Raw genomic sequence first — 72,089 nt, forward strand, 5'->3', positions numbered from 1 at the left:
CAAGCACACAAAACACTCCGCAACATGGGCCCCGAATACCTCAACAACCACCTCTCATTCTACACCCCCACCCGCCAGCTCCGCTCCACCAGACTCGCCCTCACCACCATCCCACGGATTCGCAGAACCAACACCGGAGGAAGATCGTTCTCCTACCGGGCAGCCAAGACATGGAACTCCCTCCCCGCACACCTATGACTGACCCAGGACCATCTCACCTTCAGGAGACACCTCAAGACCTGGTTATTCGAGCAGTAATGGCCCCCCTCCCTTCAGCACCTTGATACCCTCGCAGGTGAGTAGCGCGCTTTACAAATGCACTGATTGATCTTTCTAACATATTTTTTTTCTGTTAATTTAATACCCAGTTTGCATACGGTATTTACTTTATACACAAAGAGAACGTAACTCGCAAGGACATAGCTAGCTCAAAACGCGGCTCACGGAATACTGCTAGGGGCTCAAAGACAGTACATTACTTGAACATTCCCAAGTTGAGGATTATGTACTGACCCTTGTAATATTGATTTTAAGAAAACTGCTCGCACTAATCATGGTAATCAGCGTGCCTGCATCCATTACCAAACTCCTTATAACTTACTTTCGGTTTGGTGGATTTAGCGCTGGAGCCTACGGCAATCCTTCGTTCTGCTTGCGTAAATGTTGCATGCAGACGTGACGTTTTTAAAGGGGATCAATTATATTTGAATTGTCAGTTGATCTATAGTTAAGAAACAATTAGTGAAGTGAAACCCCTTGTCAGCACACCTCACCTGCTAATATCAATTTTCGCCCAAGCCAACAAGGGTATATTGGGTCTCCTACCTCACTGTGCCATCATTCTTCAATATAAGGCAGCAGCCCAAGACAACGCCATTTAAATACATATTACAAGTTCATTAGTGGTTTCAAGTTGTCACAATCAACAAAGGACTATCCTCCTTACTGAAACCATTTTAGCCATCTTGGAACATGCAAAATAATGTATGACATTCCAGTCCTCCTGATTGAAAATCATAAGAAAATACCGCCCTGAATGGGCATGTGAACATGTCCACATCTATTTACATCTTTTAGATTTCATTTAAACAACATTGAAGTCCACATCATTAAAATCATTAAAATCCATTAAATCATGGACACATTCAATATATATAAATATATTTATAATATATATTGTTGTTGCTGGAAGGTTCGACATTCCAATCTAATGAGAGCTCTGAGGCTACACCTCTCCCGTCTACTCAAGGGATATAATACAAGGATAAAATTACGAGGAATACAGGCTACCTACTCAAGGCTGATTTCAACGTTACCCCATGGACCACTATGACCATCATGCTGATGGAAAAGACGATAAGTCACGCCCACTGAGGGCGTCAACATTCCAATTGAATAAAGTTTGGTATGAACAAGGGAACGTAGTGCCTGATTCCTTCCGCACAGACCCCATGAAAAAGAGGTGGAGTGGCCTCGAAACGCGTCAGGTACATGGTACGTTAATGTGGAGAACTGTGTTTGCGGATCTATGAGGGGCCGCAATAGCCGGATGGCAGGAGGGTTGAGTGTGCCTTTCCAAAAGTGCAGGAGTGCATTGTTTGGTTTTGTTAGATGTACACAGCAGCACCTGGCCGTGCGGAAGAGCACCATCTCCGGTTGTGGTGAAGCGCCAAGCAATGCGGAGAGGCCGCAGCAATACACTTATTGTTGCTGGAAGGTTCGCCGTTCCAATCTAATGACAGCTCTGAGGCTACAGCTCTCCCCCTACTCAAGGGATATAATACACGGATAAAATTTCGAGGAATACAGGCTACCTACTCAAGGCTGATTTCAACGTTACCCCATGGACTACTATGACCATCATGCTGATGGAAAAGACGATAAGCCACGCCCACTGAGGGCATCAACATTCCAATTGAATAAAGTTTGGTTTGAACAAGGGAACGTAATGCCTGATTCCTTCTGCACAGACCCCATGAAGAAGAGGCGGACCGGCCTCGAAACGCGTCGGGTAAATGGTACATTAATGTGGAGTACTGTGTTTGCAGAGCTATGAGGGGCCGAAATAGCTGGATGGCAGGAGGGTCGAGTGTGCCTTTCCAAAAGCGCAGGAGCGCATTGTTTGGTTTTGTAAGATGTACACGGCTGCCCCTAGCCGTGCGGAGGAGCACCATCTCCGGTTGTGGTGAAGCGCCAAGCAATGCGGAGAGGCCGCGACAATACACTTGTAGTTGCTGGAAGGTTCGACATTCCAATCTAATGACAGCTCTGAGGCTCCCACTCTCCCCCCTACTCAAGGGATATAATACACGGATAAAATTAAGAGGAATACAGGCTACCTACTCAAGGCTGATTTCAACGTTACCCCATGGACCACTATGACCATCATGCTGATGGAAAAGACGATAAGCCACGCCCACTGAGGGCGTCAACATTCCATTTGAATAAAGTTTGGTTTGAACAAGGGAACGTAATGCCTGATTCCTTCCGCACAGACCCCATGAAAAAGAGGTGGAGCGGCCTCGAAACGCTTCGAGTACATGGTACATTAATGTGGAGAACTGTGTTTGCAGAGCTATGAGGCGCCGAAATAGCCAGGTGGCAGGAGGGTCGAGTGTGCCTTTCGAAAGTGCAGGAGCGCATTGTTTGGTTTTTTCAGATGTACACGGCTGACCCTGGCCATGCGGAAGAGCACCCTCTCCGGTTGTGGTGAAGCGCCAAGCAACTCAGAGAGGCCGCAGCAATACACTTGTTGTTGCTGGAAGGTTCGACGTTCGAATCTAATGACAGCTCTGAGGCTACAGCTCTCCCCCCTACTCAAGGGATATAATACACAGGTAAAGTACGAGGAATACAGGCTACCTACTTAAGGCGGATTTCAATGTTACCCCATGGACTACTATGACCATCATGCTGATGGAAAAGACGATAAGCCACGCCCACTTAGGGCGTCAACATTCCAATTGAATAAAGTTTGGTTTGAACAAGTGAACGTAATGCCTGATTCTTTCTGCACAGACCCCATGAAGAAGAGGCAGTGCGGCCTTGAAACGCATTGCGTATATGGTACATTGATGTGGAGAACTGTGTTTGCAGAGCTATGAGGGACCAAAATAGCCGGATGGCAGGAGGGTCGAGTGTGCCTTTCGAAAGCGCAGGAGCGCATTGTTTGGTTTTGTAAGATGTACATGGCTGCCCCTGGCCGTGCGGAAGAGCACCATCTCCAGTTGTTGTGAAGTGCCAAGCAATGCGGAGAGGCCGCGGAAATACACTTGTTGTTGCTGGAAGGTTCGACGTTCCAATCTAATGACATCTCTGAGGCTACAGCTCTCTCCCCTACTCAAGGGATATAATACACGGATACAATTTGAAGGAATACAGGCTACCTATTCAAGGCTGATTTTAACGTTACCCCATGGACTACTATGACCATCATGCTGATGGAAAAGACGATAAGCCACACCCACTGAGGGTGTCAACATTCCAATTGAATAAAGTTTGGTTTGAACAAGGGAACGTAATGCCTGATTCCTTCTGCACAGACCCCAAGAAGACGAGGCGGAGCGGCCTCGAAACGCTTCGGGTAAATGGTACATTAATGTAGAGAACTGTGTTTGCAGAGCTATGAGGGTCCGAAATAGGCAGATGGGAGGAGGGTCGATTGTGCCTTTCCAAAAGCACAGGAGTGCATTGTTTAGTTTTGTAAGATGTACACGGCTGCCCCTGGCCGTGCAGAAGAGCACCATCTCCGGTTGTGGTGAAGCACCAAGCAACACGGAGAGGCCGCAGCAATACACTTGTTGTTGCTGGAAGGTTCGACGTTCCAATCTAATGACAGCTCTGAGGCTACAGCTCTCCCCCCTACTCAAGGGATAAAATACACAGATAAAATTATGAGGAATACAGGCTACCTACTCAAGGCTGATTTCAACGTTACCCCATGGACTACTATGACCATCATGCTGATGGAAAAGACGATAAGCCATGTCCACTGAGGGCATCAACATTCCAATTGAATAAAGTTTGGTTTGAACAAGGGAACGTAATGCCGGATTCCTTCTGCACAGACCCCATGAAGAAGAGGTTGAGCGGCCTCGAAATGCGTCGGGTACGTGGTACATTAATGTGGAGAACTGTGGGGCATATTACCAAGCAATAGCGATAATTATCGCTATTGCTTGGTTAGAGACAAATATTTACTGCTGAGCTGCGGCGATTTTTATCTCAGATAAACCTTGGTATTACCAAGCTTTTACTAGGGCAAGAGTATGTAAAGATAGCAGTTTGCTTAAAGTTCTGTGGTAGACTTTAAAATACAGATACACAAGGGAAATGTATAGCCATCACACAGGAAGGGTAACATTCAAGTCCACTATGTAGACACAGTGGATGACATTAGTTCTTACCTTCTTGTTGATGGCTTTCTCAGTGTTGGCATCTGCTGGACCTGTAGGCGTAGAACCCTGCTAGAAGAGACTGCACGGAAGGGACTGGATGAAGGCTTCCTGAGCTAGCATGATTATGAATTCCTAAACCAGAAAGATCTGAGGATTCCAAATATCTACACCTTGACGAAAGTACACAAGTGACTAGAAAATTCACCAGGGAAACCCATTGTTTCTGGGTGCGTGCCAATAGTGGAACCTCTGAATCAGTTGACCATTTTTTTACAGCAATGGGTCAAGGAATCAAAATCCTATGAGAAACACAGCATGCACATAATACAATTGCTTGAAGATCAAACGTTTGATTGCCAAAACCAAATACTGGTCACCGTGGATGTGTCCTCATTATACACATCTATCCCACAAAACCAAACTGTAGAAATAATTAGAACCACCTTGGATTCAAGACCTGGACCGCATTGGATCCCAACAAGCTTGCTGATTTCCCTCCTAGAGATAGCGATGGGGAAGAACTATTTCATTTTCAAGCAACAGTTTTACTACCAGTGGAAGGTAGTAGCCATGGGCGCCACATATGCCCCAAGTCTAACAAACATTTACATGGACAGCTACGAAGAAGAACATCTTTACAGTCTGGCTAACCCGTATCTCAACAAGATCGAGGTTTGGAAGAGATACATCGATGATGTTATAATGATATGGTCAGGTGAGGAAAAGGAATTGTTGAAATTCCACTCATGGCTCAACAACATAAGGGTTGACATACAATTCACAATGACTTGCAGTAAAGAATCCATAGACTTCTTGGATCTCACATTTAAAACAGAAGATTGCCAGTTATACTATGACCTCTACCGGAAACCAATGGAGAGGAATACCTTGCTGATGTATGGCTCCCATCACCCCCGCAACTTAAGGGATAACTCGCCCTATGGACAGTATTTGAGACTCAAGAGGAATTACTCTAAAAGAAAAGATTTTTTCAAGGAGTCGGAAGTATTAACAAAACGTCTGAAGGAAAGAGGATACCCGACTGGCCTTTTGAAGCGGGCCAAAAAAAGTGCTTGGTACTGCTCAGGACCAGTTGCTGGAAATTAAAGAAAAACCCAAAGAGACCAACAACATTGTTTGTGTAACAACTTTCAATACAAGGAGCAATGATATAAAGAAGATAATACAGAAATATTGGAACCTCGTAGCAGGTGAACTACAAACTATCCAGCAACCGTTGTTCGCTTTCAAAAGGGGAAAGAGCATTAAGGACACAGTAGGGAAAGCACTCCTTGAAGCACCCAAACAGCCAGACCTGGGAAGTTACTTTGGCCTCCCGCCAGTAATTGGGCATCACAAATGTGGACAGTGCAAAGCCTGTGATTCATGCCAAGAGGAGATGGACTTCACACACAATAACAGAGCGTACAAATTTTCACATTTCACCAATTGCAATAGTTCACATGTGATACATGCTATCTATTGCCCAAGTGCACAAATGTATGTGGGTCAAACAACTCTAAAAGTCAAAACCAGGATCCTGCAACACATGAGCAGAGTGAGATGTAAAACACTGAGGGCTCCCTTGGTTGAACTCTTCAACTCACGCAACCACACACCGGAGGACATCACTTGGTGGGTTGTAGAAAAGGTTAGCCCCAATGCCAGGGGGGGATCCATCACCACATCACTGAACTACAAAGAATGTAGATGGATACATTCCCTTGACTCAGTCCTGAATGGGTTGAATGAAATGGAAAAAATTTCAAGACAAATGGGACAACTGTAGCTCGATGTAACACTCATATCCAGAGTTGGACCGTATACCCTTAGATTTCACTGTACAAATTTCCAGGACATGTGACACTTTGATCTATGGAGAGGAGCTGGATTAACATATTGCCATTATGCAAACACATGATGCATCCCAATTTTCTGCTAACAAGTAGGATTGACTTCCTTTAAGGTAAATGCACATATAACGTCCAAGGAATATGGTGAATACACTCACATCACACATCAAATAGCGATGTAACAACAAACACGAGGTTAGGTGGCAGTACCACAGTGTCAGTTTATGTACCATTGTACATTCAATGTTTTTCAAAAATCGTGCCTTATGGTGGGTGATGATAGATGTGAGTACCACAGTGTTAGTTTAGTCATAAATATCATGAATAGAGGTGGGCACCACCTCTTATTAATTTTTAAATGCAATGATTCTGACACCCAATGTAACCCCTGTACTATTTCTGTTAATGGGTGGACATGTGAATATTTGGGATTGTGTGTAATGATTTGCTATTGGTTACACTGTATAAAATATAAAATGTGTAACAAAATTGTCACAACATACATTACCTTTGTCACTGCACTTTGAACCCTCTTGATGAGATGTGTGAAATAAGATTTTTATTCCGCCATAGCCTGCACATGTCAAGTGCAGCCATGATTAACTTAGATTGCATGGTTTATTGAGAAAGGTTACAAATGCCAATTCACACTCTAGTCCAACAAAACTCCCCCTACAGAACTCTAAGGTGGACCGCAGGATAGAACCACGGTCTGTATGGACTGTCAGGTGCTGCGTTACCAGCACTCTGTGGTGGTTGCTAGGCAGCCAATCGTGTACGGCGCCATGTTAGCTTAATATCCAGCGCATGGAACAGCGATACATGTTGCTGGTGGCTAAGTAATGAATGAATTGCACATTCTGTAAAGAAGTATGGCAAGAGCCCTTTTTAAAATCACCTGCCCTCTACAAATTTCATGCCTGAATGCAGGCGAGAACCGTGATCCGCCGGACACGGCATGTGATATGACACGAGCACACTTGGTTGGTTGCTAGGCAACTGACCAATGCGCGGCAGCAACCGGCAAGTCCTCGCGCTTTTCCAACCAGCATATACTGGTCCTAAGCAAGCGCGGCTGCGTTGACAAGCAATCACGCTTCATCAGCGATCGTGGATCAGAATACATGGACCATTAGAGGTGACCAGATTCTGGCAACATAACCTTATTCATAAACGAAGGCTTTCTGTGGGAAACAGTTTCCTGACTTCCCTCTCTCCATTTTGACAGATTATTTCTAGGCCACTGTCTATCTTCCATCCATCGCCTTTTTGCCTTAGACGCACAATTGGACTACATTAATTGAGTGCCAATAGGATTGGAGGTGAGTGACTCTGTGATACCTCTTCAAGATAGTTGCTTGAGCGGATAAACTACACCCACTCCTATGCTTGTATACATGTTTTAGCAACCCTATGGGAAACAGTTTCATTTATTGCAAACTCTCCCTTTGAAATTAGAGGTGAGTGTCCTCAACCTCGCGCTACCTTTAAAGAATTTTGCATGGGTGAATAATTAATTCCACACCCATTTCTAACTTTAGAATCCTTGAAATGCAGGAGTGATTTGAAGTGATCTACCTAGAAGTAAAAGTGGCTGTGTACGAGCCAACACATAAGAAAGTTACCTGACGTCACCCCTTGAGGTGAGTCCTCATGTTCTTAAATAATACACCACTTATCTGGCTTATTGTCTTGCAAAAACCAACCTGACCCCAGCGTATTCTAATCAACAGGCTGTCCAAATTATCAACCCCAAACCCTCCCCTTACCTAGTCCTGATGAAGACCCGCAATTACACTTTAAGAGTGCTTTCCGAGGGTTGAAACATCTACTTTAGAACTATCTGGACCAGTCTTTTGGGGTTCTGTGCTGAGACTAACAATCATGGTGCACAGAACTATCCGAAGAACTTTGTATCGCTGGCCGATTCCCCTTCCTCCCCCTTCCTTTACCACTGTATATAATACACTTTCACGAATATCACTGAGCACCAAATGTCACAATTCTCTCATATATGATGCGCCACCATGTACTTTTGACAACCATGCATATATTCGTATAAGGGTATTTATAAATGAAGCAATTTATATAAAAATCTCTTGTCATACCCCAGCTGGTTTGGTTTTTGCATTCTCAAAAAATTTGTTTTGTAACTTATTTTAAAAAGTAATGAAAATATTTGAAGCGATAATACGCACCCGACAGAACCATTTGTATATTTTGTTGGACCTGTAGGATCAGGAGGCCAGATGACTAATCCTTGGAATCCCTCTGGTAGTCCTGGGACAGCTGAAGATGCAGTCCTTGTCCCCATACATATGGTGAAAGAGCAGCAGGACACCAGAACAGCAATCCAGGAGGGCAGCAGTGCATTAGAGTAGCAATCTAGCAGAGTGGCAGTCTTAAGTAGTACATCAGCCCTTCTTCCTGGTATGGTGGGGAAGGACCCGCACGGACCTCGCCTGGTGTTAAAAGCATTTTTTTATTTTGCCATGAATATGCGGGTGGACCCACGTATTCGCTGCAAAATGAAAAAGAGAAGCACATAATCCAGCGTGTCTTATATTAGATGCCCCCTGTTGGGTGAAATCCTAGAGGCATGTTTTACAAAATATGCAGGGGGTGACCATTTGACACCCTGCACCCCAGAGACCACCACCTCCCTGGGGAAAATAATAATAAATACCCTCGCGCAGCCCCAGGAACTGCCACCTCAACAAGGTTATTTGATAAATTCATCTGGAGGAGGCCTGTATAGCCTCAACTGCAGCCCCGGGGACTGCCACCACCTGAGTCTAATGTAATGGTGGCCTCGCAGACCTCCCCTGCTCCGGGGACCGCCACTTCCCCGGGGCATTTAAATTTAGATGTGGGGGCCTCACAAACCCTGGGCCCCGGCAATCACCAGATTAAAAGTGCAATTTAGGAGATGGGAGTGGGGCCATGTGGCCACCCTCCCTGTGGTATTCAAATAAAAGCAGTAAGAGACTGGCACAGAACTCTGAAATATCAAAGGACAATTTATTACACTTATATGAGGTGAGGCTGCGTCGCCCAAAAGCCATGGCAAATGAATGAGACAGTCTGAGGAATTCAGAAGGCTGACGCCTTATATACATTTCAGACTTACACAGTAAGCATAAATGAAAAGGGGCAGTCTTGGCTCCTGTGAGCACACAAAGAATACCTAATATGGACATACACATTCTCTTTGTTCAACTAAGTGGGAGGAGCTAACAGTTTCAGAACGTAGTGAACACATTCCTATGTAAAACTAATCAGTAACAGATGCAGACTCTACCAGGCATTTCTGAGCATACGTTAAAGTGGAGGAGGCTAAATATATCCTGTTACTAGGCAGACTTCAGGCGCAGCTAAAAGGAAGGTAGGACAAAGCACATAGTGAGCACATGGCAGCACATGGTAGACAAGATGGCCTCCAGAAACTAAAATGGCTTCTAAAAAGCGGATAAGATAACTTCTAAATGCGAGATGTTTTCTGCTAACGCTAACCCGTTTTTACCAATTTACAACATCCCGGGCTGTTTTTTTCACAGGAGACTTAACACTCTAGGCACTTAATCAAGAAAGGAGGGGGCAGGAGGAGTCCTGGAGCCATACATCGCCTTGGGGACCGACACCACCCAAGGCTGACTCCTGCTATGTCCCAGGATACCCACCCCAGGACATAGCTGTTTCCTATGGTTTAGCAGGAGCTTTACGGTTTCCACCAAGCCATAGCAAAGAGTGCTCTCCTTAGAGCAAGCAAGAGCATTGACTCTTGCTTGCTCAAAGCGGAGAACAATTGCTTTTACATACAGGGAGCTGCCACAGAAGGCAGGGAGCCAGCAATAACTGCGGGCGACTTGAGGCTCCCCCACGGTCCCCAAAACTAAAAAGTGGGTGCCCTGGGTGGGACCAGGGCACCCACAACAAAAAACAGGACCCAGGGTCCCCATGGTTGAAATTTGCCCAGGAGGATTGGCAGGGCACACCCCTCCCATTATTTAAAACAAGATATAAAATAAAAAGGCTTAGCCCCATGGTACAGGGTCCTCATGCTGAAACAGGCCCGGGAGGGGGACTTTCAGCCCCCTTCGCTTTAATTTGTTAAAAAAACGTAAAAAGAAAAGGCCAGGCTCTTGGGGATGGGGTCCCCGGGGCTGCAATCTGCCTGGGGAGGGGGACCGTGTGGAACCCATTGAAAAAAGGCCTGGCCCTCAGGGATGGGGATCCCTGGGCCAAAGGAGGCCAAGGGAAAGGGGTTGATGCAGTCCCCTTCCCTTAAGCACTTTTAAAATAAAAGAAAAAAACCTCTGGCAAGTCACCAGAGGCTAAGCACCACTACTCTGAAAATGTTCCACCTGGTTCACTGCCTTTTGGGAGATTAAGTCCCCTTAGGTCCAGAATCTCCTTGAGGCCAACAAGTCCTACTGTTACCTCTAGTAAGCCCCACACAGTTGGAATGCTGAGAGGTCTTCAGAGGCTATGCCCTTTTTCTCCACCACTCTGCAAACACACCTTATGGCACTCTGCGGGTTGGGGCATGGAGGCATCTTGGATGCTGGGGATACCAGCCCTCCTTTTACCTCAATAAAGTCCCACACAGCCTGATTGCTGGGAGAAATTAAAAGGCCATGCCCCCTATCTCCACCACTCTGCAAACGTGCCTTCTGGTTCACCGCTAGTTGGGAGATGAAGTTCCCTTGGCTCCAGAGGGTCTTTGGGGACCAATGGGCCCTACTGTTATCTCCAATAAGTCCCACACAGCCTGATTGCTGTGAGGACTTCAGAGGTCATCCCCCTTTTCCCCACCACTCTGCAAACACACCTCCTGGTGCATTTCTGGTTAGAGGATGAAGTCCCCTTGGTGCCACAGGGTCCTTGGGGGCCAACTACCACACCTGCTCCCTCAAGTAAGTCCCACACAGCAGAATTGCTGAGAGGTTATTAGTTGCCATGCCCCCTTTCTCCACCACTCTGCAAATGCACCTCCTGGCATACTGCTGGTGGGGGGATTAAGTCCTCTTGGTTGCAGAGGGCCCTTGGGGACAAGTTATCACTATTTATAAAGGGCGGCAATTAACCAAAGGTGTCCTGGCGCTGAACCACTATTTCTCTGAGAACAAATCGAGCGACAAGGGTTAGCGAGTAAAGAGACAGGTTTTCAATCCTCTCTGAAAGGTGAGTAGGTCTGTGGCATTTCTCAAAAAGGGGGAAGCTCATTCCACCCTTTAGCATACCATAAAGTTTCTCCCTCCCCATGCGTATTTTTCGCTGAGTGGCACAGTCACCAACTTGGCTCTTCTAGAGCGCAGGGTTCTACCGGGTGTATACCATTGCAATTTCCATTTTACGACATCTGGGCCTTGAACACGGTACTGAGAGTTTTAAAAAGCCCTCGATTCTTGACTGGCAGCCAGTGTAGTTTCCTCAATTCCTTAGAGATGGAGGCGTATTTGGGAGTAACCGTAATCAGCCTCGCAGCTGCATTTTGTGGCATTTGCAACTTGTTCACAAAGCGTTCCTGTATATTTAAATACAGCCTTTTGCAGTAGTCGAGTCTGGACAAAATGAGAGCCATGACTACGGTTCACTGACAAGATTTAGGCAGAAAGGGCAGTATTTTCGTAATAATTTTAAATAAAAAATACAAAGAAGATGCCACTGCCTTGATTTGGTTGCAGAAGTTGAGTTTTTCATCTATAATGACTCCTAGGTTTGTCTCCTTCCTGGCCGGAGTAGGAAGTGGCCCCATGTCTTTTGGCCACAACCTTGGGGTCCATAAGTTAGGGTCATTGCCAAACAGGATGAACTCGGTCTTCCCAGAATTCAATTTTAGGCAATTTTTTGACATCCAGCTTCTGATTGCTGCCATGCAATCATGGAACCTGCCCTCAATTCCTATTGTCTGACCAAGCCCTAAAGCCACCACTATTTGCGTGTCATCAGCATATGAAGACAGGCTGAAGCCAAATTATTTGATCAGGGTAGCCAGCGAGATGACATAAACATTAAAAAGAGTAGGGCTAAGGGAGGACCCCGGGGTAATCCACAGAGCAGTGAAATTACCCAGTGCCAGTGTCTGAGATCTCTCCGACATAAAACATCTAAGGAGGTCATAGGCTTTGCCTTGAATACGACACGCTGACAAACGGTCTAAGCTTCCACTCCTGTTTCCTCAAGTAAGCTCCATAGAGCACAATTCCTGTAAAGACTTCGGAGGCCATGCCCCTTTTCTCCACCACTCTGCCAATGCCCCTCCTGGTGTATTACTCCTTGGGGGAATAAAGGCCTTCTTCACAAATAAAATTGCAACATCTACACTTGGACTAGGTCTTTGTTCATGGCACTTGCCACTCATGATCTGGGATGGTATCTGCAACAACACATGCTCCTGCAAAGTGCTGCCATTCTGCCTGCTTGTCCATTGGTGATACAAATCATTGGGGGGTTTGCCTTTAGTAGTGACATTTTGGGAGATTTGTGATCCATCAATCACTGAGTACCATAAGAAACACACTTTGCTGCTGCAGAACACAGCAATACTGCTAGCTGTGCTCCTTTGAACTGCTTACATGCGTCAGGACAGGCAGGATTTGCAAATTAAGATGTAGATATGTGACAATCCTGCTCTGTTCCTTTCAAACAGTGTGCATCATCATACTGGCTTGTGGGGAACCAGGCCTTATGGCCGGGCGGCACAGGGCACGCCTTAATCCCCGGATTCACCTGCCTTGTTACTAACAGAGACACGAGACACTCCGTGGAGCGTGGAAGCCATGTTTATTAGCTGCAGCTAAGCACAGTTGTCCTAGAAGTACATGCAGAGTGTAAGTTCTAAGGAGACTGCCACTTCAGTCCATGGCATACAATCTCTTATACTAAACACATTTACGATATCCCACTCCCCACACACACAAAATGAACCAATAGGAAAAGTTGGAAAACAAGCTATCAGGTATCCCAGTATACACCTCTTTCTCGGACCCCCTGTGTCAACCCTCCCAACAAATTAATCAATGACGGTGTTCACAATCCCCTCTCGCAGGTGGCAGGACATGCTGGTGTGTCTCAAAGGATAGTTGTGTAATAGGTAAGCATGGGCGAATTTGGCGAATCTGGCGTTCGCAAATTTGCGTATTCGCGAATTCGCAATCCGCAAAATCCGCAAACTCTCGCGAATTTGCGGATTTTTGGTTTTTTTTTGTGTTTGCAAGAGTTTCTGCCAGTTCGCGAGGGTTTTGTACCAGTTCGCAATTGTGAACTTACTTGTCGGCTCGCAACAGTCGCGACTATGTTGTTTCTACGTCTGGTTCATCATCACAGGTTCACAGCACCCTCTGTATCAACACTGCCACCCTCTGGTTCATCACTGTAGATTATGGGGGGGGAAGCAAGCACACCTGCCCTGCTTCAACTGACATGAATTAATTTGGGGTTGATTTATTAATGTGTCACTGAATTTAAACTTCCAGTCTGGCACCTGCTTCCTTATCTGTAATTTGCTTTCTGTTGCAGTGCAATTTTTTTGCCCAGGACCTTTGTGGCCTACTTGTAGCTATTCTATGAGCCTGCTGTGAGGGTCAGAACAGGGTCATAGAATAGTTGCAAGTAGGCAACTGAAGTCTGGAGGGGCCCCTCAGGAAGCACTACAGGGAATGGTTACTAATGATGAGTTTGAACTTTTGCACCTGCTGAGTGCTTTCAGTTTTGCAAAACTCGTTTTTCTGCAGAACAGCAACTGTAATGCCCCAAACAAACGTAGGCAACTGAACTCTGGAGGGGCCCCTCAGGAATCACTACAGGGAATGGTTACTAATGATGAGTTTGAACTTTTGCACCTGCTGAGTGCTTTCTGTTTTGCAAAACTCGTTTTTCTGCAGAACAGCAACTGTAATGCCCCAAACAAACTTACTTGTGAAAGTTGATCTCTAATCCAAAAGTGATCCAAAGAATGTCAAAAAGGCCTCAAATCCAAAAAAGTGCAGGCAAATGTCAACCTGAGGAGTTATTCGGATAAAAATCATCATTTTCAGAAGGTTTATGCTGCTTGCTGGTGGATTTCTTGTGCAGAATAGCAAATTTTGTAATTTCGCGATCGGGAGATTGTTGCTGCCCGCCGCATCTACGTGTTCGCAATTGCGAACTCCCGCGATACGTGATCACGGCGTACTCGCTGTGCAAGGTAGCAAGCCGCGATGACATATTGCCGGTCGCCATACTCCCGCCGGATCCCGCAGTAAGATCCAAAATGGCGCAGCACTCGCAAAATATCGGGAAAAACAACTCGGCAAACGCTGAATGACGGTAAGTGAACGCCGTGCGCCGCAATATTGTATCACCAAGCAAAAAAATCCGCTGCATGCGAATTTGCGGATTTTCGGCAAATTCGCGAGAGTTCACGGATTGCGAATTTACCGAAAATCTGTGAAATCCGCGAGCGGAACAGATTTTATGCCCATGCTTAGTAATAGGAGCATACAAGGAAAGAATAGGGAAGGTCAGTCAGATAAGAAAGTATAAGAGAAGAATTGGAGAGGGCAAATAGTCGGCTGAGACCGGGATCAATCGAACCAGACATGGATTAACAAACTCAGCCAGACCCTGACATCGGGTTTCATGAACAAGGACAATAGAGTTACTTTTTAACTGGAAGGACACGTAGCAGCTGGAAAAGTAAAAGCATTGCGTTCGCCGTGCCGCCTGAGTAAGGGCAACACAAAATGGCGGCATGACACAAAATGGTGGCTAGATATGAGACGAAATCTGAAATCACAGAACCTCAGCCCCTCCTTTTGCCATTACTCAGGCGATACACCAGGGACTCAAGTCAATCTGAATCGATATCAATGACCATGAGGTCCTCGAGCTGTTGCTGTAGCATCATTCTTATGTTCTCTGTTTTTCGTGATGCAGGCTTCGGGACACACATAGTGGCACAAAGGCCACATATTACAGGTCCACACTGCACACATAGGCAACAAAAGAAGATAATAGCTAAGACCATTCCAAGGAAAGTTAGTATCTTCCATCCCCATGTGGACAGTAGTCCCCAAAACCATCCCATCACAGACCAATCTCCTGTGTCCTGATGTATAGACTCGGAGATGGTATGTAACTTAGAGATAGCTTGGTATACTGTAGGGGCATTATCAGGAATGTAAACACAGCAACTAGACCCGATCAATTTACAGGCTCCACCCCTATCTGCAAGAATAATATCTAAGACTATCCGATTTTGTAAAGTCATAAGACGATCCGCCTGAAGCTCGGCTGTCACATTACTCAAGGCCAAGGAAGTTTTGTTTATGGTAGCCTCAACAACACGAGCTAGGTGTCCAATGTCTCTGCTATTGGCCATTGGGCCCCAGAAAGGAAGCAACCCTTTGATGAAGTCAGCTGCCTCCTGTCCTGCTGTGTCCTTCTGATCAAAGACTCCTCTACCATGCCTCTTTTTGTGATGACTTGAAGGAGCGGTATAGGTTGGGGGAAGAAGAAATGCCACATAACATGTTCCCGAGAAATAAGTAGGAAGCCATGTATAGGCTCTATCATGACAGATGAAATATGTGCCTTGTGATGGCACTAACGGTGAGGGATTCTGAGGTGTATAGACATAGGTATAAGAACAGATACTACTCTCTGGCTGATTTTTGACATTCTGACCATTGATTTGTAAGCAGAAATTACCTCGATGAGGCACAGTCCAGATAGGCGGGGAGCTCCTTAGTTTAGCCTTTTCTGTAAGGCTAGTGACATATCGTGTTAGATTCCATCGATCATATGCTCTCTTCTCATCTACAGGAATCTTACTAATCTGAGCAATCGTAGCCATAGTCACAATTCCCTTAATCAAAGTACTATGACTAAAGTCTGCTCCACCACCATATGGACTGCCAGGAGGGTATCGCAACTGATTCTGGTAAAAATTAGAAAACATAGCCAGATAAGCCCAGGGGAACCTTCATAGGAGAATGGAAAAACCAGGTATTATGAGGCATGAGCCCACAAACCTAACAATCAGTCATACTCATTACTAACTGATGTTGGTGTAATAGCTGAATAAACAAATTGTTGAAGTATTCGGTCCTCCTAATCTGTTTGTGAGGTGAAAATGTAGAGAACCGGTGGGGGAAGGCAGTAGCAGAAAAAGATACGGGGACAGAAGTGAGAACAGGTAATGGCTGTAAGACATAAACAATCTAGCTTCCACATGCTAATAGAGTACATAAGCATATCAAAATACATAAGGTTATCCCACATGGACTAACTTAAATCAGTGTTTCATATATACAGTCTGATCATTAACTTCCACTTCCGCACCCATTACTCTAAAGGCGTTGCTCACGGTAATCTTCCTCGATCACTTAGCTGTGGTTGTTAGCCGTCCTATGACAATGCAAGTCCTGTGTAACCTAGGTCACTACTCAGGTCAGAGCTTAAGGCTCATACCTTGACCCTGCCACTTGATGGATGGTGGAGGAAAAATACATACACAAAAATGTCTTTTTAAAACCGAAAAAGGTATGACCAGAAAAATCATAAAAATTCAATTATTCTCGACCCGTCTTGGTCGTAAATTATATTGAGTCTTATTGGGAATCGTCTGGTCCTTGAACAAGGTTTCTGGATTCACAGTATTCAAATGCAGATGTGTTGGGACAGCCTCCTGTAACACGTCGTCGACTTCTTTCTCACAGTTCGTGTGGTCCAGGCGTGCACTACTAAATGGTAAAAATCTAGGCACTGTCTCACTTTCGTTGTCCACTATACCCTCTCGAACCCATTGGTCAAAAGGCAAAGGCAGGGGTATTTTTTTACAGTGCATGTGTGGACCCAGTTCTTTTTCCCAGAAACCTTCACTACCGTCCTCGTGGTTAACAGCACTTGACGTGGTGGGCCCCAACGAGGTTCCAGATTCCGCTTCCTCTGAAAATTCTTCACGCAGACCCAGTCGCCAGGTTGGATGGAATGACCTGGGTCTGCGGAGGCCTCGGGCAAAGCGTTTTGAACCTGTTGGTGAAGAATACGCTATTTAGTGGTGATGTCATGCAAGTAGTCAATCAGCATTGGGTATGGAATATCGGAGTATTTCTTAGGACGAGGCACTCCCCAGACATTTGCTGGTCGCCCAAAGACGACCTCATACGGGGTTAGACCTAAACGGGAATGAGCAGTAGTTCTTGTAGACAGAAGTGTTAATGGTAAGGCATCAGGCCAGGTGAGACCTGTGCTCGCCTGAATCTTTGCCAATTTGAGCTTGAGAGTACCATTATAACACTCTACCAATCCCGCTGACTGAGAGTGGTTTGCTGCATGGAATTTCTGTTTGATACCAAGACCTGCACATACTTTCTGCATGATATTGCCCACAAATTCACTTCCATTTTCAGAGCAGACAATGCGCGGCAAACCAAACCTCGGGAAAAACTCCTTCAAAAGAACTTTAGCAGTAGATAAGGCAGTATTGTCCTTTCAGGGGTAGGCCTCTATCCATCTGGAAAAGGCACAAACCACCACCAAAACATATTTGAGGGTTTTGCAATGATCCATATGAATGAAATCGATTTGCAATACCTCAAAAGGATACGAAGGGGGAGCAAAATGACCTGCTGGAGTCGAGGTTCCCTTTCCTGGATTATGCATTAGACAAACAATGCAATGCTTCACTACATTTTCTGCTCATTTCGGAATTCCCTCATTCTGCCATACTGGGGCCAAAACTTTACAAATGCCCTTCGCACTAATATGGGCTGGACCATGCGCCATAGTAACTACAGGTAGTACATAGGCGTCTGGTAACAGCCATCGTTGATGCTCTGATAACTCCGTCCAACACCCAGTCGCGTCCACCATTCCCGTGCTTTCTTTCCACTTACTCAACTCTTTCTCAGTAGCCTCTTCTTGAATCATTCTCACACTTTCTATTGTGTCCTCGCACATTCCTCCTTCTCTGATCCATCTCGCAGGGCCCGCAACATACATTTGACTCGTAACATCTCTTGCTGTCTCTTTTGCTACCTCGCCTGCAAAAGCATTCCCACGACCCACATCATCGATAATCTTTTTATGAGCGCTACACTTGACTATTGCTATTTGTTTAGGCAAAGCAAGTGAATCAAGAAGATCAGTCACCAACTGACCATACTGTATTTTAGTCCCATGGGAAGTAAAGAATCCTCTTTCCTTCCACAAGCAACCAAAACTATGAGCTACACCAAAAGCATATTGGCTATCGGTGTAGATGTTTACCCTCCTTCCTTTCGCCAAAACACAGCTCTCGTTAAAGCAATTAACTCAGCTACTTGGGCTGAATTCTGTGCAATACGTGCTGTCTCCACTACAGTATGTAAAGTAGTGACAGCATAGGCTGCAGTTGTCTCTCCATTCGGAAGCTTGAAACAAGATCCATCTACCCATAGGATCCCATCCGGATCCACAAGTGGTGTATCTTTCAGATCTATTCTGCCTTTCGTCTCCTCCTCTGTTCGGAGAAAACAATCATGCTGTTCTTGGGTACCTTTCTCATCCGGTATGGGCAACAATGTCACTGGGTTCAGAGTATTGCACCGCTTGATATGTATATGACTAGCCAAAAGCGTTAGCTCATATCCAGGCAAGCGAGCACTCGTGAGATGTTGTGTCTTAGTTCTATTCAAAAGAGTATCTACTGTATGTGGTACCATAACAACAAGGGTGTTGTCCAATACCAATCCAGCAGACTGACGAATAGAAATTGCTGCCGCTGCTGTAGCTCTGAGACAACTAGGCAATGCCTTGGCTACTGGATCCAATGTAGCCGAAAAATAGGTACATGGCCGTTGTTTGTCTCCAAATTGTTGTGTTAAACCCGACAATGCACAACCTTCTCTTTCGTGCACATAGAGTGTTAAAGGCTTACTGTAGTCCGGAGTACCTAACACAGGTGCAGAACACAAAGCATTACGTAAATCAGAAAAACTCTTTTGGCATTCATCGGTCCAAGGGAGAGGTTGTGGCGTGTCTTTCAACGTAAGCGCCAGCAAGGGCCTAGCTAACAAAGAAAAATTCAGAATCCATTGCCTACAATATGATGTTTTGCCCAGAAAGGCACGTACCTCCCTCTGTGTGGTTGGCTCAGACATTTGTGCAATCGCTTGAATTCTTCTGGGGTCAATCGTCTTCCCTCCTTCGACAAGAGATGACCCAAGTAGGTAACCTCTTGGCGACAATATTGCAACTTAGAAGGGGACACTTTATGATGTAAATCAGACAAATGACGCAACAAAGAAACCGTCACATCCTTACAAACATCCTTTGAATCACCAGCAATCAGCAAACCGTCAATGTATTGGATCAAAGTAGCACCTGAAGGCAAAGTAAACGCATCAAGCTGGGATTTCAAAGCTTGACTGTAGATATAGTGACTTTCACAATAACCTTGAGGAGCACGTTTGAACCCGAAACTTATGCCTCCAAGAGAGAAGCCAAAAATATCTCTGCTTTCCTCAGCAATGGGAATACTAAAGAAAGTATTCTTCAGATCGATAACAGAAAACCATGCCGCTGAGGCGAGTATCATAGTAAGCAAAGCAGTAATATCTGGAACAACAGGAAACTGGGGGACAACAATCTTTTTGACCTCCCGAAGATCAATCACAAAACGATACACAGGTGGTTGAGAAGGATCGTTATGTTTAAGAACAGGGATAACAGGACTGTTGCAAACATTACCTCTTGTTTCCTCAACCACGCCCTTCTGAACCAGATCATAGATAATAGCCATCAAAGCTCGCTCACCATCGTTAGAAATCTTGTATTGTGGAATATGTGGTAGTTTAACATTAGGCTTGATAGTAACCACATAAGGAGGAATCTGTAACAAACCAACATCATTTGGACCTGTGGCCCAAAGCGTAGCAGGTAGAGACTGCAACTCGGGTGGAAAACTATCCTCGATAAATATATGGGAGAAAGCAATTTTTCACCCAAAGTAAGACGCACACCAGAGGGGGACCAGTAGAACGTTGCATGAAGACGTTTCAACAGATCCAAACCCAGCAAATTTTCTCCGCAACCAGTCGTTAAAATAAGTGGAGCTTCCAGATCGTAAGGACCAATTGAAAGAGGCAAAGGACAAGCATCTGGGTTAGCAACTGGGGCACAAGAAAATCCTACAGAAATGTTTGTTAAGCCAGACAAAGGTGCCCCATGGAGTTTTGAATAAATCATAGAACTTCTCATTGCATCAGTATCCTAAAGAAATGGCTCTGCAACACCTAAAGCAACTACCTCGACATAAGGCCCATTTTGATCCACTGGAACTGATACGACTCCCTTTCTTTGTCCATGGCAGTCCTAACTAGAATGAAAATCCTGAACCTCACCTTCAACACAATAATCAGCATTGTAATATTGTGCAGACTGAGTATTCTGCTGATCAAAATAATTCGAAGAATTTTGAGGGGGAAAGGAACGCTGCCCCTGAGACAACGCACCTCGCCCTCTACCTCTAGATGCTGACTGAAAACCACCACAGCCTCGTGGCCCTTGATATCCACCATTACGCTGTAATAAAACCGGACAGCTATTCTTAAAATGGCCTTCCTCTTTACAATAGGCGCACTGATTACGACCCGGGAAAGGTCGCGGAACAAAAGGCTCAGGTTTCTGCAGCAACCTTTGAGACTGAATAGGTTGCTGGAACTGACTCTGACCGGAACGAGGAGGATAAGCCTGTTGAAGAAGAACTTTCGTTTTTAAATCCTTACTCTTCTTCTCAGCTTTATCTTTTTCCTCCTTGTCCCTATTCTCATAATATTGAGCAGTAGCCAATATTTGAGCAGATGAAGAAACAGCCGAGAGCTTTCCGAATCTTTTAGTTTATGAGACCATTCACGAAGCAAATTGAAAACAAATTTATCCACAGATAATCGCTGTTCCCCTTCAGTACTCAAGTCCTGACCACTATAGTCAATAAACGTCTCTTCAAACCGAGTGAAGAAATCGGAAACACTCTCATCTTTCTTCTGCTTGCACGCAGCCAACGTATCCCAGTTGACGCGTAAGGCAGGCATCATCGTCTTCATTAAAGTTATAATTCTGCCAGGCAACTGTGTAATCAAATTGTCTGGCTTAGCACCACCCACTTGTGCTGCATCTGCGGCAACTATATAATTCCAAGTACTACCTAAAGCTTGGTCGTGGTCCTCTCTACGAATCGGAGCCCACAATGCTTGTGGAACTACATTACCCATCAGCATATCAATATCGGCCAAATTCAAAAGACATGCATCAACAGTCTAGGACAACTCTTTTTAATAACCAGCAGGATTTTTACGAGGGTCCGGCAAAGGCTGCTTAAGTGCTAAAACTTCAGCTCTCTTTCAAGGAACATGTACCCATACACACTGAAAATGAGCAAGGACAGCTTGAACATTACCTGCTTGGGGAACCGCTTCCCCCATACTGGAGGAACTTCTCTCATAGGATAATTCTTCGTTTTTAGTCTAACTGCAGGATCAGGTTCAGGAATAGACCGAGAAGAATATAAGGTCCTAAAAGTAACAAGTGTCTGTATGGCATCCTGAACATCAGGACCCACTATAAGTCCCTTATCAAACTTTTCCTGTATTTCCAACAAACCCTGAGGAGTTAGGTCCAACTCCATATCCTCCCATCCTTTAATGAGCGCATCGCACATAACATTAAAAAAATATCTTTGCGTAGGCGCATTCTATTGAAGAAACGTACTCAATATATTGGGTACACTATATAATGAACCATTCATCATCCATCTATGAGCAAGGGAGTCAAACACAACCCGTTCCTCAGAATCTGGGATTTGACAACGAGATTGTCTTCGAGAAAAAGCAGGAGTCCTATTAAACGAACCAAAGAGAGGAGAAAAAAGACCAGAAACAGTATCAACTAACCTATTACGCATCGGAGAAGAAGTGGGGAGTAAAACTGGATATGAAGTATTAAGCAAAGGCAGAGAAGGGCTACCTGTTCCGAGAGATACAAAAGGCAAAGGAGACTGAGGTACAGAGGATTGTGGCAAAGGAGGTGCTGGTCGTATTACTGGAAGAGCCAAGGGTGCAGGAGCCGGAGCTCCAGGCTGAAGAACAGGTTGCTGCGCGGGGGCAACAACACGGGTGCATTAGCGCCTGGCGCATAAGGCAGAGGCAATTTCAGTAAATGGGACATTAAAGGATCTTCTTCAAGATCTTTACGCTGTGGGGGTAACACAGGATAGCACCTATCTATTCCCATCCGATGCTGCATATCCAAGACCTCAATCGCTCGATCAGTCTCATCGTCTTTAAATTGCTGGGCAGCCTGTATAACCGTCATATCTTTCATTTTCCTATCTCGTTTTGCTTGCTTAATTTCTCTCTTTTTGGCTTCCTTACGCCAAAGGCAGAAAGAGTCAAACATTGCTGGCCGGGATTTTCTTTTAAACAGAATTGATTCCAAATTATCTAATATGTCAGGCTCAAAGCTACCATTTTGTGGCCACCGTAAGATACCATCTTTCTTTGTGTATCGGATCCATGCATCGTTAAAAGCAATAGGACCAACACCATGCTTAGAATAAAGCTCATAAGTGGGAGTTCCAACCGGACGAATCGGACATGATTCCTCAAGCCGGGAATCCCTAGAATAGCAAAAACAACAAAGTTTCCCAAGTCTGCTCAGACCAGGCATTTCAAGCACTCTGATCCGTTCACTAATTTTGAGGAGTGAAAGCAAAGAACACAGTACAAAAGTACTCACCCCTCGGCTTCGACTATTGCAACAGGCGAAAAACAAAACAAAGAAGTGGGTGCTACCCACGAATACTTAACTAGATGGTCTTCTCACAACAACGGAGGTCTGTCTAGCGTCTCGCGATACCAATCATCACCAGAGGGTCCAAGGCAGGGCGGTAGTCAGGGCAGAAGTCATCAGCAGCTGTCTGAAAAGAGTAGCCGCGCTGTAAAAGACCTTCGGTCCACTTCGACATACAGGGGTCGCTTGGTGTGGCTCGCGAATCTTCCGTAATTTTCTTGCGGGGCTTCTCACGACCCTCGGGCTGATCCGCTACCACTGAAACCGCCCCACATTGGGCGCCAGTTGGAGAACCAGGACTTATGGGCCGGGTGGCGCAGGGCACACCTTAATCCCCGGATTTACCTGCCTTGTTACTAACAGAGAGACGAGACACTCCGTTGAGCGTGGAAGCCAGGTTTATTAGCTGCAGCTAAGCACAGTTGTCCTAGAAGTACATGCAGAGTGTATGCTCTAAGGAGACTGCCACTTCAGTCCGTGGCGTACAATCTCTTATACTAAACACATTTACGATATCCCACTCCACACACACAAAACGAACCAATAGGAAAAGTTGGAAAACAAGCTATCAGGTATCCCAGTATACGCCTCTTTCTCGGAATCCGAGTGTCACCCCTCCCGACAAATTAATCAATGTTGGTGTTCACAATCCCCTCTCGCAGGTGGCAGGACATGCTGGTGTGTCTGAAAGGATGGTTGTGTAAAAGGAGCATACAAGGAAAGAATAGGGAAGTCCAGTCCGATAAGATAGTTTAAGGGAAGAATAGGAGAGGGCAAATATTCGGCTGAGACAGGGATCACTCGAACCAGACATGGATTAACAAACTTGGCCAGACCCTGACATTGGGTTTCATGAACAAGGACAATAGAGTTACTTTTTAACTGGAAGGACACGTTGCAGCTGGAAAAGCATCGCGTTCACCGTGCCACCTGAGTGAGGGCAACACAAAATGGCAGCATGACACAAAATGGCGGCTAGATACGGGACGAAATCTGAAATCGCAGAACCTCACTTGCTGAGTTGATTTTTTTATTTATTATTTTGAGTTCTGGCCTCATTTTGCTCAACAGGCCAGACAACATGATTTTTACATGTTGAGGCCTACAACTAGTTGAGAAGATGTGAGTAACTTGATTTTTACATTGACTTTCACATTAGAAAGAATGAGTTCAAAAATTGATTTCTATGTTGATAAGTTGACATACTTCTGTCTACTTTACCATCAGGTGATATATTTTATCTAAGTAAATTCACAGCAATCTGGTCACGTCTCTGCCAACTGGCCACTGTGTGCTGGATGTGTCTTACATTATCTTCACCCTCTTCCATTTCTTCCATATGTAGTGGCTTATAGTCCCACTATAGATTTTTTTAGACAGATGTTGTGCAATATGGCACAGACAAGAATTATTTTTCATACCATGGGGGGAGTACAACAGTCTTCCCCTGACATAGCCATACATCTGAATCTGGACGTTAGGACTCCAAATGACTTCTCCACAACATTCTTCATCTTGCTGTGAGCCGTGTTGTACAGTTTTTCAGCCTTTATCTGAGGATGTCTGAATGGGCAGACAATGAAGAGTGCGCTGTTCCCCAGGGTACAAAAAGTGAGTGAACCGAGTAATGAGTGAAGCCCCCAACAATGGAGGAAAGGGAGGGGAATCCTCCCTTTCGGAACTAAAACTCTCACACACCCAGGAAGCTAGGTGCCATGCTTCATCATTTGGGTTTGCTCCTTGTCAGACTGGCGGTGCAATGTCTGACGGGCACTCATAAAGGGGCTCTTTACCGGAGATCTTTTGTTCCTGCCGTTGGTGCTGTGAGTGTGAGGGCCCTAGGGGAAGTGTAGATGTAGGGGAATAGTGATAACTAAAAAAGGTCAGATAATCCACTAAATGAGTTTAATGGTGTGGTCATCTACCTTATTAAAAACAGTGAGGAGAAAACACACTGGTGCAATGATCCAGGGAAGTATGCTCTACCTATTGGTCAATAAGTAGAGTATACTTCCCTGGACCATCAGACATTGTGCTGCCAGTGTGACGAGATTCACAAACAAGTGGTTCTGTTGGGTATTGACAATAATCTCTTTAGGGTAGGCTGAAAAACAGCTCCAAAACACACAACAAGCAAAACTCTCTGATAGGCAAAGTTTTTATATATATTAAAAACAGGAGAAAAAGACAATATATTGGAATTAGTTCATTCCACTACATTACTGACGAGTACTTATCAAATTCGTGAGTAGTGACTGTGGTGATTCAAGTGACAAGTGCGATGCATATAGTGACACTTATATACAAAAACATTTATTTACAATAAAATCACAGAGAAAGGGACCGGGGAAAGTTAGAACGATGTATTTTCTATCGTTTTGTGGCCAGTATTATACGAGTAAATGTTCCAAGGAAGACAAGTGGTCCATATTCCTGGAGTTAACTTGGCCAAATGTAGGAGCGTCGACGTTTCGACCCTGGTTGCGCCCCAGTTGGTGGTCGCGGCGGGTCTTTATCAAGACAGGGGGGGGGGGGGGAAACGAGCTGTCCGTGAGACGAGCACTTCTCACGGACAGCTCGTTTGGCGTTCATATCCAGATCGCTTTTTGCTACATCGCGGAGTTTCATCGCTGATGTTACTGCATCAAGGGTTGACCAACGGGCTACCCTCTGGAATAAATCACCTCTTGACCGATCCCCTCCCCCCCCCTGTCTTGATAAAGACCCGCCGCGACCACAAACTGGGGCGCAACCAGGGTCGAAACGTCGACGCTCCTACATTTGGCCAAGTTAACTCCAAGAATATGGACACTAACCACTTGTCTTCCTTGGAACATTTACTCGTATAATACTGGCCACAAAACGATAGAAAATACATTGTTCTAACTTTCCCCGGTCCCTTTCTCTGTGATTTTATTGTAAATAAATGTTTTTGTATATAAGTGTCACTATATGCATCGCACTTGTCACTTGAATCACCACAGTCACTACTCACGAATTTGATAAGTACTCGTCAGTAATGTAGTGGAATGAAGTAATTCCAATACATTGTCTTTTTCTCCTGTTTTTAATATATATAAAAACTTTGCCTATCAGAGAGTTTTGCTTGTTGTGTGTTTTGGAGGTGTTTTTCAGCCTACCCTAAAGAGATTATTGTCAATACCCAACAGAACCACTTGTTTGTGAATCACATATACCCAGGTTCTGAGGGACACAGGGTCACCCCATTTTGTTAAAACAGCCATTGTGATGAGAAGCAAACCCAGATGATGAAGCATGACACCTAGCTTGTTGGGTGTGTGAGGGTTTTAGTTCTGAAAGGGAGGATTCCCCTCCCTTTACTCCTTTGTTGGGGCCTTCACTCATTACTCAGTTCACTCACTTTTTGTACCCTGGGGAACAGCGTACTCTTCATTGTCTACATAGTCTCAGGGCTTGTACACCGGACCCTGTTAAATATAGCCCTCCTTGTCCCTCTCTTTGTTTGCTGATGTGTGAATGGGGTCATGACCCAGGGTGGCTGCAAGCCATATTCTTGTTTGCCTGAAAGTAAAAAAAATCCACCTGTAAATGATTATGCACATTGTTATAAAGACATAACTGTCCATGTGTGTTATGTATGCTGGAAAACTCAGACGCATTTTTTATCAGAATTAATCCATATGTGGAAGATCCTGTTGATCATTGGTTTGCACATGTAGCTTCAAGTTTGATGTGTCATTGCAAATGTTGACCATGTCCTGATACTTTGGACACTTCTACATGCTGACTTTCATGTTTTAACAGCTAGTTACTATGATAGGTTTTTTGAATGTTCTTGACCTTTTTATATTATTTGCACTCACTAAGTACAAAGTGACTGACTTGTGATCAGATTATTTGGCGTATATTTACCACTAGGTAGCTTGTGACACTGCCAACATATTTTCAATTGCACATACAGTTTTCCTTTGGACACACTTGATGTTGTTGCTTACCTACATGACATTAGGACAGCCTTTGATTTATTCACTTAACATAGCTTGGCTATTTGCTTAGTACATGTAAAGAATTTCCAACTTGTGACATGGATTGTTATATATTTTGTGGGCAACCAACAGACAATGATTTTTGGAGGGGGGGCATTATGGTGATCTTAGATTGACACATTGGTATGGCAATGTAGGACGTTTTTATATGAGACAAACTGATGTAGATACAAATAACTTTCTATTACAGACCTGGACACAACACTTAAGCATTTCTCATGTATGTATGTGAGTTTGACTTGTAGGTGATTCAGTACTTAAAAGTCTTGAAAATTGTATAATTTATGTGACAAGAGAGTGTTAAGATAAGGATCCTGGGCACACTGTGATTCTTTACCCTGGTTGCATTTTATCCTGTGTCAGTTACTGGTGTATGACATGGTTGACAGCATATTGATTGACTTTGTGAGCTTTACATTGATGGACTAAGGTGCAGGTAGTGTTGCCAACTTGCGCCACAAAACTGGTCATCTATCTCATTGTTGAAGTATGTCAATGTGTGTTGATAACTATGTGTATGTTTGAACCTAGACTGTAAGAATGGCTAAGACATATGTGTACTTTGCACTGTTGGTAGCACATATTTACCAGGAATTTACATTTACACATTAATCGGGCTACACTTACATTGCATGACACAAATGGGCTTTACAACTACTTCTTCTTGTATTGCTCCAGATGCTTTAGTCAACATACATGGTTACTGCCATGCGTGACACATTTACTTTAGAACACAAGATTTGTTCATAAACCATTATTTGAGTAGAACTTTGTCTAATACTGAGGATAGGTATTCCAATGAACATAAACTCATCTCAAACTTAGCTAATATGTGCCCTTTGAACTCATATTGACTTTACTTGTGTGTCACGTCATTTGTGTATGGATTAGTTAACCAGTGCCAATTATGTGGGTTCAATCACACAGTGTGAGAGATGACACAATACTTCCCACAGTTGTTATTTTGCTACTAACATTGCAGTATTAGTGCGAGAATGACACAAAAGAACATCAGTGTCTGTAAGTTGGAACATCAGCGTCTATAAGTTGGAGTAAGTGATTCCCACTATGTGCACATGGCACGACCCCATAAACAAACACAAAGCTAGCTATTTGTCATACATTACATCTTCTAAGTTAGTATGATGTATACTTATTGCTTTCCTTAGTAATAAGTTGGATATTCCTAGATCTCCCATTCTTTAACTTCTCATTTATTATACTGTGGTGGAAGATGTAGATGTGCAACAAGAAAACAGTATGGAGGGATCAATCACACTTTTATTTTCGTACAAGGTACCATCAATTACCCTGACGTTTTCAATATTTTTATGCAAGGCAATAAAAATTATTCAGTAAGATGTACATATTATTGGGCGGGACAGTAGTACAAAAATCAATTACTCATGGCAAAGACAATACACATGCAACATAAACAAATATACAATAGTCAGACACAAATCATTGTCACAACATCAATACAATACATATACACAATATATACAACCTATACAAAACCCTAATATATTTATATACTAATATACACTCCTTATTCCGAGTGATATACTCTGAGGTAATCCTCTTAGCGCCAGAGGTATCACACCCCTCTCTTATATACTAATGTGCGCCTATAATCAAAAGCTGAATTCAACGTGGTCCTGTTTCAACCCACAATTTCTTTTGGCTTCTTCAGGACAGGTGTACAAAAATATATGTAGTTATATCCAAACTCTAAGTCACAAAAGAGAGTCTTATTTGCCAGGGGTATACATTCCAATATATAGACGGGCTCCACACTGCAAATCCTCACCTCAGAAGTGTTAAGTCAGCCGTATTAAGGATTCATGGTCGCCTTCCAGTCACCAGCCTTACGTTAACCTGTCCTCTTTTACCTGCCAAAAAAGGTCAGCTCGTCAGCCAACCAATCTTCACTTCTCCCGCCGCGCTTGTGGAGGAAGATGTAGACATCAAGTGCACTCCTGGGATATTTAGCCAGCACATTGATAAACATCCCCTGATGATCTACTATGGCCTGAACATTGTTTGATTATGTGTGCTTCCGGTTTCTGAAATGTTGCATCCATGGGGCCCCATTTGTACAAGTGTGAAATCAATTACACCAACGACATTTGGGTATCCAGCAATGGCGTAAATTCCTTGCTTGTTATAGTTGTTATTATTGAGTTTGGGGGAAGAGGAGGTACTGGAATAGCATTTTGATTACCGCATTCAAGACAGAGGGGAGAATGCAGAAAAGGTTCTCTGTGAGATTCCAAACAAACTGGCTATTAAGAACTGGAAGGAACCAGATGCCAGCATGTGGAGCACAGCCATAAGTTTTTCACTTGGTGGAATGTTATTGGCCTTGCAGTTGGAGGCTGGAGACTTGGCCCAATCTTATGCAGCAATTGAATGATGAACTCCCTCCTGGGTCTGTAAAATGTTATGACTTCATACTCCCTGAGGTCTATGAGAGATTTCACTGTCGGAAAACAAGCTCAATTCCTCCTTTGCTGCCTATGTGGTGGTGATGTTGGTGGTCTCCTAGCAACTCCTACTTTCAGAATGAGAACCTCCATGATATAGCTGAGCTTGCCAAATTGTTTTGTCAGTTTGTACTTTTTGTACCACAGTCATTGCCTACACCTGATCTGGTAATGTCCACAAAATGCTGGTGCATTCAGGCTTTGTGTTGTGCTTCCCAATGATGTGTGGCACATTAGCAACCCCATAAATCTCATTGTGTTACATTTACATTGGATTTTGTGTGGTAATGCCTACGTTGCATATATTAAATTGTGTGTGGTGCAGCTGTTTTTAGCGCGTTTGCCTCATGCAAGCCTTATAAAATGATGCATTTGGATATATACTTTGTTTTATAAATATGACTTACTGCTTTTGCTGCCATTGCATCACAAATCGTGGTGCAATGCCAGCCCAAGCCTCCCATATGTATTGTATTTTATAGTAATTGTATTTATACAGTGCTTACCACCCCTGATGAGGCGTCAAAGTGCTTTTTCGGTGAGTAGCATGGTTCTCCAGGACCCATAAATGATTAGGGGTGAATTAGTATAGTGAAATACGAAAGCAATTTGTGTGGTGGAAATTAATTGGATTAAAAAGGATAGGGGAGGGATAAAAAAGGGAAAAGGTTTATATTTATATAGCCTTCTGTACCCCTGATGAGCTATTAAAGTGCTTTTTTTGGCAAGTAGCATGCTACTCTGGAACCCATAAAGGATTATTGATGAATTGGTATAGTGAAATAAAAAAGTAGTTTTAGGGGTGGATATGTTGGTCTGTTTTTTGGATTAAAAAGGTTAGTGGAGGGAAAATATTTGCATTTATATAATGCTTGCTATCCCGGATGAGGTGTGAAAGCACATTTTTGGTGAGAAGCACACTACTCCAAAACCCATAAAGGATATGACCCATAATCTTTTGTTTTTGTTGGTAATCCTAGTCACCAGTAATGCTTTTGGAGTAATGAAACTGTGGCCTTCATTCCAGAATGTGCAGATGCTAAACCTTGATGGTATGCCTTAATTAAATCTAATCTGCACAGCATATTTGATAACTCTGTATCTTCCACTCTGGGAAGATCCACCATCTGAGTGTTTTTTATACTAAGGGTGTCGCAATATTTATGAAGAAATCCTTCCAGGGATGTTTCACCTTTTGAGATTGCCTTAATGAAGCAAGTAAAGTAAGCCAGTATGTCTTTATCAATTCTCGTTTGAGATTAGGTCACGGTTCCTATTTTTACAGTCTGAACCACTGTCTTTGCTACAGAGTCACCATCAGAGTTCTCTTAAGTGTGAATACCATTACTCTGGTGTCTTAATATATGCTGCACCTAGACCAATGGAAGACCATCTTTTAAGAAAGCAACTTTTCTTCAGAGCTGTTTATTTTTAATTGTTTTCCCTTTTGAATCTTAGAATCTGTTTATTCTGGATGTATGACGTTACAACGCATACTATTACAACTACCTACTGTTACAACGCGACCATTACAATGCATACCATTACAACGCATAGCGCTTTGAGGTGCTGGATAGTGGTAAGTATAATTTACTATTCTAACTCCAGTCCCCGTGGACCCTAGGGAAGGTGTTGGATAGTAAATTATACTTATTCCCTATCCTAAAGCGCCCCCCAGGCACAATGCGTTGTAATGGTATGCGTTGTAAAAGTCACGTTGTAATGGTAGTGCGGAGTAAAAGATGCGTTGTAACGGGTGTATACCGTTTATTCTCCAAAGTGGAAAATTCACATTATATACCTGCACGCATACTGAAGAGTCAGACATTATTAGTGTAGGAACTGCTAGCTCAGTGTCTGAAATGCAAGCACCAATGTATTTAATTGTGTGATATATGCAGTGCTATCACCTAAGGTTTGAGTGTATAAGTGCAGAGCTTTGAGGTCCCTAACTTCAAAAGTTCCTTGCAGTGCAACACAAGTCAACCAGTGGTGCAAAGCTATTGATGTGGAAAAGCGCTGTTGCAGTTTTTTGGATAAAACATTTAGTAATTACTTGTAAAGTTATGGTATTGCAAAAAATATTGATTGCACTAAATGAAATGAGACACACACTTTGTCTTGAGGAGCTTTTTAAAGAAGAAACTTGCTGCACTGCAGAACTCTTTGACTGGTAGCTTGCTTCAGTTCTGAAAATGTGGGGCTCATGTATACAAGCCCTGTATCACTTATGCACCATGTAAGTTAGTACATGTGTGACATAAGTCTCTCAAAAAAGATTTATGAAGTCACACAAAGCCACCCTGAGGAGCTTGAGTGGCCTCATAATTCATGAGTAAGGCAACACAGTGCAAATTTCTGCATAGCCTCACTCTGAGCCCGGGTGGCATTCCATGGGTGTTGCGGTGGGTTTTCCCACACAACACCCAAGACATTTGATACTGCCCCTGATATTCAAAGTTATCTAAGCCCGAGGAAGCATCAAATCCATATGTCTCCTGAGGTGAGGTGTAAAAAGGTGCAATATCTTCATTTCTCCTATTTTCTTTCTCTTTCCATGTATTCTGTATTCTGCAGCACACATAGAAAGATAGAAAACCCTTATAAGTTTGTTTTCTGTGCAGGAAGGTGCCCCTTCCTGCACAAAAACAATTCTGTCTGCAACGGACGCAGCCTTGCACCACGGTGCAAGGGTGCCTATACTAGAGCTAGGCTGCAAAAACGGTGTCAGCACAGGCACAAATGACAGGAATGCACTGAATTGCTTAAATACTGTGCATTCCTATCCTTTCACTTTCGTGTAGGGAAGCACAGTAAGGTGCTGCGCTACTCTTCCCAGTGCCAAATGCCATAAATGAAGCCCATTATTTGTACACAAGGAAATGTGTACTATTTTCATTGTAATTATGTTCATAAAGCCTAAAAGTGCTGAGAGAAAACCATTGCTAGGTTTGTTTTGTTTCCAACATGTTTAATTTCAGTCCAACTGAGATAACTGTACAAATTTTAATCCAATGTATCTCAGAAATACACGAGAGAAAGAAAGTAATCTTTTAGAAGCTTTATTCGCTCAACCTATTATAGCAAGCAAATTCTCGATGTTACAATATGCCCATGAGGAATTACTTTTTCCTATAAGAGACTGTGAACTAATCACATAGCCCCGTGCTGCATATAGCACAGCTAAGCAAAATTACATTTAAATGCTCAAGTTTGGAAAAGTCTAGGCTTTACATTGAATGTATGTTGTTTCATTAGGGTATTTATCAATCTTGTGTATGTGAGCTTGCATGCATGATTACATTTATGTCATTTAAAACTATTTTATATGGTTTGTCAAGTTCATTAAAACAAGAAAAAGAGAAATGTTCATTGTAGAACTACAGGGTACTAAAATGCCTTGGTATTGTAGCTAAACAAAAACAACCTTTATGTATGTTTAGCTTCTGGCTGCATTGGATATTAAGCCGACACTGGTGTCTCAGTAATTAAAGGAATGACATGTGGAACTGAATTTTATCCCACCCACTTGATGGCTGTGCAAGACTGAAGCCCGTTTTAAAAACCCACTTGCCTGAATATTTCACCTGAGTTCATCACGTAGTAAGGGCAAACATGCCAACAATATTAACTCCTCACTTTGAGGTGCATCCCTTAATAGAGACTGGAGGTCAGACAACCTTTGTAAAATGTTGACAGAAACCACAATCATCAGATAAATATGGCCATAACATTTATTTTATTGTGTGTGGCTTATGTACTTCTATCTGTATTTCTAAATTGTAAACCCTAACTGGGGGGTTTGCATGTCGGTCTGGGGGTTCAACTTGTCTGTACTCCAAAGTTGAGTCCACCACCACAAACTCTTGTACAGTCTGTTGCACTGTTGTTACTTCTGCTGCACTGTCTAAAAGTGTCTGTGCCCATTTTTCATTCCACAGACGTGTCTGTAGTACACCTAGAATGTTTCTTTAGAAAGACTGGCAATTTTCTTAAAAAATAAAATGTGTTTTGGAGTCAGGTCGTTTCTCGACTTTGTTTACACTAACCTCAGTGCTTCATCCTCTGTTTGTTATATTCTACTCTGTGTCTTGGAAAGAATATTGACCCCTTTTGAGCTCCTGATCTGCTGGTGATCCAGTTTCTTTTTTCTCCTTCTCTCCTCCTTGCGCTTTTGTTTGGTATACCTATTTTATCACCTCTGGGAGTAACATCAATGAATGTGTTTCAAGCATGATAGTAAAAATGTGCACCAAAAATAATTCAGAAGGTGTTGCATAGGTCTGGAACTCGAGGAGGTCGCTAAATTTGGTTACCAATAAACTCCATACTCTGCAATGGAGCAGAGTTTTTTTTTGTTAGCACGCTCGAAATGTTCTTTCTGGTGTGTGAGTGAGACTTTCTGGGTGCTCGCGATCACCAACTAGATTTTCAAAGTTGTTCGTGGGCGCCAAGGGATTTGCTAGCTGACCTCATGCTTACGCAAGATTTTGTGATTGCCAACACATCATTTATGTCATTTACTGTTGTGCGCAATCTTGAACGCGCAGGATCTACCACGACTGCAATCTTGGGAAGATTCTCTCTCCTATGAAGATTTGGAGTCAAAAACCTCCTCAAATTGACCTTTTGTGTTGTTTTTTTGTGTGAGTCCTTTTTTTAAATATTTTCCAACCGGAAGGAAGTGCCTCAGAGTTTCCAACTTCCTGTGCTTGTCCAGGGAGCTCCTCTCAGTACATTGTCCATATCCAGGTCACTTTTCATTTGGATTTAGAGCGACTCATATGAAGGAAAAACGTTGCAAAGTTCACTACATTTTCTCCATGTTTTTTAAAAGACATTTGCAGTATTGATTTGATTCACTATGTGGCTTAGTCTGCCAATGGACCTTCCAGTGAGTAGGCCCAGTGCTAGTCATGGGTGCATGAAACAACTGTTTCTGTGCTGTCTGTTGCATTGAAACAACATTTTGGCCATGAATGGATTTTGATTCAAATACAAAATGGATTTTTTGTTGTAGTATTTCACTTTTTTTTCTCCCTTCAAACAGAGTTTATTTGGGGTAATGCCTTTGGAGAATGTGTGTTGTAAACATTTTTAGCCCTCTAATTTTTCGTTTTTGGCATTGCTGAATTGATGCTGTTTTCCCTGTTTTACTAATTCCTCATTTGTCTGATCGGTGTGTGTGCGTGGCTATTTTCTGCTTCACTTATATTTCAAGGGTTTGTCTCAAGCACACACCTCAGGAACCTGATACTAGTATTTTGTCACATCAGATCTCTGAACCCTTGACCAGTCAAAGGAAGAATGTACTAGATGTGAGGGTAGTATAGGGAATCACCACACTTCAAATATGTTCCTCCAGAGCCGCACTCAGTACATTCCGCAGGCCCTGCAGACATTACAGAATAAGAATGCCTTGTTCCCCAGATGACTTCCCGGCTGCTTGAGGCCTGCATTGTTCCCCAGAGGACTGCCCTGCTGCTTGAGGCCTGCTTTGCTCTCTGTAATGGAAGCCTGGAGCCTTGGTTGGCATCAGAGTGCACTTCTCTACAAGGGGGAGGGAGTTATCCCAAAATTCTGGACTCTACACACCAGGCTTTGAGCATGTAACTTTTTCAGGAAGAATATTCTGGGCCCTGTATCCAGGCATCCCTCAATCACGGTTGGCCTGTACTTGTGACCTTCTTCCCAGTCTTGCATAACAAGAAGTCTGGGAGTGGCAATTTTTGCTTTTATGCACTACATCTACCTAAACTTTTGAAGTTACCTATCTCAGGTTCTACTGAATGGGTTTCTGTTGTTTTGGTATCATTTTATTTATTAACATGTACTATATTTCTCTAAATTGGTTTGGGATTAATCTAGGGAATCCATTTTAATATTGTTGTGAGCTGCATAAATACTTCACACCTTGCCCCTACGTTAAGCCTGACTGATGTGGGCCAAGCTACCAAAGGGTTAAGCACAGTTTAATTTAGTAACATTTGTTGTTCACCCTGACAATGATTGTGACTGCTGTATGTGTCAGGCACCCAGCCCTCTGAACCAATAACCTGACTTCTTACACTATCCAAATAAAAAAAAAACCAGACTATTCTCAAATCCGAGCTATCATAAAGCAGGCATGTTTAAATAAAAAAAACACTGCCCAGACACATATCAATTTTTTTTATTATATCATGATTTTTGAAGCGTGATAGTTCACAGTGAGACATATTTATAAAATGCTCTCTTCACATTTGCTGTGATTCGAGGAGAACCACATTTTTAGAGATGTTTTAACCACATGACAAATGTATGAGCATTTCCGATAGTAATAAGTCACAGACAGGTTGTTGAGTTCTAGAGAAACCTAACTATAAACACATGTACGGCTAGATGATAAGTGACCAGGTACATATCTCACAGGGCAATTACTGGAGGTGGTAAAGTTTACACTTTCTGTTAAAGTACTACACAAGTCAAACCTACCGGAATTTAACAGAGAGAAGTGCCCGGTATTTGCTGGGACGTGGATTTTGGTACTGCAATTCAAATTTTTGAAAAAAGTCAGATTATGCGCAAATTATTGCACTCAATAAATCCTGAAACCCTTCTTATAGCATGCGATAAATAATTATCACAATCCATAAGGTGCACTCATACTCCGGCCCTACGAAACATATTCACAGACATTGAAATTCCGGCTGAGGGTACAAATTCCCAGTTCAATGGAATAAATAAAGCACGTCAAACGGTGTTGGAATCAGAAAAGAAAATAGAAGCACATCAAATTATATTATACATATTGATTATATATAATATATAACATAAAGGAAAAGCAGCATCAACGAGCTGCAAGTTCCTTTACAGAAATGAACATGAATTACAGAAGTAAGGATGAAAAAGAAGGGGAAAGTGAAAATATGTGAACAGGACTGTACTCTACAGAACTTTTCACAGATGTATTTTCCCATTTCGCACATTTAGACTGCATATTTGGCCCGTGAGGCATAGCAAAATAAATCGAATCTGCTCAGATTTCTTCTCAAGACACAATCTCATTTTGCTACACTCGTATGTGGGCTTCGTGTGTAAAAAAAAAACAAAAAAAGAAGCTGACCACTCTTCCAGCTCAAAAAAAGGTTTTGTACTTAAAAGGAAATAACATTTCAAGTATTTGGCGGCAGCCTAGTTCAATAAAGAGGAAATATCAGAAACAGATGAGATTACTTCTATGGAACCAAAGATCTCAAAAATAGGTGCAATGCTAAATACCGAAAAACGCAATATCGAGGCAAAATTCAAGAAATTTACAGGCTGACTCAAGAGGCAGCAAAGTCGAAATTGCATCGCTAAATTAAAACATGTTACTGTGAGATGCTTTGGTCCATCGGGGCACTGGGTCCTGCAGGATTGCAAATTACCACTTAATATCATCCGAGTCTTGGAAATCTTTCTGCCAGCAACAGTTTGGTCTCAATCGAAACTTCATTTTATTCAAATCCTTATTTGCGCATTTCAAGGAATGAAATAGAGCTGTTAATAAAACATTTCCGAAATTCTAAAGAAGCCAGCTCTAAAGGCATTCTGAATGATTTGATTAAAGCGATTGACTTCATGATTTATTTACACATATTTTAGAATCCTGCGCTATCCCATCTTTCTTGGAAAGAGTCGGTTTTACATCCCTTGCTTAAACATTTTTCAAAGAGGACTCCAAGTAATTATTGCATGATTACTCTTTTCGATGACTATTTTATTTCTGCATAGGAAGGAGTTGGATTCGAATGTATTTTCTTTCAGTCAATCTAGCTTAAGACCTGGGTTCTCTATAGAGGACAGCATTATAGCCTTACAACTTTTGAGAAATAAAACATTAAGAAGCAATCTTACCTTGTGTTGGAATGGGTAAATACGATGGCAATGAGTACCATGATATGTGCAGCCCAAAAACGACAATACCAATAAATGCAATGCAAACGTATTCCATAACCTGTGCCCATATGACAATGTCAATACTCATAATTACAATGTCAATGTATGTTATAATCTATGTCTGCACAACAGCGATGAATCAGGCAGTAGCAATTTCAATGTATGCCACAATACATGTACAAACGATAATGTAGTTACCTGTAAAATCCGATGTTAATGTGTATCATGATCTATGTCAATATCAGTAAAAACAATACCAATATCCTCTATAACAACTGTACACCATTTATTGGTAAGGTGAGGTAATTTTTATTATGCATAGTTAATTAAAACCAGTGCAAACATTTTACAAACAGATTAAATATCATAAAAGAAGTTGTATCTTTAAATCGTCATTAAAAGAGCAAACAGTAAAGCCCAATACAAAGTTCCAGATGCATTACTTTTGGGCAAGAGCAGGTGTCATTGAGTTCAATTGGCGTCTATATGTTTACTGTGTAATATTTTTTGGCAGTTTCTGCTCAATTAGCGCAAGGAACTTTACATACCTGCAGTTCAGTTTTGTGTTTGCAGGGTTAAGACAAGCCAGTACTGCTTGCCTTCTAGTGCGAGTTCCTATCTGTTTAAGCTGGTCCTTTAAGAACAGCTGGCGTGCTGGCCTGAACTCTTGGCAGAGACAAGTCATGTGAAGTATGTCGCCCTTCTCTGTATTGCAGAAGGTGCAGGCATCGTGGCCATTGTTCCTGAGCCAATGTGGAAAATGCTCTCTAGTAGGCAAGACCCCTAGTCTGTATTTCAGAAACTTCAGTTTTATTGTCTTGGGGTAACCCTGACTGAAGTATGGTTGAGGTGTCAGGGATTTATATGTGTTTATGGTCATCCGTGCATGGTTTCTTTTAGCAAATGACTCTTTATCCTCTAGTAGTGAAAGAGTTTTGACAGTTTTCCAAACCAGTTTTTTTAATGCTTTGTGGCCGAGTTGCATATCCCAAATCGCAGTTAGTTTGGTAGCCCCCAAGGCTGTCTTCAGGTAAGATCTTGCCTGAGATGCGTCCCTGCTTTGAATGTCTTGCCATAACAGCTCATTTAAAGTGTTAGTAGTAGCAGAACGAAGTTTGTAGCAGCAAATGATGTAAGCTCCCTGTCTTGCAAGAGCTTGTTTTTGTAGTCCAAATTCCAGCCTGAGTTGGGCGGGCGATGTATAGGACGGGAGCGAAAACATTGTTCGGTAGGCTTTTATCTGGATTAAGTCCAGATTCTTGGCATCTCTCCTACGTAGAGCCTCACTGCCGTAGCAGATGGATGGTAGTAGCTTAGCCTGGATGATTTTCAGGTAAGGAGTCAAAATTGGTCCTATTACTTGGTTAGCTATGCTTTTTAGTGTGGAGGCAATACAAGATGCTCTCCTTTTTGCTTCCAGCTTTTGCTGTGAGAATGAACCGTCTTGGTCGAAGATGACTCCCAAGTATTTATAGTCCGAAGCTGGCTCAATTTTTTGGCCGCCCAGTGTCCATATCTTCTGCGTTTTTTTGTGTATGTTTATTGACATAGTGCGAGTTTTGCTCAAATTTATTTTTAGTATGTTTTCCATGGCATAACTATGCATTTGAATTAATAGTTGCTTGAGGCCGATGTAGGTATGGCTCAGTAGCACGACATCGTCTGCGTACAGAAGGTTGATCAGAGGTTTCCCTCCCAGCCTCTGGGAATGTGAATTACAGGTGTTTAATATGCCTGGTAGATCCGCCATATACAAATTAAACAATATTGGGGCGAGCACACACCCTTGCTTAAGGCCTTTGGTGGTGCGGACTTTAGATGATAGATGTGTGCCACCTCCTATCTTCACCTGCACACAGGTGTCAGAATGGAGAAGCTTCAGTATACTTAACGTGGAATGCGGTATTCCCCATTGTGCCAGTTTCCTCCAGAGTCTGTCTCTTTCAATGTTATCGAATGCCGCACTGAAATCAATGTAGCACATGTGCAGCGGCAATTTCCGTGTTTTTGCTGCGTCGATCATTAGTGAGATGGCCAGAATATTTGTAGTTGTCCCAGTGTTTTTCCGGAAGCCGGTCTGGTTCAGAGGTATAATCTCATTAGAGTCCGCCCATGAGACAATCTCCTCCAGGATTTTACCCGCAAAGTATTTTGCCTCATTGTCAGGAAGGGCTACTAGACGGTAGTTGTTTGGATCCATTTTATCGCCTTTTTTATATATAGGGACGATTGTCGACCCTCTCCAGGATTCTGTAATTTTATTTAGAAGTCTAACTTCCCAGAATAGCCGTTGCATAATAGTGGCCCATTCTGTGCTCTTTTCCTTGAATAAAGCTGGTGGTATGCCATTGGGACCTGGAGGCCTTCTTTCCTGCCCTTGCGAATTTGTTTTGATATTAGTGATATTTGCTGAGAGGCTGATGCGACCATGATACTTTCCGGTAGGCCTTGCTCCTTCTTAATCTGAGACTCCGACGAGGGCGTTATACGGTGGAGCTCTTTTTTGTTGGATTCTTGGGCTCCTGCCTGTTCCAGGTGATTGTTGAAATGGCTGGAAAGGTGGTTAATCTATGTCTGTTCCATGATGTGCGAGCTCGGTTCTATATATTCTGGACGCAGAATCCTATTCACCGATTGCCAAAAGCATGCGCTATTGCTGCTTTTGGTATCAAATAGCAGTTTTGCCCATGTTTCATTTTCAGCCTCTTGTTTTATGTTCCATTTTGTGTGTTTGAGTTCCGCTCTTTGTTTCCTCAGCTCTATCCGAAGGTTTGAATTCTCTGCTGATGATCTTAACTTCCGTAGAGTCGAGTTAATTTGTTTTTTGTGTGACCTTAGTTGTGCTCTCTGACCTCGTTTTAAGTTGGATAAGGTGCCCTTATTAGGAAGATTGCTTTTTTGGGTAGGCTTGGTTGCCAGATCTCGTAGCAGAGACTCAGTGTATAGCTCCCAGTGTTGAATATGCCCAACCGCATTTGATTGTGGCTTGTTGTGTAATATAAGGGCAGTTTCTGCCAGAGATGTTAGATTGGTTGGCGTGCATTTAAGTCTTTTTTGATTGATGGAATGAATAGCCCCCATCATTTTGTCTGGCTTAAATGCAGTGCGCATTGTTGCCGTTAAATGGCATTCCTGGGGGCGGTGATCACTTTCGCCCTTGTCCCCCATTCTGAATCCCAGGATGTGGGGAAATAGGGCCAAACTGGCAAATGTATAATCCAGGATGGAGCTTGCTGTTTGTGAGTAGAATGTTTCTACAGGCGGAGAGTCGGTGGAGAATCTTCCGTTTAGTGCCCGAAGATTGTGATGTTCTAGGTCTTTGAGTAGAGCATTGTTTAAATGCCTTTTCCTGCGTAGCGGATAGCTTTGTGGAGGAATGGTGTAAATTTTGTTTAAAGCCAGAGCCTCTTCTTCTGTTGATGAACCAAGCATGTTTTGATTGAAATCCCCAGCCAAGAGGAGGAGTGGTTTTTCCATTTGAGAGACATACTCCACTAGTTGTTCTGAAATTGAGTTAGAGTCAATGACTCTATGTTTGGGGTGAACATGTGCGTTAACCAGGCAGATCTCTTCTTCTTTGTTGCCGAGCTGTAATTTTATCTTTACTGATAAAGTTGTTGATGTGGACGATTTAATAAGAGCTGCCAATGAGATTGTTGTTTTAGATATGTATGTAGCCAAGCCTCCTGACTGGTGACCAAATCTGTTGACTCTAGTTGCTGCAGATGAAAAGCAAGTGAAGCCCATGATGTGTTGTGTAGATGTTAACCACGTTTTTTGCAACATAACTATGTCAAATCGAGAAATATACTTTTGAAAATCCATGTCATCCGTTTTTGACGAGAGGCCATTTATGTTCCACGAGCAGATGCCTATAAGTGGCGCACTGCCCTTTGTATCGTCTGTTGTCTGTTGGTGGCAACAGGCCTCCTCGGGGCGTAAGAAGATTGTTCGAGACAGTATTTCTCTTGTAAATGCTTGGTTTTGATGAGGGGCTCCCCTCAGTGTAGCTTCTGTCCGTACCCACGGTCTATATGTATTGTTGTTTGTCTGGCTTCCTCTCAGAAGCTTAGTCGTAGGAAGGGTGTGTGTCTGATTGTCTTTCGGCATTGGCCTTCGCCCTCTTGTTGGATGAGCTTCTGATGCCCTCGGTCTGTCTTCCGAGCAATTCCACGTTATGTTCTTTCTTTTTGTGGGCGAACTAAATTAGGCACCTCTGAGGACGCTAAGAGTGTTTGCCTGTGTTGCCGCTGGATTAGGGCTTGTCCTCCTCTGTAGGGGTGCGGGATAAGCTGGTTTTGGTACGGGAACTAGCTTGATACCCCAGGACTTAAATTGCCCCGCTTCTGCTGCGATTAAGTCTGCAACGATGCTGGAGGACCAAGTGGTTTTGGTTGCTTCCGGACTATTTGGGTTTTTGGCAGGCAGGAATTCAACAGAGATTAAGTTGTTCAAACTTATTCTCTCCAGACTGGGAATGTGTTCCATTAATTTGAGAATGTTGCCGCAATTTAGCGTATCGTGCTGCCCTTGCGATGTATACTCCGGAAGGAAGACAAGCATCTCCGTTGCTTGGTTGATGCTTCTTTCCTCCTGATGTTTATTTATTTTTTAAAGTGCTAGAGCTGATTAGCCCTGAGCTGAGGGAGCTTCGTAAATTGCCGGGGTTGTGTCTTCGCCATGCCGGTTGGCTGTGTGTGTTGTTACTTTGAGAGGGAGCATTTGCTTTGGTGATATGTATGTTTCAAAAGACCGCTTTGTTTGTGGATGCTTCAGTTGGCTTGGATCCAGATAGATAGTCTTAACTAGAGTGTCTTTAAGGTGGTCTGCATGAGTTTGGCTTAACTTATGGCCGGTCTCTCTATTCCTGTCCCCAACCTCAGAGTTTAACATGAGTTGGCAGTTAATTGCTGATGTTAATGGCGTATCTTGAGTGGTAATTGCTTCAATTGGTTCCTTTTCCCTTTGAAGCGGAGGATCCATATTATGTGGTGTTTGAGCTCCCAAGTGCCCATCGAAGTCCCACTTTGTCGTGTTCTTCTCACAGTTTGGCTGTATGAGTTGTTTGGTCTTTACTGCCATGTCTCTGTGTGTGACTGTTAGTTCTGATTGGTCATTTGCTGGTAGTCCTTGGAGTCCTTGCTCTTCTTGATTCGGCAGGTTGCGACTTGTATTGTGCTGCTGCTGAATTGAACTTGGTACTCCTGACAAGTGTCAAAGTGCAAGTGCGCCCTGTGTAAATTGTTATTAAAATTGGTTCTCTCTGATTGGCACATTTGAATTGCTGGTAATTCCGTAGGAAAATGCACTGAGTGTGCCAGGGCCTGTAAATCAAATTCTACTAGTAGGTCTGCAGCACAGATTGTGCCACCCACATGAGTAGCCCTGAAAAGGTATCTCAGACCTGCCATTGCAGTGTCTGCGTGCAGTTTTAAGCTGCCATTTCGACCTGGCCCTAACCTTCCATTTTCTTACATGTAAGGGGCTGGGGATGTGTATTCACTGTAGACAACCACTGAGGGGGGTTTGAGGTGTGCTTGGACCTTCCTGGATTTTTCAAAGCTGAGCTGAATAGGACCTGGCTGCATTTAGAGTAGTGGAAGATTTCCTTGCACCTGAATATGGCCTGTCTCCCTTGCACAATGCTGTATTCACCCGCTGTGGTGGTCATACTGCACTAGTGAGGACAGAACTGATTTGGGCTGGGCTCAGGGACACTTAAACAAGGAGAACAAAGACAAAATGGGGTATAAGTAGTATACCTTAAACCCCAGAACTTTAGATCACTCTTCACACAAGAGGATCCTTTGCCAAGGAGAAGAGCTAAAGAGCTGTGAGGAGGAGTACCGCCCTTTTCCTGTGTGCTGTGTACGGTTGGCCTACAGTTGCTGCTTCTGCCAAGGAAAGGACAAAGACTATAATTTCACTGTGATCCTGCTTGAAGAAGATCTCCAAGGGCCTGTGTGTGCTGGTCTCCTGTTCTGAAGTCTCAGGGACACAAATACGTCACCCCCAGCTCCCATGAACTCTTCTGCTGAGAGTTCTGACCTGCCAGGAAGCATCTGTTCCAGGTCTGGGCCTCTGGAGGTTGTTCTCCTGCTGGGAGCAGGAAGAAACCTGAAGAACTAAAGAAATCGATGCAACGCTCTTCTTACGGCTGTTTTTCCTGATGTGGCACCGCCGTGCAAGAAGAATTACCAAGCATCACTGTGCTGATGCCAAGCTGATGCAGTGCCTGTTGCAGCTGCAAGAACTGATGCATCGTTGATTTCAGCTGCAGAAACCAACGCAGCATTGCTTGTCCCCACCGCATCGATGACCGATACATCCTGGATTTCCAAGCATCGCACCTGTGCAGCAAATTTTCCCGATGCATCACCCGCAGACCAGAACCATCTTGTAGTTTATGCATCAATTCCCCCTGCAGTCAGATTAGATGCATCACTTCTCCTTCGTGCAGCAGAACTGTTGCATCACCAACCCACGGACACAGGAACTGAAGCATCTCTTTGTTTCTTGACACTTCCTCTCTCTGTGGCTTTTTGGCCTTTTGAATTTTTAAACATCTGCAGGTACTTTGTGTAGAGTCATGCATCCATATTTTCTATGGATCCAGTTACTTGCAACATTCAAAAAGTCATATTCTTATTACATGCATGCTGGATTTTTCTTGTTGAGTTTAGATAAAAATATTTCATTTTTCTAAACTGGTGTGGTGTTCATTTGTGCTGTTATCAGTCTATTACTGTGTGATTTGAGTACAAATACTTTACACATTGACTTTGAAATAAGCCTGACTGCTTGTGCCAAGATAATCAGAGGTGAGCTGTTGTTATCTAAAGTGTACATCCCCCTTACCCTGTCTAGAAGCAAGGGTCCCTATTTGGACAAGGGGACCAACCTCTGCCAACTTGAGACCCCTATTTTTAACACTTGTGTTTCCCAAAATACCACAAAGCTAGATGTCACATGTAGATAGAAACACTCACCAGTCAGGACATGATATGCACAATACGTGTAGTGATCACACGTTCCTCATGCTGGTCATTTGGACACATACACACTGGCCCACTGTAGCTCTCCCTGAGCTCGAGAGCCATCTGTGTCCTTATCAGATACCCAACCTTTTTAATTTACGACTGCAATACTTTTTTTAAACTACATGAAATCAATTTATGGTACTTCACAAAATATGCAAAAAAACAACCAAAACTTTGTACACTGAGAGACTTTTCTGAGATGCATTCTGTTGACACTCTCCCGGCCACTGTGTTTAATTGAACCAACGTGTTCCTGTTTTGCCAAATGCCTCTTGTCTTTTAATTTCTTTAAGGTAAATTGATATCTGTGCAAAATATTCACAAGCAAGCCAGGAAAGATTAGTTTATCGAGCCCAACCACTGCCAAAAGACAAGGACCCTTGTGCAAATGGATTAATCTGTGCAAACACAGACTGGTGATCCAAGGAACATTTTGGCAAGCCAGATAGGAGAGATTGGTTTATCGACCCTTGCTTGAACTGAATCACCTGCACAAACAAAGACAGGGAGGAGATGCCATAATTGATTAGATGCTCTGCTGAGTCTGCAGGGCAGAGGTCCATCCGGAAGCAGTCATCATAGGGTAAAAACCTACATCTGATCCTTAGTCCCAGTAAGTTGAGTACCTCAAACTAGGAAAATCGTAGATAATGTTTAGCTTTTTCCCTAGTTAGAACTCTAGACAGGGCAAAGGTGACTACTATTTTTTTTGGACCACTGTGGGGGACACAGGGTATGGCTCATCCCTGGGTGGTAGTAAGGGAGCGCTTGGACCTTTGGGCATGGATCAGAGGTATGCCTCATCTCTGGGTGTTAGTAAAGAATCACTTGGACCTTTGGACGTGGATCAGATGTATGCTTCATCCCAGGGTTTGAGTAGGGGATCACTTGGAAACTTAGTCATGGATCGGAGGTACGCTTCATCCCTGGCTGGAAGTATGGGGTCGCTCGGACCTTTGCTCATGGCACAAAGGCATGCATGGGCCCTGAGCTTTATATAGGGCTAACACCTTGATCTTATTTTACAGCCAAATGGTTTTTCTTAGGGTCTGCCGCTTTGACAACTGACAGTATCTAAAAGAAGTGGAAGGCAGATTTTTTCATTTTTTTCATTTGGGCCACTGGGCTTCAGGCAGTCAGTATGCACTACCCCTGAATGTCATATAGGGTGTAATTCGGACGCTAGGGAAAACGGCAGACCTTGGTGGCCTTGGGTATGCTCAAAGAAAAGCTAATAATTGTCAGGGTACTCCTTTCTCTCCACACAAATCCTTTCTAATTTTTGTCCTCCAAGCAGATAATGACAGGCAATCAGGCTCACTTAACTCTGCATGCTACATGGAGCACCCTCTCTCCTTAGGTGTTAGGTGCTAGGAGAAGGCTAAGTTTTGGACAAAAAGAATATTTTTTTTCTGTCAACCTTTCTCTTTTTGTCTCTTTTAGATATTTTCTTTTTTTATGCATTTATTGATAATGTGATACTGTTATAATTTGAAATATCATGTATACCTGAGTGTTAGTTTGTGTTAGGTAAGTGCCTGCTTCTAATAAAATAGTAATACATTTTTCTGGAACAGTATTTAACTCCTTTGGGGCATCGGACAGAGGGGGGCCTCAAACGCACCAGTACTCATGTACATCAGACGGTCCCCGGCCGTCCACTCACATGGCACAGGGAATCCCTCTGGTGCAGCCACGAGAGGGATTCCCTTTGCCCCCGACAGCCTCGGAAGCTGGGGAAGAGCTTTCCCAGCTCCCAAGGCTGTTTCTATGGTTTCCCTGAAATGACGATGAGCGCAGACGTTATTTCAGTGAAACTGAAACTGAAATGAGCCAAGAGGCACATTTCAATTTCACTTCACACATGCTTTAGGGGCTATCCCTTCCCCCTGCGCACGTAGAAAGTCAGGAGAGGCAGTGTTGAAAAGGGGGAAATCTCTCCTTTCAAATAGTATCCCTCCCTAGTGGATCCCTGCTTGGGGATTAACCTAGGAGGGCGATTCCCAAGCAGGGATACACCCACTAGGTACCAGGGAGGGGGAACAGCCCATTTGGCAAGAACCTTTGCTCCCTCCACATTAAATCAGTATATTCAGCAGAAAGCCCGGTAAATACCAGGGATTTTCCCCACATTTCATTAGGGCATTCACATGCCATTGCCCCCATCCACTGCAAAATTACAGTCTTTCTACCCACGGGGGGCAGAAAGCCCACTAGACCCCAGGTTTTTTTTCTCAGATAATTTTAGGGGTGGGGGATGCCCAAGATGGGCATATCAATGCCCCCTCAAATTCCAATCGTTCTGCCCCACTGGGGAGACAGTAAGTACCCTAGGCACCAGGGATTCTTTTTTTATAGGCCCGGGTGGGAGTGCCCAGAATAGGCATGCAAATGCCCCTACCCTACCCCCCAAAGAAAACACAAGACTTTCTGCCCCCCAGGAGGCAGATGGGGCAATAGCCCCTAATCTTCCCTCCGAGGGGGGGCAGGAAGCTCACTAAGTGGCAGAGAGCCTTTTTTTAATAAACCTAGGGGTGAGGGCTGCCCAGAATGAAAAATAACCTTTACAATGCAAATTTTACATCGCACTACCATTACAACACAGTCATTACATCGCGACATCCCTTACAGCACATGCCATTACAACGCAACCATTACATCGCATGACACAACAACGCATACCAATACAGTGCATGTCATTACAATGCATACCATTACAATGCATAGTACCCACACACTATCCAACACTTACCCTACTGTTGCATCCCCTGGAGTTAGAATAGTAATTTTTACCCCTACACAATCCAACACTTACCCTACTGTTGCACCCCCTGGAGTTAGAATAGTCATTTTTACCCCTACACTATCAAACACTTACCCTACTGTTGCACCCCCTGGAGTCAGAATAGTAATTTTAATCCCTATACTATCCAATACTTACCATAAATGCAATGTAATGGTATGCGTTGTAAAGGTAGTATGCGATGTAGTGGAATGCGTTGTAAAGGTAGTTTCTTATAATGTGATTTAGTGTCATGTGATGTAATGGAATGCGATGTGAAAAATGCGTTGTAAAGGCATGTGTTGTAAAAGTATGCGTTGTAAGGTCATACAACCGCCCAGAATGGGCATGTGAATGCCCCCACACCGTAAAATGCTATAGTCTTTCTGCCCCCCTCTAGGAGGCAGATGGGGCAATAGCCCCTTATCAGAAAGCCCACTAGCCACCAGGGATTTTTTCCCAAAGTTCAGGATGGGGCTGCCAAGAATGGGCATACCAATGCCCCCACCCTCTAAAAAAAGATGCCAGAGTCCTACTGCCCCACCAGCAAGCAGATGGGGCTATCCCCTGATCTAAACTGGGGCAAAGTGCCCACTAGGCGCCAGTGTTATGCTAGCTTTTTTATACTTTGGGGTAGGGGCAGCCCAGAATGGGCATTCAAATGCCCCTACCCCGCCAAAAGGATAGCCACAGTCTTTCTACCCCACTTGTGGGCATATTGGGAAATAGTCCACGATTTCCCCCCTTCCCCAGCACAGCAAAAAGCCCACTAGGGACTGACTTATTTTGGAAGTCAATACCTGGGGATTTTGGGTCTAGTGCAGGCGGCACCTAGGGAAACATAGCAGACCTTTATATTTATGAAAACTAGACACCAAGGGGAATCTAGGATAGGGTATCTTTTGTGGCTCTCACTAGGTTCTGTTACCCAGAATCCCTCGCAAACCTCAAACCTTGCCAAAAAACACATTTTCCTAACATTTCAGTGATGGAAAGTTCTGGAATCTGCGCAGATCCACAAACTTCCACCCACCCAGAGTTCCCCAAAGTCTCCCGAAAGAAAGGTACCTCACTTGTTTGGGCATGCTTACTACCCACAACAGGAAATGGCCCAAAACACAATGTGGACACACCAAACTTTTACAGTGAAAACTGACCCTTTTTTTGCCTAAGTGCCTAGCTGTAGATTTTGAATCCTAGCTCTGCCAGCACCAAGGGAAACCTAGCAAACGTATACATTTAGAAAACTAGACACCCAGGGGAATCCAGGATGGGTGACTTGTCTGGCTCCCACGAGGTTCTGTCACTCAGAATCCCTTGCAAACCTCAAACTTTGTAAAAAACAAAAACAAATTTTGCTCACATTTATGTGATGGAACGGTCCTGGAATCTGTATGGATCCACTAAATTCCATCCACCCAGCATTCTCCAAAGTCTTCCAAAAAACATAGTACCTACTAATGTGGGTAGACCTAGTGTCCACAACAGGAAACAGGGCAAAATGCAACGTGGAGACACCACATTTTTACAGTGAAAATTGACCTTTTTTGGCAAAGTGCCTAACAGTAGATTTAGAACCCTAGCTGTGCCAGCACCAGGGGAAACCTAGCAAACCTATAATTTTTTTTAAACTCAACACCCAGGGCTATCCAGGATGGGGTGTCTTGTATGGCCCTCACCAGGTTTCGTTTCCAAGAATCCCTCAAACTTTATGTTTAAAAAATCATTTTCCTCACATTTCTGTGATGGACAGTTCTGGAATCTACGTGGATCCACAAAATTCCACCCACCCATCATTTCCCAAAGTCTTCCAATTAAAATAGTACCTCACTTGTGTGGGTAGGCCTGGTGCCTGCAACAGGAAACGGCCCAAAACGCAAAACTAGCCCTTGTTTTGCAAAGTGCCTAGCTGTAGATTTTGAATCATAGCTCTGCCGCAACCTAGAGAAACCTAACAAACCTATATATTTTTTAAAACAAGACACCCAGGGGACTCTAAGATGGGGTGACCTACCTGGCTCTCACCAGGTTATGCTACAAAGAATTACTTGCAAACCACACTTCGTTAAAACAAAACACATTTTCCTCACATTTCTGTGATGGAAAGTTCTGGAATCTCTGTGGATCCATAACATTCCACCCACCCCGCATTCCGCAACGTCTTTCGATAAACATGGTTCCCCACTTGTGTGGGTAAGCCTAGTGCCCGCGACAGGAAATGACCCAAAACGCAATGTGGACACACCACATTTTTACTGTGAAATCTGACCCTTTTTTTGCAAAGTTCCTAGCTGTATATGTTGAACCCTAGCTCTGTCAGCACCTAGGAAACCTAACAAACATATATAAATAGACACCCAGGGGAATCCAGGATGGGATGACTTGTGTGGCTCTCTCCAGGTTCTGTTACCCAGAATCCATTGCAAACCTCAAACTTTGTAAAAAATCTATATTTTCCTCATATTTCTGTGATGGAAAGTTCTGGAATCTGTGTGGACACACAAAATTCTACCCACCCCATATTTTCTAAAGTCTTCTGATAAAAATGGCACCTCAATTGTGTGGGTGGGCCTAGTGCCCGCAACTGGAAACAGTCGAAAACGTGACGTGGACACACCACATTTTTACTGTGAAATGCCTAGCTGTAGATTTTGAACCCTAACTGTGCCGGCACCTAGGGAAACCTAGCAAACCTATACATTTTGGAAAACTAGACACCCAGGGGAATATAGGATGGGGTGACTTGTGTGGTTCTCACCAGGATCTGTTTACCAGAATCCCTTGCAAACCTCAAACTTTGTAAAAAAACAGATTTTCCCCATATTTCTGTGATGGAAAGTTCTGGAATCTGCGTGGGACCACACACTTCCACCCACCCTGCATTCTCCAAAGCCTACCAATAAAAATGGCACCCCACTCATGAGGGTGGGTCAACTACCCACGACAGGCAAGGGCCCAAAACGTATTGTGGAACAACAATATTACCTATCACACAATGACCTGGTTTTGCAAGGGGGGACCTGGAGTTGTAACCCTGGGCTCAGCAAACATCTAGGGAAACCTACCAAACCCACACATTTCTGAAAGCTAGATAACATGGGGAGTCCAGTGAGGTATGGCTTGCAAAGATCCCCCAACGATTCCCTATCCAGAATCCCCTGCAAACCTCAAAATTAGGGAAAATAAATCTAATTCCTCACTTTTCTGTGTGGTAAAGATGTGGTATCACTGGGCTGACACAAATTTCCACCCACCTAGCATTCCCCCAGGTCTTCTGACAAAAATGGTATTTCACTTGTGTGGATAGGCATAGTGACTGTAACAGGAAATGGCCCAAATCGTACTGTGGAGTTTTCAAACTTACCTACCATAAAAGTACCTGGTTGTGCAGGGAAGGAATATGTTTTTTTTGCCCGGGGCTTGTAGCCATCTTACGAAACCTACCAAACCTGCACATTTCTGAAAGCTAGATACCCTGTGGAGTTTAGTGAGGTATGGTTTGCTTGAATCCCCACCGTTTTCCTACCCAGAATAGTCGTTGGTTATGTGTATTTCTTTATCATCATATGAAGCAACTTTATAAACAGGTTGAGATAAATTTAGTTGTCACATTATCCTTTCTTTCCTTTTCCAGACTGCTTCCCTCTTGATCCTCTTTTTGTCTTACTGTTTCTTTTTCTCTGTTTCTCAATCCCGTTTCCCTGTTGCCCATTCTTATCCACATTACTTCCTTAAAAAAGTATTCTCCATGACTTGGTTATCAGGGGAATTATAAGTGCACTACTCACCGTGAGGGTCTCAAGGCATGAGGAGTTCAGCAGTTCCATTTCATTTGTGGAGCAAGGTCTTCTGAGCCTTCCTGAAGGAGTTCATTGAGGGGGCATGTCTGATGTCGGTGCGGAGCTCGTTCCAGATCTTGCCAGCAATGTAGGCGAAGGATCTTCCCCCTGCTTTGGCTCTGTGGATGCGTAGAGTTTATTGCAAGGAGGAGATTGGTGGAGTGGAGGTTTCTTTTGAGTACGTGTCAGTTTATTCGGTTGTTGAGGTATTGGAGGCCTGTGTTGTGTAGGCATATATAGGTGTAGGTGAGTATCTTGAAGGTGTCTCTTTTTTCAACGGGGAGCCAATGGAGCTTGCATAGGTGTTGGCTGATGTGTTCGTGTCGAGGGATCCAGAGAACGAGTCGCGCTGCGGTGTTCCAAATTGTCTGGAGCATGCGGAGTAGGGACTTGTTGATGTCGTCGTAGAGGGTGTTTCAGCCTGCTGGTGATGAGAGCATGGGGGACTGTCTTCCTTGCCTCAGGGGGATTGATTCAAAGGTCTTATGGAGGATGCAGAGGGTGTGGAAACAGCTGGAGTTCACAGCGTTGACCGGTTGTATCATGGAGAGGGAGGAGTCGAGTACAAAGCCAAGGTTCTTGGCGTGGTCTGTGGGGGTCAGTGGGTTGCTGAAGGCAGTGGGCCTATGTCTACACTTTCACTACTGGAGAGGTTGCTTGAAGGTTTAGAGGCTCCCCTAATATGGGAAGAGCCTCCATTTTTATCAATGGGAGTGTCTTTTTTAGCTAGATGATCAAACTTTCTTGCAAAAGTAAAAATTCTCCCTGAGTTATAATTTATTTCATCAAGTTTTAACTCCTCACTTTCATTTGCTTGACTTTATCCTGCAATTTCATTAGGATATCCTCTAATATGACATGATTCTTTTGAGTTGCTATGAGATGAAAGTGTTAAAATACTGTCAATGTTTGAATAGTACAAGTGTAACTATAATTATTTTGCACATGGGTATTTATGCAGGCGCTATGGATTGATAATATACTTTTCAATATTGTTAAGGCTAGATGATCTTCTATGATATATGTACTTGCCATATGTAATTTTATATATACAGAATCTGTTATTGCATTATATTCTATGTACTTTCCTTCCTCATATCTCAGAAGACTCACTGGGTGCCTTCCTCTTTTCTCATTTTGGGCTAAATGGACATATGATTAGACTACCTAGGACGATTTTGCGTTTAGTAGGTGAATTAGTAAAGAGGTGACCTTTAATAATGTGACAATTACATTTATCTCAACCTGTTTATAGGGTTGCTTCAGTATGATGATAAAGAAATACACTTACCCAACGGCGCGGATCTTACTAGAATATGGCGGCCGTGCAATTTGGAATGGGGAGGTTGGTCTGCTAGCTGGTGTATATACTTATACGATTCCAGTAACCTGATAACATACAATATCGGAAAATAAAGAAAATTATTTCATATGTGTGAGAAGTTGGACAGATATATGATGTCTCCAGTTCTGGGGGCACCTTGTATCAGTCCAAACAATCCCTTATGGTGATGGTTGTAAGCACTGTTCCCAATAAGCTGCGCGCCCGAGCTCGTGCGCATTGAAGGCACCCCATGCGCGCAGTGCTCATTATTTAGCGCGCACATTCTGAGACTGTTCGCGCCGCCGCTTTTAACATGCGAGCGGCGCGAAAACCCGTAATTTTCTGTTCGCGTTCACGTGCAAATGGCCCTTGCACTTGCTCTATTCCTTTCCTGCCAGTGCACCGCTGCAGGGCTGATTGTGGGCCATTGAGTTAGTATTCATATTAATTGCAGCGCCCACGGGCTGCAATTAATATGAATACTACCTCAATGGCCCTCAATCAGCCCCACAGCGGTGCACTGTTAAGAAAAGAAAAACTGAGTTTCCAAAAACAACATGTGCTTAGCACACGCAGTGTTTGACACTGTGATTTTCTTTTCTTAACAGTGCACAGATGCTGGGCTGATTGTGGGCCATTGAGTTAGTATTCATATTAATTGCAGCCCTTGTGCGCTGCTATTAATATGAATACAGACGCTGAAGAGAAAGGGAGGAGGCGCCTGTCAGACAGAGGCTCCGAGAGGAAGAGGGCGGCGGATCCGAGCAGGGGAATAGAGGCCGGAGCGGGAGGGGCATAGCTGCCAAGGTTTAAGATTCCCATGTGTGACAGTTTCATAATTTCAGTGCAATTATGAGTGACATTTCAGGGACTATGAGTGACAATTTCTCGTGAAGAAAATCAAGCAATGAAGACACGGGAAACATTAAAATATTAGAAATTACAACGGAGAGTGAGGCTGAGGCACGCACAGATAACAGGCTGTATTTCATAATGTAAAGACTAGTTTAGGACCCTCAATCCCCAAAAAAATCATTACCCAGCTGGGTGGCCGACCCCAATCGGTGAGCGGTGCCCCTACCTGCCCAGCAGCAGGCACCAGATCACATCAGCTGCTGCAGGCAGCCTGACACTGAGCTACAGGCGCTTCTGACTCAGCTCTGCAGTTGCTGTTGGATCTGGGCCGACACTGCAGGCAAAGATGATGGTAAGGGACCCAGCACCAGCACAAGGACCTCATATTCCAGACTCTGCCCTCTCAGTACATTTGTGTTAACAATGACAAAAACTCAGGGCTGGCAACTGGTAAAACACTGTCTACTTAGGAACTTTAGTCAGATTGGCCCGTCAGCGAGTCACACTGCAACAATGCAGCTGTGTACTCAGGCCGTGAGCCACACACCCCGCGGAAATCTGCCTTGTTCTTAGACTTTGGTCCAGGTTGCTGGCTGTCCTCGGCCGGCCTGGAAATTATAATTGAATGCCGCTGATCATAAATAGAGCAGAGCACCGGTGGCCCAGCTGGTCATATGGAAGCAGTAGCATTGTGGACCGAGCTGCAGCATGATTCTGGACGGCCTAAGTTCCTCGCAACCAAACTACCCACTCTGGCAGTGTCAGCCAGCAGGACGTGACGTACTACCGCTGCCCCTCAGTAAAAGCTATAGGGATGCATAGTTTTAGGAATACAGAGGATGCCTTTTGAGAGCATGCAATCAGAAGATGTTAAATTCGAAAAATAATTATGCTATTTGCAAATGGGATTTCGCATTGCACTGCAGTATTTGTATAGCACTTAGTCCTCCTCACCCACCCAATGTGGGGTACCCAAGCGCCTACTTACACAGACTGCGTGCTACTCATGTCTAAGTCATTACACTTGGAGTCATACCACTATCAGAAACCTCATTTGCAATATATTAAATCAAGACTCTGTACATTAGCTTAGGAACTGTTTTTTCGGTTGTACGTTGTTTGGAGGCTTTTGCTACCAGCCTTTGCCAAACACAGATTGCCAGCCTTTGTCGTGGGCCCCTCCTTATAGTAAAAATCAGGAAAACATAGGGTCTGAGCCTCTCTCTGATGTCATGTGAGTGACCGGGCCCAAAAGGGAACCGATGTCAGAGAGGCCCTACAACATGAAACATGCAGTTAGATACCTCACATGGCGCCGGTCCGGCTACCTATTACACCTTCTGAGCATTACTACCAGCTAGCACCTGATGGCGCGGTGCGAGACACAGGCTGGTAAATGTAACATATTTCAGCTGCACATGAGAGTCCGATTGCGGTGGTTATGCCTCTCCATTGCCATTGGCGGCAGAGATACAGACTCTGCCAAGGCCAACCAGGAGGCTGCAGGCACTGGCAAGATCAGGGCACAAATCACTGTGGGCCACTGGAATAGGAGTTTATCGCCCGGTGGCCCCAGCCCGCCTCCAGTGTTTTTAAGGATGGACAGTGAGTTCCCCCACTCACAGGTAGCCATAGCCACGCCGCGATCACTGAGACAGAAGCCATATCACACACTGTGCAATTAGCGGGACACCTTGCAGTACCTGGATGCCCGTGTTATCTTTCTTATCAGCATACCAGCTTGAATACACACCTCCCGCCCAGCATCCAATGAGCACCAGACAACTGGCGAATGCCTGAAGAAAAAGTCAACACATAAATAAAAGGCATTGTCATTTACAATACAAGTAGCTCAAACTCGTCGTAAATGTGTGACCTATTGCATTGCAAATTCTGCCCCAGGGGGGTCTCTCTGATATAAAATACTGTATATAATATCTGTTTTAATATTCAGAAATTGGCACACGTACAAGAAGTAATACTTTTAGAATGTCAGAGTTTTCTTTATGTGAAAGAAAGAGTATGCTGATATCTTGGAATAGCTGTGATGATGGGGCACAGAGGGCCTGGAACATGTAGCCATGCATCACCCCGAAGTTAATAAAATGCTCACTGCCCACATCCACGTGCATTTGGAGTTTATATGATTGCATAATATTGCTTGCTATTTCCAGTCCTTATAAATGAGGCGTGGTATATAAAGGGCTATACAAAACACATTATTGTTCCTACTATTATTATTAGCACACCAGAAGAGGTTGGGCATCAGAGAGAACTGTTGGACAGGTGACAATGAGACAGAAGCCAGGGCGGAGGCAGGCCAATTAGGGAATAAGTACCAAAAAGAGAACCGAGGGTGGAGGGTGAAGGTGGGACGAAGAGGAACTGCGCCGTTGTCGGTAGTAGCTGAGCTCTGGTGGCATGGTGCTACCCCTCCCACAGTATGCCTCAGAGCAGCTGGCAGGCTATAGATATCCACCAACACCAGCTCCTTGTGCTCGGACCAGTGACACTGTAACTCCTCTCTCTCGGCCTTCACTTCATGCGCCACCCACCGCCCTAGCCAACCACATGCTGGGAATTCTCATCCCTGCTGCGGCAACAGCTGTTGTTTCAAAGGAGGCGACAACGGAGAGAAACCGCAGCTATACTGAATGTGCATGAGCAACATTTCAGCGCCGGTGCACGGCCTGAAATCAAGGGACCCAGAAGGACGTAACCACACCAACGTATAAAAGCAGCGGAGCAACAGCCGGGCAAAATGATAGCTGCCTCGAAAGAAAACCAAAGTATGAACGCACTTCTAGATGACATAGCCTCATTCCATAACCATGGTTAACGTCACTCAGTAGATTTAAACAAGCATAAGCCTCTGTGTATCCAAATTGCAAATCTGCCTTAAGACCCTTAATGTGGCGCAGTGGGTGTGGAAAAGCACAGTATTTTCAGTTTTTTTAACAAAAGTTTTTAGGGATATTGGGCGCTGCACACACACGCGGTCTGATTTCTGGCGCACACAGCCATGGCTGCAGCGCACAGAGACCATAAACTGCCGCACACAGAGGAAAAAAATTAGAGGGAACATTGGTTGTAAGTCAACCTTATAGACAAGCTATCCTCAGGGTAGCATGGACTAAGCAGCCTTAAAGGCTTAACTCAAGAGGGCATGTGAAGCCAGCTGTTTTACCAATCACAATCCTGTAATATCAAATGAAAGGACACCACACAAGTTATATATTATAAAAATATATGTATTTATTACTAGAATAATCCTCTATACTCTTTATGAATCTAGAAGCACAAGCGTTTAAACAAAAGCACAGTAAAACATATGAAAGTTGCACAATTATGGATGAGGCCCAGGGGCCACTCAAACCATATACTAAAATAGTGTTATAAGTTTACACTAATTGAACAGTGGTCAGGCCTAGGGCCTGGGGAATCACTGGGACCAATCTGGACTAGCAATTCTGAAGTCGGGAAAAGCCCGCGGGAATCGGGTGCAGCGCTGAAAGCACACACATGCACCAATGCAAAGTCAATGGTGCATAAAAGTTACAAAGTTACTGTTAAAGGAGTCTTCCGACTGGACTAGAATTACCAAACTTTAGACTTAGACACTAGAGGTGTATACCAATGCAGGAGCACCGGCATTCACGAGTTACCTCACCCACAGGAAGCGGGTGCATAGGTGCCAAAGTGTGTCGGGTTTCGTCACGCAGTCTGATGGTGCCTGGAGATGAAGTTGCTGCAGGCGTCCAGAAGAGAAGTGTCCGGTTTGATCCAAGGGTGGATCGAAGCTGTAGAGAACCTGAAAGCAGAGGGGACAGAGTCTGGGTCACTCAGCAGTGACCAGGGCGGAAGCAGGAAGGAACCAGGCAATGTCGGGCGCAATCAGGTGGTTGTCGTGAAGCTTGTCTCCGCTGCCACGTGGACTCTGGGGCACCGAGGATGTCCAGGAGTAGACCACCAGCTGTTTCACAAAGGCTCTCACTGTCGGCAGTGTCGGCTTCCGGATTAGAGCAAACAAACCTTGGCAAGCGCAACCCACGCAGGATTCAAAGATCGCTTCTTACTCGGACCAGGAAGGTCAGAGCGGGTGCTCCTTTTCAGGGGAGCGAGAACAAGTCCAGAGCAACCAGACTGGAAGAGCAAATTTAAAGGTTCGTCAGTACTGGGGCCGCTAGCCAACAGGCAAGCAACCGGACCAATGCGTTGAGCAGGAAAATGCAAAAAGGCCTCACGCAGCACTCGTCAAGTGTGGAGGAGTGAGCTTCAGTGCAAAAGTTGCTCAAGGCTGGGGCTTCTCACACCCCAATGCACAGCGTCAAGGGAGCCTCGGGAGCTGCACGGTCAGCACTTCGTGGTTTTTCCAAGATGGCCGGCTCCACGCTTCAGGTCACCTTCACGGGTCTCAGATTCGCTGGGACTGTGGATCGGGCTGTTGGAAGGCAGGATAGCTGGGTCTTGTTGATCTCTGTTGCTCGAGTTCCGGCGGGAACTGCAACAAAGCAAATGGTGAGGCACTGGATGGTGCCTGTTTGCAAAGGTGGTCACTCCCTGACCACAAGGGAGATTCTTCAGTCTTCTACGTTGAGTAGGATGTCGAAGGGTCCAGAGTTTCATTTCATAAGTTTCAGTCAGGATTATCTGCTGTGCGCTGGCACTGCTCCCACTCTTATACCAAATCTGTGGGTTGGATTACCTGCTAGGTCCCTCCTATGGGTGGGACCCAGGAAGGGGGTGGTTACACCCCTTTCCCTTTGTCCAGGGTCACGCTGGGACTGGGGATGGAGTGCCCCAGAACCGGTTTGACTGGAATTCACCCGGGGACACCTTGTGCGCCCCAGGCAGTGTCTAGTTTCTTTCAGCCCTCCCTGCTCCAATCCACTATCTCCTGTCTGGGGTGGTGTAGCACCTCCCCGCGACAGGAAACCCTTTGTCCAGGCCTCCTCTGCCAAGTTTTGGTCAGCAGCAGGAGGTCAGACTTGTGTCGGGGCAGCAGCATCCATTTTGTAATGCTGAGGCTCTGGTTAGGATTAACCGCGTTTTCAGTAAAGTAACATGTCTTCTCCCGCTAGAAGGGTGAAATGCTACCCCTGTCGCCAGGACTGGCGAGGGGGTAGTATTCCAAAGCGTATGACACCAAACACTACATGTTTTGATAAAGCCAAACTAAAGTTAGCACATAACCGCGAGGATTATAATGCACTTAAGAGTATATGGTATGGCATTATCCCAGAACAGCTAAGGAAGTTGGTCCCGACAGCTGCAGACAGGCTCAGCTCATGCTAGAGAACCATCTCACATAAAACCAAGCACTCTGCCTCCAGGATGGTTAAGGTCTGCCATAGGAGTGACTTATAGGTATAAATGTGTCCAGATATAGGTTTTAGGTATAGGTATACTATATCTAAGCAAGGGGTGATTACATCACCTTGTCCCAGCTGAGTGATCAGCCAGTTGTGTCGATTTAAGTACCAGCCAGGGGTGGCAAAAGATATGCTGCAGCCCCTGGTAGGCCTTGGATGCACCTATGCCCTGAGCACCTATAGTGCATGGTACAGGGGCTGACAAGGTGTCCAGTTCCAATTGGGTTATGTACCTATAGTACATGTATGTGAATTTAGAGAGAGAACAGCAGGCTGTGGGTCTGATTAGCAGGCCCACAGCCACATTAAGTCGAAAACCAGTGAAGCAAAACGCAAAAATTGGGGTGACCATAGGATAGCAGACCCTACTCTCCTACAATATTGTTTTAGACTTTTTACAGACACATGAGCACAGTTGATTTATTGCAATCTGTTTAGTGTTGTCTCTCCTATTTGTAAGGGAGCATGATTGATTACTTTCCGATTATGCAATTACGTGAAATAAAAAATGTATGCGAGTTATATTTGACCTAAATGAGTCACTCGTGATGAGTTACGGGTCATGATTTACGAATGACAACGATCCTGTATCACAAAATGTTGGTTACAGTGAGTATAGAATGATATATACTGTTTGGTGCTACATATTTATTAAGCATACGATGTTCAAGTATTCACTTAAGGATTGGAGCTAACTAATAACGTTTTATTAGAGATCAGTTTATAGTATACTTTTAGGTGTAGCCGTGACCTCAACTATATAAGATCATAGTATGGAGGTATTAACAATATGGTGAGACTATTCAAATATGGCCACATTTTTTTTCCACTTGGAGAAAGACTCTCTGGTGCACAGCGCAAAATTGACTGAAAAGTCTACAATATCATATCAAGTTGATCCAAAGGATAAATCCACATGTTTGAGAGGTTCCTCATGTTTTTTAATCCATATTCATTGTTATCATGAACAGTTCATCATTGCTTAAAGAAGCTCAAACATCATCCAAAACGAAATGTCATCAAATCATAAATCCTCCCAATGCATTTCGGGCAGATGACACGCCCTTCCTCAGGGGCCAGCTCTACAAACATAAAATAAAACACCCTAATGTCACATAAATATGTATGTACCTAACTCGCATTACACAAAGACTGACTAAATACTATGCTGTTTGCCACTAGTGTGATATGTGAAAACCAGATAGTCATGCGCAACCTATAACCAAAGGTGAAAAAATACACTAGGTGAAGTGCTGCTTTAAACGATGTAAATTGAGTAAATGAAGCTGAAAAAGTAAAGTGTGGAAAATAGCACGAACGTGCCAAATTTAAAAAGAAGAGTCTCAGCAGGATTGCACCCACGTGTCAAAAAGAATTACAAACGTGCTCCACAGTCCCACACAACCAAAGAATAGATAGCCAATGTACCTGATACTCACGGGATGATTACATCCGTGACGCGTTATGGTGGAAATCTGCAAAAACATAAGGTCGCGTTTAAACCACTCGCGGTATACGAGCGAAAATGCTGAAACGGTTCAAAGTAGTCCTCGGTGGAGGTACTCACAGAAAGTAAAGTTCGTGGACTCCCTTGATAGACGGCTGACAGGAAACCTCCGAAATTCGAAGTCCCGGTGAAGTTAATACAAACGCGAGGTGTGTGAAAGACATAGAAAAAGGACTGTGCTCTGATGTTACAACAGTGCCATCTTGCAAAGGTGTAAAGATCGAAAACGAACCTAAGGGGAATGCGATAAAACTGCGAGTTTGCAGAGTGTGTAGAAACGCTCAACAAATTGGTTACCCAGAGTACATCTTAAAAAGAGAAAATGAATTACCAATAGAAAAAAACATCAAGACAAAATATACAGCGTGATAGTGTTAAGAAACCACATAATAACAGCATACACAGACAGTCAAAGGTACGAATGAAACAGTTAGTGGACAAAGGATGTCCAGTTCACAGGTAACACAGAAATTCCATCCTGTCATTTAATCCATGTGGCTGCATCGTTGCCATGAAGCGGATCCAAAAGTTCTCTCTTTTCAACAAGGTTTTTTTGTTGTTGTGTGTGGGTTTGATTTGTTCCAATATGAGATATTTCAATTGGGCTACTGTGTGTTTTTGTTCTACAAAATGCGCAGCTACTGTGGATTTGATGTTGCCAGTCCTTATATTACTCTTGTGCTTCAGTAGTCGCGTTCTGATTTTTCTTTCAGTGTGACCGACATAACACTTCCCGCAGGGACATTTCAACATGTAGATTAAATTGGCAGAGTTACAGGTGCATTGACTCGCAGTTTGATGGGATGACCCTTCATGGGGTGGTTGGTGACGTTCCCTTGTATGCAGTTGTTACAATTGCTGCAATTGTAACAGGGTCTAAGTCCCTTGAATGTTTCAGATTCACCTTGCTCCCTGGATTTAGATAAGATCTCTTTGAGATTGCGTCCCCTGGTGTAGGCGCACAATGGTGGTTGTGTAAAAGCTCCTTGGAAATCAGGTTTCAAACAAAGTAAAGACCAGTGATTGGAGATGATGTTTCTATATTGGTTACTCAAGACAGTATACTTGGAAACAACTACCGTCCGAGAGTTCTCAGTTTTAGCTCGAACTTGCAAAAGGTCATCACGGTTCATTTTTCCACATCGGGTAATTGCCTCATCCAATGTATGTTGAGGATAGCCACGAGCTTTAAACCTTTCCACCATATTAGACATTTCTTGTTGACACAAGTTTTCAGATGAAACAATACGTTTGACACGCATCAGTTGAGAAAGAGGTAAGTTCTGTTTCAACCCAGGTCGGTGGAAACTTTGAAAATGTAGCAGTGAATTACGATCAGTGGGTTTATGAAATATGGTAGTATTCAATTTACCTGCACATCGTTCAACCTTTACATCAAGGAAGTGAATGCACTCTCTGTTAAGACTCCATGTAAACTGCACTTGATCGTTTATTTCATTCCATGCTTCTAAAAAGTCAATCAGTTCATTCTCAGTTCCTGCCCATAAAATGAAAATATCGTTAATGAATCTCAGATAAAGCTTCCCATGGTTTTGCCATGCCAGTTGATTCAGTACGTGTGATTCTTCGAAAGCTTTCATGAAAATGTTAGCGTATGACGGCGCCGCACAATTTCCCATGGCGGTTCCGCATAGCTGGTGGAACCATTTGTCAAGTACTGTGAAGTAACTATGGTATAAGGTAAATACCATAAGTTCCATCAAAAGTCTACAATATCATATCAAGTTGATCCAAAGGATAAATCCACATGTTTGAGAGGTTCCTCCTGTTTTTTAATCCATATTCATTGTTATCATGAACAATTCATCATTGCTTAAAGAAGCTCAAACATCGTCCAAAACGAAATGTCATCCAATCATAAATCCTCCTAATGCATTTCGGGCAGATGACACGCCCTTCCTCAGGGGACAGCTCTACAAACATAAAAGAAAACACCCTAATGTCACAAAAATATGCATGTACCTAACTCGCATTACACAAAGACTGACTAAATACTGTGCTGTTTGCAAGTAGTGTGATATGTGAAAACCAGATAGTCATGCACAACCTGAACCTAACCAAAAAGGAGAAGAACATCTTGCAGAAATTGCTAATAATCCATCCATTGTGTGTCAAACGGCTGACAAGGGAGGTGCCCTTGTGATTATGGATGCCGCATAATATGAAGGACAAGTACAGGCCCATACACTGGATCCTAACACTATTGCAACTCTATCTACTGATCCCACCAATGAGTTCACTTCTATCTTAACAGGAATCATCACACAGGCTTTTGACAATGGTACCATTAATGACAGAGTCAGACGCTATCTAACACCTAACAATCCCAAACCACCTGTGTTATATATGTTGCCGAAAGTGCATAAGCACCCTATGAGACCACCTTTGAGACCAATTGTCTCAACTAAAGGGAGTATTCATGAGACCACCGGCAAATTTTTGGACAGATATCTTCAGCCGTTTGTTCTTAATACTAGATCACACATCAGAGACACCACAGATTTTTTGATCAAACTCAAACAAGCCATGGACACACTGGGGGACCAAGAGTTGATATTGTGCACAGTGGACGTATGTTCGCTGTACACTTCGATACCTCATGACCTTGGTATAACAGCTGTTGAACATGAAGTATCCAACTCTGACCTGGATGCAGACATGCAGGTATTTTTGATGGAACTTATGGTATTTACCTTATACGATAGTTACTTCACAGTACTTGACAAATGGTTCCACCAGCTATGTGGAACCGCCATGGGAAATTGTGTGGCGCCGACATACGCTAACATTTTCATGAAAACTTTCAAAGAATCACACGGACTGAATCAACTGGCATGGCAAAACCATGGGAAGCTTTATCTGAGATTCATTGACGATATTTTCATTTTATGGGCAGGAACTGAGAATGAACTGATTGACTTTTTGGAAACATGGAATAAAATAAACAATCGAGTGCAGTTTACATTTAGTCTTAACGTAGAGTGCATTCACTTCCTTGATGTAACCAATATAGAAACATCATCTCCAATCATTGGTCTTTACTTAGTTTGGAACCTGATTTCCAAGGAGCTTTTACACAACCACCATTGTTCGCCTACACCAAGGGACGCAATCTCAAAGAGATCTTATCTAAACCCAGGGAGCAAGGTGAATCTGAACTATTCAAGGGACTTAGACCCTGTAACAACAGCATACAAGGGAACATCACCAACCACCCCATGAAGGGTCATCCCATCAAACTGCGAGTCAATGCCACCTGTAACTCTGCCAATTTAATCTACATGTTGAAATGTCCCTGCTGGAAGTGTTATGTTGGTTATACTGAAAGAAAAATCAGAACGCGACTACTGGAGCACAAGAGTAATATAAGGACTGGCAACATCAAATCCACAGTAGCTGCGCATTTTGTAGAACACAAACCCACAGTAGCCCAATTGAAATATCTCATATTGGAACAAATCATACCCACACACAACAACAAAAACACCTTGTTGAAAAGAGAGAACTTTTGGATCCGCTTCATGGCGACGATGCAGCCACACGGATTAAATGACAGGATGGAATTTCTGTGTTACCTGTGAACTGGACATCCTTTGTCCACTAACTGTTTCATTCGTACCTTTGACTGTCTGTGTATGTTGTTATTATGTGGTTTCTTAACACTATCACGCTGTATATTTTGTCTTGATGTTTTTTTCTATTGGTAATTCATCTTCTCTTTTTAAGATGTACTCTGGGTAACCAATTTGTTGAGCGTTTCTACACACTCTGCAAACTCGCAGTTTTATCACATTCCCCTTAGGTTCGTTTTCGATCTTTACACCTTTCCAAGATGGCACTGTTTTAACATCAGAGCACAGTCCTTTTTCTATGTCTTTCACACACCTCGCGTTTGTATTAACTTCACCGGGACTTCGAATTTCGGAGGTTTCCTGTCAGCCGTCTGTCGAGGGAGTCCACAAACTTTACTTTCTGTGAGTACCTCCACCGAGGACTACTTTGAACCGTTTCAGAATTTTCGCTCGTATACCGCGTGTGGTTTAAACGCGACCTTATGTTTTTGCAGATTTCCACCATAACGCGTCACGGATGTAATCATCCCGTGAGTATCGGGTACATTGGCTATCTATTCTTTGATTGTGTGGGACTGTGGAGCACGTTTGTAATTCTTTTTGACACGTGGGTGCAATCCTGCTGAGACTCTTCTTTTTAAATTTGGCACGTTCGTGCTATTTTCCACATGTTACTTTTTCAGCTTCATTTACTCAATTTACATCGTTTAAAGCAGCACTTCACCTGGTATATTTTTTCACTTTTGGTTATAGGTTGTGCATGACTATCTGGTTTTCACATATCACACTAGTGGCAAACAGCACAGTATTTAGTCAGTCTTTTTGTAATGCGAGTTAGGTACATACATATTTTTGTGACATTAGGGTGTTTTCTTTTATGTTTGTAGAGCTGGCCCCTGAGGAAGGGCGTGTCATCTGCCCGAAATGCATTGGGAGGATTTATGATTGGATGACATTTCGTTTTGGATGATGTTTGAGCTTCTTTAACCAATGATGAACTGTTCATGATAACATTGAATATGGATTAAAAAACATGAGGAACCTCTCAAACATGTGGATTTATCCTTTGGATCAACTTGATATGATATTGTAGACTTTTCAGTCAATTTTGCGCTGTGCACCAGAGAGTCTTTCTCCAAGTGGGGGGAGCAGTGTAGTAGTCCTTTGTTGATCACGCTGATTGGTTCAGACAGCGTTCATCTCTGGAAGCACGCCACAGACCATAACAGTGGTTTATCTTTGGTTTCACTCAGCTGTGCAAGTCCTCTCTCAATTCTTTGCCAGTTCACATTTTTTTTCCTCACTTTGACGCGGAATGACGTTAAGCATGGAGGGCTACATATTAGAAACCCAATATGAGACAGTGATCCTATTTAGCTTGATGTGAGTACATTAAATGTGATTATTATTGATTATTAAGTTACACTTTTGTTATTATGCTATGTACTCGCAAAGCTATTATCTTTTTTGTCTTTTAACTAAACTCAAGGCTATATGGTATTCTGGCTTTAACCTGAGTACAAATGATTTTATATTCTGTGCTCACGATAGTAGTATGACTTGGCACTATCCTGCCCCATGGATGTAATAGTTACCTGGTGGAAAGTTATCCACATACCGCCTGAACAGGTTATTATGGATACAATCATATGTGATGTACTATTATGAGCGATATAGAGTGAGAAGATCCTTATCACTACGAGGTTACGCTAGGTGATGCATGACTAGCGCTGCAGTCCGGTTACACTTTTTAGAGGTGGGTAACTATTGGTGGTCTTGGCTCTGTCTTTACTTTTCCTCTTTGCTATTTTTGCACTCTCTCTATATATATAGACATCTGTTATATATTTTTGAAAAATTGCCTTTTTTTCACAATACTGTTTTTATGCTGGATATACATGTGAAATTGATTCTGGGGTTTGGGTGCTTTTTGTGTGATGGATCTAATTTATACTTTTTTCATCATTTTTGCTTTGTGCACCATTGTTTGGTGAAGGAATGTTTGTTTTTATGTAGAGCATATAATGCTAAGAAGGTCTATTTAATGCCCACAGCCATGAAGAAGTCGAGGTGTACGACTTATCGACGAAACATGTGTTGGCTGGCTTGTTGTCTCTTAATTAATTTTCCAACAACAAGATGTTGTGAACATTTGATTTTGGATTGCTTTCTTTTTGGAAGCAACTGTAATGACATCTACACAAAAATAATGTGATAAATTGGACTTAACTTTATGGGCCTGAACGTGGATTAAAAGTAGACTACTGACTACATACAATTGTATTGATGATTTTTGGAGTGCTCAGATTTGAAGTTTGACTTATTTGTGCCCCCCCTAGGGTGGGCAGTGTGGGATTGTGGTTGGTACCCAATCCTTTCCTAGAAGCACCACGTATACTGTGTATATGATATATATATTTTACCCCAAATAAGAGTGAAGTGCCCCCATTCACTTTCTTTATATCTGGTTACCATATTTGGTTTATTTAGTTTCTTTAAATTTATAGCTTTACAGGATCGCAAACTATCTCAAATAGTCAAAAAAGGCTTAGCACTGGGTGAAGCGTAGCAACAAAGGGGTTTGCTAGTGTATTGCTATCGGTCAACTCGTACTGCCCTGCAAAAACAATTGCATTCTGTTACAGAATGTTTCTATTTCATTTGTTTTGGTCTATTGTTTAATGTTAAATGTCCTTTTCAATGCATTGATTGAGTCTAGAGCTCATAACCAGTAGATTGTTTTCAGTAGCACACCAAGTACACAGTTTCCCAAAATTAGATTAGGATTTGTTATTATTAAAAGAATCTTGACACAATCCAGATTTTCACAATCATTAAAACACGTTCCCCAATGCATCATGAAGACTCCCTTAAGCCACATGCGAACAAGATTCCCCACCCAGACTAGGAAACTAGAGAAACACTGCTACGAGTGACACATCCATACCAAAGCCCACACATTTCCCTAGCATGAGGTTTTGACCATTCGGTACTAACATTATCAAAAACATCAAATCTTAAACACAAACCAGATTCAAGGGATGAGAACCGGCGAGCCACCAGGGCAGTATTTTTGGACACCAGATACGCAAAAAATGCCAGATAACACAGAGAGAAATTATAGCTAGGGAGGAAAGGCAAAATTTGTCTACCCATATTACGACCCGGCCAAGAGAGGGCTCATTTGAGTTAAGCAGCAGTGCCTCACAAAATGGGAAAGAAAGTTGGCAGAGAAGAAAACGGAGGTGAAAATCAAAAGAAGGGAATCCGAAGGTGACCAGGTCTCTGCATAATTCCCACACAGGGAAAAGTCAGCACGGGGCAGAACCACTGTAGCCTCGATGTAACGGAAGGGGACAGTGCCAATAAGGGCACAGTTGCAGAGAAACTCCCAAGCCAGGACCAGACCGCCCATTCCTCCACCCTTGCAATCCCTTTTGAACTGCTAGACCCACGTCCATTAGATGGAAGGGTCTAGCAGGTGTCCTGCGCTATCTGTAACATGGCAATCCAACATAGAACTTCCCATGACTATCCTGGTAAATGACATGCCTCACAGTTTCCTGATTAACATTAGTGAAACAAAGTCCTATCTAAAAGAAGGGATTGTGCCTTATCTAGTGATTGCATGAACAGAAGATTCTTGGGTGCAGTTATAAGGGTTTCCTTCAAACAATCCTTAGAGTTAAAAGTGGGAGGGAGCAGGGTGAGGGGGACACCTTGTTGCCTAATAACTTCAAGGGCAGAGACTTGGCCATATTGAACATGACCATCCACTTCTGAAAGGAAGGGAGAATGACATGCTCAACTTGGGAGGGGGTCAGCCAGACAAGACTTGTGTCCCTGGTATGGCCTTATGGCCTGACCAGGCAAGCAAAAGCAACACCCAGCGACTTACCAGCCGTTACCAGTGCCATCCTCATCTTCATGGATAATGCACCAGAGTTGTTGGGACGGAGGCTGCAATTGCAGTGTGTGTTCATATTCTGCCAGGAAGTATGGGGTAAAACTGGCAACAGTTAGGCAGTCACAGTGTGGGCATGCATGATTTTCACTGTGATGAGCATCAGGGTACAGGAGATAACTGATGACCAACTGTATGAAAAGTACCAGGGGGCTCAGAGATCATCATCGCTGATCCCATTCTTCTTAGGGTAGAGGGACGGAGTGGGGCCCCGCTGTGCCTGGCAGTGCTTAGTACGTGGCAGAAGCAGGACTTGGCCACTGTCCACAAAAACTGTGGGCCAAAGGAGCCTAAGATATAGCGATCATCATGACCCCGGACTCAGTAAAATTAACATTGCTAGAAGGGGCCCTCTTGCCGCACATGTGCCAGTAATTGCTCTCCAAAGAGGAAGATTGTGGTTCAAGAATTCCCAGTGGTACCAGACCTCTCTGTGATACTGACTAGCATACTGGCAGATGCCCAATACTTCTTCATGATAGATAAAAAGAATGCTTTCTTCAGCAATCTACACACCCTGACAGCCATTATCTTATGGCATTTGCCTTCCTTGGGGTCCAGCTACTATACCGGAGACTACCACAAGAGTACTGCGACTCCCCAAATTTTTTCAACAATTTTCAGTTGAGCAGCACCCTCATACAATATACTAATGGCATCTTGTTCTGCAGCCCATCAAAGGATCTATGCCATCAAAGACGATATCCATCCTAACAGCACTTGCCACAAGGTGATACAAGGTACAGAAAGTGCAATACGTGTAATCAGAGGTTAGCTATTTAGGTTATCTAATTTTAGCAACTGGCCAGTGTATGATGCCGTAGACACCATCCAGGCACTGCACCCCAGAAAAGGTTTTGGGCCTTTGCAACTATGTTAAACAGTGGGTCTTTGATTATATCACACTCATTGTCCCCTTGCTTGGAGCAATGAAGAAGGCAAAAACAGGCAATGAGGAGCTGGTCTGGGCAAATGAGATACAGTATAACTTTGCCAAACTAAAAACAGAAATATTGCACTCCCCAGTGTTAGTTACGCCCAATGATAGCAAAGAGTTATTCCTATTTAGCTACAGTGCTGGGAGAGTCATGGCAGCTATTGTAACCCAAAAGTAACAGCTAAGGCACAAACCGCTTGCATATTACAGCAGGCTCTTGGATTCAGTCTTGCAGGACCATTTTTCATGTGAATAAGCCTTGGCCACTGCAACAAAAACATCTCCATTGTGATGGGCACACCCCTAACACTTTATGCAGAGCATTGGGTGTTTGTAGTCAAACCAAACAGGAAGAAGAGACTGCTAACCATGCAGTGGGTATTGGAGTATGAAGTTTTGCTCTCTAGACCCACCCTAAAAATAGTCTGGTTCCATCTGATCAATCCTGCCACATTCCAAGCACACAAAGTCCAGGAGGGGCAGGAGACACACAACTGTGCAACTCACCCCCTGAAGGAATCAGTCAAGCTGAGGACAATCCAAACCACAAAGCGAAATAATACTCATTGACGGTTTCTCCACAATAGTCCAAGAGACGGGGGGATGCATACAGGGGCAGGTGTGATGTTGGTCCCCAGACACGAAGCTTCAGACAGCCTGTGAGTCACCGCCTCTCCGAATCTCCTACTCCACCACTCAGTGCAAGCGGCAGAGCTAACGGCATTGACTGAATCATTCACCCAGAGCGCAGGAAAGACAGTGGCCATCTACTCCAACTTCGCTTACATCACCACCATAGTGCAGTCATGCATAGGAAGGTGGAGATGATGAGGGCTACTCAAATCAGACAGCACACCCATTGCACACAGAGATTTCCTGGAGCTGCTACTAGATGCACTGAATTTACCTAAGCATGTGGGCAAAAACTTCATGTCCCGGGGAAATGCCGACCGAATGGCAAAGAGAGCAGCATATGGGAGGATTTGTTACACTCACATGCTGCAGCAGAATAAGGAGATCAGACTATCACATGACGTACCACACACAGAAACTGCAAGTTTGTACATAAGGGAACTGTGGGATATGGCCCCCTATGGAATAGTGGGAATGGTGGTTGGCCAGGGGCTGCACGCAGACAACACACAACCTCATATATCAACATACACCAGGTGGAAAACCCATGATGCAGCGTAACATAGTACCTCAACTGCACCTACCTATGCAGATGGCCAAGACAATATGGTTCATCCCCAGCCTTGTCATGATAATAACCATGTATCCCAACAAATGCACAGTTTGACAACCATATTCTCCAAAATCCACGCTGATCTCATTGCTCATTCCATGACCCATATGACCATTCAAAGCCCTACATATCGATTTCATTAACATGATAGACCGATAGGTCAACTATCAAGAGATGATAGTTGTTGTCTGCACTTACTCCAGGTGGATCAAGGCCAGCCCATGAGTGCACTGTGACCCTAAGGCAGCGGGACATTCCTCATCACAGAAGTGATACTGAGGCGGGGCGGGCCTGACGTCATCTGAGTCAATAACGGCAGGCAATTTGTCAACTCAATGTTTGAACACTTCTGCACTCTCCTAGGCATCACTCATAAATATGTCTCAGTGTACCACCCTCAAAGCAATGGCATCATTGAAAGACTCAAAGACCTTCTCAAGAGCATATTAGGTAAGGTCTGTGCTAGTCTCAATCAAAAGTGTCTCCACTTCCACCCTCTAGCCCTTTTTGCATTAAGGAACAAACCCAGCAGTGATCATCACCTCAGACTTGACCAAATTGTGACAGGCAGACTAATGGGGACAGCCATCCCAATGACCCGGACAAAATCAAGCCCTGACGTGAGCTTTCAGGTACTGGGAGATGAGCTGTGTGTGTACCTCTCTGAGTGATACTAAGACTTCCAAGTGCTTGAACAAACAGTTCCACCACCGAGGTGCTTGGACAAAGACGCCAACCTACCCTACCAGACCACTCAGCCAGGGCAAGAAGTCTATTCCTGCAACTTTGCACGGAAATGGAAGCAGGCCAAGTTCTAAGGACCATACCCAGTAATATTTTCAACACCAACTTCCAATAAGGTGGAAGGGAGGAAAATCTGGGTCCACCTCACTGGCATACGACCCAAGCGATGAGCTAGAGTGCACCTCCTTGACTAAACACCAACGGTTAAGGTTCCTCCAGTGGCCACAGGGAAAGCGTATGGTCCATATCATAGCTAGGAGAGGGGGGAAACCAAAGTACAGGAAGCAATAAAACAGTTTAACACCCACTACTCCCTTAAAATCCGAATACCTCTGAAAACAATTTAAAACTCATCCTCCTCTTGAAAGCATTAGCACTTTCTGTACCCCATGAAGAAATCTTTGTTGACAGCTAAACCATCAAGAGATTTGGTAAAATTACATGCAGGTATTTTTCAACCTACTGCCAATGTATTTTTTCCAAATTAACCTACAAAGATCCGTGATCGAGCTGAAAGTGCACCATCACTGCTGCGGCCCGCCATTCCTTTGACCAAACCTTTTCAAAGACTTTCTTTCACAAGGACAATTGCTCAAGCAATGCAGGGTACATTGACATTTTTGTAACAATTCCTTGAAAGGAAATGTTTACACAGCATCAAGAAAATACACCTCAGGGTGCCCAAACAACAGACACTGTGCCCAAATATGACTCTTCAGCCAACAACTGCTTTCTACATTATGCTTTTTTGTATTTATGTACATGAACTAATTAACCAGGGTGCTCTAAAGCCCCTCAGGAACTAGACGTATGCCTAATCTTGTAAATTCTGCTTCTACATTCTTGCAACGCATGCACAGAGACCCCTCTCCCCTCACATACATTTACAATGAACCAAATGCTAGTATTCCTCTTGCACTACACTGTACACTTCTACACAACACCTGCTATCACCACATGACCACCATTGGCACACAAACTATGAACACATCATGATATATATGTTCATTGATATTCCACGCTTAGGTGCAGACATGATTTACCTATGTCCAAGCTGAGATAGAGAGGATGTGCAGAAGGGGCACCATAGGGGAGGACACTGTTTGGCCGCTGGACTTTTTAGAGAAGAGGTTCCAGCAAGATCATCGCACCAATGCACAAATACATCTGCTCCCACCTCTGTCTGCGGTCCCAGTGTGGCCCTTAACATCTTTGGGGTCACCTTCTTCAAAGACAAATGGACCGTGGACATGAAATTCCAGTGCAGGGGGACTATTCTCAATCATGTGGGAAATGAGTCTCATGGGAGGGGGTCAAACACTAGCATAGACACCCTGTGCAGGAAATCTGGGATACCGAAATTGATAGGTAGACATGTTTGGATGGA

The sequence above is a fragment of the Lissotriton vulgaris genome, chromosome 4_1 (genome assembly GCF_964263255.1).
Source record: "Lissotriton vulgaris chromosome 4_1, aLisVul1.2, whole genome shotgun sequence".
NCBI classification, from domain to species: domain Eukaryota; kingdom Metazoa; phylum Chordata; class Amphibia; order Caudata; family Salamandridae; genus Lissotriton; species Lissotriton vulgaris.